The sequence below is a fragment of the Pelobates fuscus genome, chromosome 3, assembly GCF_036172605.1.
Source record: "Pelobates fuscus isolate aPelFus1 chromosome 3, aPelFus1.pri, whole genome shotgun sequence".
Taxonomy (NCBI): Eukaryota; Metazoa; Chordata; class Amphibia; order Anura; family Pelobatidae; genus Pelobates; species Pelobates fuscus.
Genome location: NC_086319.1, coordinates 397,228,515 through 397,300,603, shown reverse-complemented (window position 1 = coordinate 397,300,603; position 72,089 = coordinate 397,228,515). Strand labels below are relative to the sequence as shown.

At 41.4% G+C, this 72,089-nt stretch overlaps 1 protein-coding gene across 1 annotated transcript; it reads right to left on the bottom strand.

Annotated features, from left to right (window-relative positions):
• Positions 1-16,377: 16,377 nt before the first annotated feature.
• On the bottom strand, positions 16,378-53,929 carry LOC134601518 (uncharacterized). The gene is made up of 9 exons (XM_063446026.1): positions 53,625-53,929; positions 47,157-47,501; positions 45,583-45,945; positions 33,558-33,587; positions 32,891-32,992; positions 18,215-18,242; positions 17,264-17,325; positions 17,122-17,168; positions 16,378-16,814 (listed from the first exon to the last, which is right to left on the bottom strand). The coding sequence occupies exons 1-9, from the start codon at positions 53,788-53,790 to the stop codon at positions 16,683-16,685; spliced, it is 1,275 nt and encodes a 424-aa protein (XP_063302096.1). The 5' UTR covers positions 53,791-53,929; the 3' UTR covers positions 16,378-16,682.
• Positions 53,930-72,089: the final 18,160 nt, after the last annotated feature.

The window sequence follows — 72,089 nt, the reverse complement described above, 5'->3', positions numbered from 1 at the left end:
TGCTCTTAGCTACCTGATTGTTGTGAAATAATAATACCGGAGCAAGTCTGGATTTCCATCAATGAGAAGGTGCCTCCAATGTGCTGTCTGCTGAATAATTTTGGTGGAGTCCAATAGAGGCATTGCCACTTCGGGTGAGATAGGCTCAATTTCATTCTAGCAACATATGGTTTCAAGCTAGCTCATATTCATCTGGCAAATACTCAATATTATCCAGTGGCTACAGATATCCAAAGAGATACCGGCTTATTATTATTAATTATCTCACTATACAGTGGGAGCCATTACTTTTATCTTCTCAGTAATAGTCTGCACATTTAAAGGACCACTATAGTGCCAGGAAAACAAACTTGTTTTCCTGGCACTATAGTGCCCTGAGGGTGCCTGCACCCTCAGGGTCCCACTCCCGTGGCGCTAAGGGAGGAGGAAGGGGTTAATCCCTTACCTTTTTTCCAGTGCCGGGCTCCCTCTGTGCTGGGACTCTCCTCCCTCTTCTTCCGTCATCGGCTGAATGCGCATGCGCGGCAAGAGCCGCTTTCCTATGGACGCTGGCGTCTTCTCACTGTGAAAATCACAGTGAGAAGCGCGGAAGCACCTCTAGCGGCTGTCAATGAGACAGCCACTAGAGGCTGGATTAATCCTAAAGTAAACATAGCAGTTTATCTGAAACTGCTATGTTTACAGCAAAAAGGGTTAAACCTAGCTTGACCTGGCACCCAGACCACTTCATTAAGCTGAAGTGGTCTGGGTGCCTATAGTGGTCCTTTAACTGGGATTAACATCTTATTGGAACTTTTATTTTGTATCCCTTTTGTGCTTGTCCTTAGGATCCATATTATTGAGTTGGACTATTTTGTGTAATTATTAAATGCATTTAATTGCTTGAACTTTGTACTATTTTTATTTGTGAGTGTTTCAGATTTGTGTATTAATGTATCTATAATAAATGTATCTACCATATATACTCGAGTATAAGCCGAGTTTTTCAGCACATTTTTTGTGCTGAAAAACCCCAACTCGGCTTATACTCGAGTCAGTGTCTGTATTATAACAATTTACATTGCCATAATACAGACTGGGTGCTGGCAGCGAGCGCTTACCTCTCCTGCAGCTCCTGTCAGTTATCCCTTCTCCTCCGCGCCGGTCCTTTCAGCACCTCTGTCAGCTCCCAGTGTAAGTCTCGCGAGAGCCACGGGGTCACAGTGCGGCTCTCGCGAGACTTACAGTGTGAGCTGACAGAGGAGCTGCACGGACCGGCGCGCAGGAGAAGGGAGCTGACAGGCGCTGCAGGAGAGGTAAGTGCTCCCTGCCAGCCCCCCTCCACTGAACTGCCAATGCCACTGGACCACCAGGGAGTGAGAGCCCCCCTCCCTGCCATGTATCAAGCAGGGAGGGGGGACGAAAAAATAAAATAAAAATATTAATAACAATAATAATAATAATAAAAATAAATAATAAAATAATAATAATTAAAAAAAATTTATATAACAAAAAAAAATATTAAAATAAAATAATACAAAAATAATAAAAATTCATACACACACTGCACTCATACACACACACTGCATTCATACACACACTGCACTCATACATACACTGCACTCATACACACACTGCATTCTCATACACACACACTGCACTCATACACACACACTGCACTCATACACACACACTGTAAATAAATATTCAATTAATATAATTTTTTTAGGATCTAATTTTATTGAGGGATTTACCAGTAGCTGCTGCATTTCTTACCCTAGTCTTATACTCGAGTCAATAAGTTTTCCCAGTTTTTTGGGGTAAAATTAGGGACCTCGGCTTATATGCGGGTCGGCTTATACTCGAGTATATACTATATGGATTTATGACATTTGACTTTTTATTATTCTTGTTTTGATTCTTAACACAGTATGGCTATATGGATTCCCATAAGTAGTTTCATCAGTGCACTGTTTCTTTATTTGTATTACACATTCATTACAGTCAGTCTTAGCGATAAAGGCTCAGAGAGGAGCCAAAACGTTGTCTCTACTTTCTTGTTTTTAGTAAAAGACTGCCTTTTAGAATAAACCTCAAGTTTTCTTCCATTTGATGTCTCCAGTGATTTCTGGAGCACCCTGCAAGAAGTATTCCCCCTTTTTAGTGTGTGCATGATACTCTATACTATTTCTTGCAAACAAACACAGTTACAGACAGTCACACACACAGTCACAGTTACAGTCAAACAGTCACTCATACACACACAATTAAATTTTGTAATTATGGGCACTGAGTGAGGAGTGGATTCACAGCAGTCACTGGTGTCTACTTGTGGGTGAAGCATAAACTTCTTCCTGCTTCCCCTCAATGTGCAGCAGCCACTGGGCACAATGTTCTAGCCGTATTTAATCCTGCCACGCTGCCCATTTGCCCCACCCCAGCAGCATATTTAGCTCCTCACCCTTACTTGCAGATGGCTTATAAATCCTGACACTACACCGCTGGCCTGTACATATGCGAGCTGTCAGTCGTCCAGCACCCCTACTGCCATGGCACACCCCTAAGACCAGCCCCAGTCAAGCTAACCACAACTCATTGAGATGAGTCTTTTAAACAAGTGCAACGGAAAACTGTACAACAACCAAGTGCAAATACAGTGTAGGGCGCCACTTTCACAAACACAGTGGTGAATATAATTACCAACTGGATGATGAGCTTGTAGAACTCACATAAAAATAAAAAAGAAATATCATAGTGCAAACAAGCTTTAATAACAAGAGATAAAAAACAGAATAAAAATGGAACACTCACAAATAAAATGGCACAATTGAACCGAATCAATATGTGCAAATGCGTATTAGCCTGCAATAGACTGTTAATAGGCTGTTAATAGGCTGTTACCCTGGATACAGCAGTTTTTAGAAGGTAATTAAAAGTGTTCCATTTTTATTCTGTTTTTTTATCTCTTGTTATTAAAGCTTGTTTGCACTATGATATTTATTTTTTATTTTTATGTAAGTTCTACAAGCTCATCATCCAGTTGGTAATTATATTCACCACTGTGTTTGTGAAAGTGGCCCCCTACACTGTATTTGCACTTGGTTGTTGTATAGTTTTCCGTTGCACTTGTTTTTTAAGGGATATAGGGAGTGTGTCCCATTTGTAGTGGCTTGCCTGCACCCAGTGTTGTGGTTATCTGACTATTTCCATTTTGTATTGAGATGAGTCTTTTAGTCTGTATACTTATGTAACTATGTAATATATTTAAACTATATGTGTGCTATAATTAAGGTCCCCTGATTATCTCGATTAAATAAGCAATTGATCTTCACTTTGAATTCATGACAGTTCACAAAATACATACCGTATATACTCGAGTATAAGCCGAGTTTTTCAGCACATTTTTTGTGCTGAAAAACCCCAACTCGACTTATACTCGAGTCAGTGTCTGTATTATGGCAATTTAGATTGCCATAATACAGACAGGGGGCTGGCAGAGAGCTCTTACCTCTCCTGCAGCTCCTGTCAGCTCCCTTCTCCTCCGCGCCGGTCTGGTCAGCACCTCTGTCAGCTCCCAGTGTAAGTCTCACGAGAGCCGCAGGGTCATAGTGCGGCTCTCGCGAGACTTACACTGTGAGCTGACAGGGGAGCTGACCAGACCGGCGCGGAGGAGAAGGGAGATGACAGGAGCTGCAGGAGAGGTAAGTGCTTCCTGCCAGCCCCCTCCACTGAACTGCCAATACCACTGGACCACCAGGGAGTGAGAGCCCCCCTCCCTGCCATGTATCAAGCAGGGAGGGGGGACAAAAAAATAATAATAATAAAATAAAATATTAATAATAAAAACAAAATAATAAAAAAATTACTAATACAAAATTATAATACTTAAAAAATAATAATAAAAAATTATTAAAATAATTTTTTAAAAAATAATAACAAAAATGCCCACCCCCCACCAAGGCTCTGCAACACACACACACACACTGCACTCATACACACACACTGCACTCATACACACACACTGCATTCATACACACACACTGCACTCATACACACACACACACTGCACTCATACACACACTGCACTCATACACACACACTGAACTCCTATACACACTGCACTCCTATACACACACTGCACTCATATACACACTGCATTCATACACACAGTGCATTCATACACACACTGCATTCATACACACACTCAGGGCCGGTGCAAGGATTTTTGCCGCCGTAGGCAAAAGTAAAGTTTGCCGCCCCCCCATGTGACATCACAATGCCCCACCCATATGATCAGCCATGTTAACTAACGCCAGTGCTGCAGTGCCGCCGTGTTTACATTAAAAGGCCTGCAGGGACAGGCTATAGACACCAGAACCCCTACATTAAGCTGCAGTGGTTCTGGGGACTATAGTGTTTCTTTAATGTGAGGTAAATTAGAGATTAGTGCCACGAATAATATACTAGATTGCCTACTTACAACCAGATGAGGATGATGATGGGCTCTAGCTGCAGTCTGGCACCACTGGTCTGGTGTAGAACATGATCTCTGGAGGCTGTTTGTAACTGTGGTCACAAAAATCAATGTTCTGGGAGAACGGGAAACAGCTCCCTTTTTGGGGGGCCCTTTACACAGCTCAGGGTTCATCTTCATGTTCCACCAATGAGTTTGAACACAGGGGGTGGAGTGTGTAGGGGATGTCCTGATATGTGTGTAAGGAATGCATTGTGTGAATCTGTGTTTGTATGTGTAAGGGCTGCAAGGTGTGTTTCTGTGTATGTACGGGATGCAGTGTGTGCGTCTGTAAGGGGTGCATTGAGTGTGTGTAAGGAATGCATTGTGTGTTTCTGTGTGTGTAAGGGTTGCATGATTGTGTGTGTGTGTGTGTGTCAATCTCTTTCTCCCCCCGCCCTCCCTTGTCACTCTCTTTCTCCCCCCTCCCTCCCTTGTCACTCTCTTTCTCCCCCCCTCCCTTGTCACTCTCTTTTCCCCTCCCTCCTTTGTCACTCTCTTTTCCCCCTCCCTCCCTTGTCACTCTCTTTCCCCCATGTCACTCTATTTCCCCCAACCCTCTCTTGTCACTCCCTTCCCCCCCTTGTCACTCTCTCCCCCCTCCCTTGTCACTCTCTTTCTCCCCCTCCCTCCATTGTCACTCACTTTCTCCCCCCTCCCTCCCTTGTCACTCTCTTTCTCCCCTCCCTTGTCACTCTCTTTCTCCCCTCCCTCCCTCCCTTGTCACTCTCTTTCCCCCCTCCCTCCCTTGTCACTCTTTTTCTCCTCCTCCCTCCCCACTCTCTTTCTCCCCCTCTCTCCCCACTCTCTTTCTCCCCCCTCCCTCCCCACTCTCTTTCTCCCCCTCCCTCCCCACTCTCTTTCTCCCCCCTCCCCACTCTCTTTCTCCCCCTCCCTCCCCACTCTCTTTCTCCCCCTCCCTCCCCACTCTCTTTCTCCTCCACTCCCCCTCCCTCCCTCCCCACTCTTTTTCTCCCCCCTCCCTCCCCACTCTCTTTCTCCCCCCTCGCTCCCTCCCCACTCTCTTTCTCCCCCTCCCTCCCTCCCCACTCTCTTTCTCCCCTCCCTCCTCCCCACTCTCTTTCTCCCCCTCCCTCCTACCCACTTTCTTTCTCCCCCACCCCACTCTCTTTCTCCCCCCTCCCTCCTCCCCACTCTCTTTCTCCCCCTCCCCACTCTCTTTCTCCCCCCTCCCTCCCTACTCTCTTTCTCCCCCCTCCCCCCCCCTTTTGTTTCCTGTACCCGGCCAGACTAACTCAGTGTGCACTTCCTGTTAGTCCGGCCGGGTACAGGAGACAGATGCCGCCTGTACCCGCGGACCATACAGCGCTCGGCCACGCTGCAGTGAGGGAGTGACAGGAGGGAGCGCTGAGCGCTTCCCTCCTGTCAGCCCCTCTCCTCTGGCTTCGCCCGGGCTTCGCCTCATGGACGCACCAGCCCGGACAAAGCTGCAGCTGCCTGAGGCTCTCTACAGAGCGCTTGGGCGGCTGCAGCATGAGGGGGGCCGGCGCTCCTGGCGCCGCCCCTTCCCAAGGTGCGCCCTAGGCGGCTGCCTAGTCCGCCTAACAGGTAGCGCCGGCCCTGCACACACTGCACTCATACACACACTGCACTCATACACACACACTGCATTCATACACACACACTGCATTCATATACACACACTCAGGGCCGGACTGGGACAAAAATTCAGCCCGGGCAATTAAAGGCAGAGCAGACCACTATTAGGGGCGGGGCCAGAAAGGGGGCATGTCATGTTACCACCATTGACACGCACACCCCCTTCCCCCCCACCAAATTAGTTTGTTAATGTGACGCTCCTCCAGAGCATCCAGTGCTCCTGGCTGAAGTAAATGTCATGACTTTTTGTGGGGGGAACGTGGGGTTGAGTTTGTGCTGCATTTTCTGGCGATTTGTCTCTGGTGTCCTCAATAGTGGGATACCAGAGATCAAAACAGGAACCGGGCTGGTAAAGAGTGTTGTGCATGTGTGGGGATGTTCCTTGTGTTGTTGTATATGTTTGGACGTTGCATGTGTGTAGAGCAATTGTGTGTGTGAAGGGGTCTGTTTGTGGCGTGCTGCATGTGGCTAGGGGCTGTAGTGTGTGTGTTTCTGGGTTGTAAAGTATGTGTGTTTGTGTGTGTATTTATATAGGGCCTGTGTAGTGTGTGCATGTAAAGAACTGTACTGTGTGTTTGTGAGTGTATCTAGGGGCTCTAGTGTGTGTATGCATAAAGGAGCTGTAGAGCACATGTGTATAGGTGATGTATGCAGAGGTGGTGTAGTGTGTACAGGGGGTGCAGAATATGTATTTATAGGGGATATAAATTAGTGTGGGTGCATGCAGGGGGTGTAATGTGTGTGTTTATAGGGGTATAACGAATGTGAGTGCCAGGGGAATAGTGTGTATATAAGGGGTATAGAGTGTGTGTAGTGTGTTTGTGTGTAAGTGCAGGAGGTGCAGTGTGGATATAAGGGTATAGAGTGTGTATTGTGTGTTAATGCAGGGGCTGTAGTGTGTATGTAGGGGTATAGAGTGTATGCAGTGTGTTTGTGTGTTAGTGCAGGGGGTGTAGTGTGTTTGTGTGTTAGTGCAGGGGGTGCTGTGTGTTTGTGTGTTAGTGCAGTGTGTGTTTGTGTGTTAGTGCAGTGTGTGTTAGTGCAGGGGAGCAGTATGTATGTGTGCTAGTGCAGTGTGTTAGTGCAGGGGAGCAGTATGTTTGTGTGTTAGTGCAGTGTGTGTTTGTTTGTTAGTGCAGTGTGTGTTAGTGCAGTGTGTGTTAGTGCATGGGAGCAGTATGTTTGTGTGTTAGTGCAGTGTGTGTTTGTGTGTTAGTGCAGTGTGTGTTAGTGCAGTGTGTGTTAGTGCAGGGGAGCAGTATGTTTGTGTGTTAGTGCAGTGTGTGTTAGTGCAGGGGGGGCAGTATGATTGTGTGTTAGTGCAGTGTGTGTTTGTGTGTTAGTGCAGTGTGTGCTAGTGCAGGGGAGCAGTATGTTTGTGTGTTAGTGCAGTGTGTGTTGTGTGTTTGTGCAGTGTATGTTAGTGCAGTGTGTGTTAGTGCAGGGGAGCAGTATGTTTGTGTGTTAGTGTGGTGTGTGTTAGTGCAGTGTGTGTTAGTGCAGGGGAGCAGCATGTGTGTGTGTGTCAGTGCAGTGTGTGTTTGTGTGTTAGTGCAGTGTGTGTTAGTGCAGTGAGTGTTAGTGCAGTGTGTGTTAGTGCAGGGGCGCAGAATGTTTGTGTGTTAGTGGTGCAGTGTGTGTTAGTGCAGTGTGTGTTAGTGCAGTGTGTGTTAGTGCAGGGGAGCAGAATGTTTGTGTGTTAGTGGTGTTAGTGGTGCAGTGTGTGTTTGTGTGTTAGTGCAGTGTGTTAGTGCAGTGTGTGTTAGTGCACGGAGCAGAATGTTTGTGTGTTAGTGGTGCAGTGTGTGTAATGTGTTTGTGTGTGTATATGGCCTTAAAATATTATTAAAATGTAAAAAAAAAATAATAATAATAATTACTTTTAACTTTGCAGGGGGGGTCCAGTGAGGGGGGGCTACGCCACACACATCCCTGGAGGTCCAGCTGGCAGGTAATTCAGTCTGAACCCCGCAGGGTACAGACAAGGTCTCTCTCCCTCTTGCGAGCACCGTTTTTTCAGAGCGTTGCCGCGGGTTACGCTGGCAATGCTCTGATAATCTCGGAGCTCGCGAGAAGAGGAGAAAGGTAGCTGCTCGGCGTACGCGGAGGGTGACCGGCTCACTGTCCGATCTACCCTCTGGCCAATGATGGGATAGAACTCCATCTTGGGGCCGGTGCTGCTGTGCATGGGCCGGCAGGAAAGATCTCTTGATCTTTCCTACCGGCATTGGCCCATGGCCATCACGGCCCACCGGGCATTTGCCCGGTTTGCCCGATGGCCAGTCCGGGCCTGCACACACTGCATTCATACACACACACTGCATTCATTATATACACACACTGTAAATAAATATTCAATTAGTATAATTTTTTTAGGATCTAATTTTATTTAGAAATTTACCAGTAGCTGCTGCATTTCCCACCCTAGTCAATAAGTTTTCCCAGTTTTTTTGGGTAAAATTAGGGGCCTCGGCTTATATTCGGGTCGGCTTATACTCTATAATATACGGTAAATACAGCACAGAATGCATTGTTTGACAGGCCACAACCTTGGCACAGTGACCAATCAAATGCCATTTTGTACAAGGGGTAGATCCAGACAATGACAAAAAATCAAATGGAATCCTCAGCAGATAACATGCTCATTTATATATATATATATTTTTTACTTCCAATTTTCTAATATTTTTATTATTCCAATTTTAAAAAGCACACATAACTTTATACAGTATGTTTGATGCTACTTGTGGAAATTTGCAAAAGGGGAAAAATATATATAAAAAAAAAATGAATACAACAACTACACATTTCATCTACGTGTGATAGGCAATATACTCATAGATTTGTATTATTGATAAATAGAATAGACATTTATATAAATATAGGTCTGTGAATATACATGTAACAAATGTTTTATTTCTCATATTTACAATACATATAAGACTTTTTTACTTAATTAGAATTGTATATTTTGAGGTTTGCTTAGAATTGTATATTTTATTGAGATTAAAATATGCAATGCTTATTTAATCGAGATAATGGGAAATAAGTGAACCTCTGTATTTAATTTTTCAAGATTCTTTTGTTTCAGGTGTTGTACCGGAGGATTGGAGTAAGGCAGATGTTGTTCCTATATTTAAAAAGGATTCAAAATCCTTGCCTGGAAATTATAGACCTGTGAGCTTAACTTCTGTAACTGGGAAAATATTTGAATGGCTATTAAGGGATAATATTCAGGAATTAATTGGGAAGAACTTTGTTATTAGCAATAATCAGCATGGTTTTATGAAACATAGGTCATGTCAAACTAACCTAATTGCATTCTATGAAGAAGTAAGTAAAAGTATAGATCAGGGAGTTGCAGTGGTTGTGATCTAGTTGAATTTTGCCAAGGCATTTGATACGGTTCCTCACAAAAGGTTAGTCTTCAAACTAAAGGAAATTGGTCTAGATGAATATTCTTGTTATTGGGTAGAAGATTGGCATAAGGATAGAGTACAACGAGTTGTCATTAATGGTAAATTTTCAGGCTGGACAAAAGGGGTAGGTCTGTTTTGGGACCGCTTCTATTTTACATATTTATAAATGATCTTGAAATAGGCATTGGAAGTCATGTATCAGTGTTTGCAGATGACACAAAACTTTGTAAAGTAATAAAATGTGAGCAGGATATTGCTTTGCTGCAGAAGGATTTTGATAGATTGGGGGACTGGGCACTAAAATGGCAGATGAAATTTAACATAGTGAAATGCAAAGTTATGCACTTTGGGGTTAAGAATGCACAAGCAATTTACACCCTAAATGGTAGTGAACTAGGGATAACCACAAATGAGAAGGATTTGGGAATTGTTATAGACAACAAATTAGGCAGCGATATGCAATGTTAATCTGCAGTTGCTAAGGCCAGTAAGGTTTTGTCATGTATAAATAAGGGCATACATTCTCGGGATGAAAATATAACTTTGCCTCTTTATAAATCGCTGGTAAAACCACACCTTGAATATGCTGTGCAATTTTGGGCACCTGTTCTAAAGAAAGATATCTTGGCACAAGAAAAAGTGCAGAGACGAGCTACAAAATTGATAAAAAAGGAATGGAGCATTTTAGTTATGAAGAAATTTTAAAAAATGTGTAGAATATTGCATATTCTAGGTTTCTATTGATTATATATGGATGTGTGGATTGACATAAGTAACAGATGGTATCAATAAGGCACAAGGCTTTTTTTGTCCGAGAGCTCTGGAATGTGGATTTGGGGGTCTTGTCCTTATATGGCAGAGTTATGCTCTGACGTCAGTATGGGCACTTCTATATAGTAACAAAGGGACACGAGGTCTCTCGCTTTTCTCTCTGGCTCTCTTCTCTCTGGCTCTCTTGTCTCTCTCTCTCTCGGCTCTCTCTGGCTCTCTCTCGATGTAAAGATGTAAGGATGTAAAGAAGTCCAGCAATTACCATCTGCTGTTGAATGTCCATTATCCTGTAACATCATTTGTTGTTTTATTATGTATTCGTAACTAAGAATAAATCTGAAGAAACCATAAGTCAGATTGCGTATTAGTACTTTTCAATAATATAGACATATATTATTGTGGCGAGCATTTGGCCCAAGACTATATATACAAAAGAAGCATATATATATATATATATATATATATATATATATATATATATATTTATCAATCAACTGAAGACAAGAAGAAATTAAGAAGATTTAACTGTGACGATTCCAAACCAGTTATTACATTGGCTAGCCAGCCAGTTTTCTATTCAAGTTTTGTTCCCACTTCAAGGGGGAGAGAGAAGAATCAAGTTACAAAGCTGTTTTGGAACTGGGAAAACAAACTTGAAGAGAAAAAAAGAATCGACTGTCACACAAGAACTGTGATTTGTAAGAAAAAGAAAGTTTTCAAATCACAAAGACTGTACAAGACTATTTTCTACAACTGAGACAAAAAGCACAAGATACAAAGTGAATTCTAGAAGCAAGCACGTGGCAGAGTTTGGCAAGTTTCCAGATCCGAGCCCAGAACTGCGCAGCTGTGTGGATGAAGCAACGAATAGACAGAAATAACTGATCTGGTGAGTAACATGGAATTCATAAACGATATTGCAGAGAAAAGTAAATTGCAGTTTGCATTTAATAGCAGCTATTCAGATGCTGTATTGTGGCAATCTTTATACACACAATGTGAAATTGCCAATAGTGAAATTGACAAGAAATTGTTTGTTAATAAGAAAAAACAAAAGATCAGAAATGTTATGAAACTAGTCTGTACTTACAATGCATTGATTTGTAAACGAGACGCAGATCAAGAAAATTTAGAATCAGCAGAAAAATAAGTAGATTTGTATGAGTTTACAGAAGTAAAATTAGATTTAAACGAACAGTGTAACAATGTAACACAGAGTACATGCGGTAACTGTGAGAGATTGTCAGAAACAGTCTGTGAATTAGAGGATAGAGATGAACTAAGAAATTATCTTATTTGCCAGTTTAGAAATGAAGTAAAGCTAGTGTGTGTTAATACAAGAAAAATACAGGCACAAAATCTAATACCAGAACCAACTAATACTGAAAATGTATCTTCACAGAGTGATTTGCAGAAATATAAATTTCATGACAGAGCTGCAAAACGTAATTTGAAAATCCATGAACAATTAATGAAAATTGTGAAATGTATTCCAGTTTATGGCACGTCAGTGGATGCATTTACTAATGCTGAAATGTTTGAGTCAAATTTGGACAAATACAGCCTTAATGACGAACAAAGGACTATTTAAAATATGGCTGCCGACTCAAATGGCATGTAGACTGACCATGCCTGTAAAATGTGAGGACAATGATAAAATAATAAATGGAAATGGGCGAGACAGATTAACACAATTAATAAAATTAACAACAGGGAATGATTTTGCAGACATTGAAATGTTGGAAAAACTAAAACCACACAAGGATGAGGATATTTTTAGTTTTCTTGTAAAATTTTAAAATGCATATAGACTTGTTGCTAATTTTCCTGAGGATCAATTAATTAATGAATTTGTGAAAAAATGTCAAGATCTAAATCCAACTGCAATTGTGATAGCTAGAGAAAAAAACACTTTGAATGACGTTGCTTTATTCTTAGATAACTTAAGGAGCGGAATCAGAAATGAAGGGGTTAAAATGACTTGTGGAATGAGGCAGAGAAAGAAACTCAGATTTGACACCCCTCGTCCCCCTCCTCCTTCTTCTAGGACTCAGTGTGAAAGAGTGATACAGACAGCTGAGCCACTCCCAATTTGCTCAACTAAAAACTGCAGAGTTAACAATCAAAGGCAGAATATAACTCCTAAAGTTATTTGTTTTTGGTGCAATAAACAACATTATTTAAGATCTTGCAGATATTTTATCCGAGATATCAAATCAAAAGCAAATGAGAAATTAAATTTGTTGATTGAAAATGTTGACAGAGAAAATACATGTGGAGATAAATCAATAAAAGCCTTTCCTTGTAAACTGATAATCAGACAAATAAGAGCAATTTTAGCTAAATCGAAATTAGGAGACAGACAAGCAATGCAGTGTAACACAGAAAGTTATAAGAATCAGATAACTTCAAGAGATATGATCAGTTTAGGGAATGAGCATGGATATGTGTGCCAACAGATGTACACAGGCTGATTTCAGAATTAAGAACAGCACAAGAATAGAGATCTATGTTAGTTTGTTGTTTTAATGAATTGTTAGTCTGAACGGTTGTTTCATTGTTTTTATGTGTGTTATAAGAAAGTATTAGGTTATTTAATTAAAATAAAAAATTACATCAAGTTTGCAAATATGGCAGGATGAAATACACTAATGTAGCAGTTAGTTATATTGGGTTTATGCGATTATACAGTAACTCCAATTGTTTTACAGAAGGAAAAAACAATAGATTTATTCTTTGTTGCTTCTGAGGTTGATTTAAAATCTTTGATTTAATTCATGAGAATGAGATTTTAATATCATGACTGATAATGGATTACTATATTTTGCAAAGCCTGGACATACATATGTTTTGACTATATAGAAGACAAAAGTTTTGATAAAATAAAACCTAGATTTACAAATACATTTGATGTAGGAAACAATATATGTTTTTTGTAGTTTGTTTCATGTGACAAAATGGTGCCAGTGTTAAGACAAGATGGCTGCTATTGCTAAAGTATAGTTGGAAAACAATATTTTGTTGCAAAATCTGATATGTGGTTAGGTTATACCTCCAGATTATTAAACAGTTTAAAAGGGGGGTATGATTAATAAAAAAGTTTGGAAAATTACAATGTTCAAAAATACTTTGATATAAAGGAAATTTAAAGATTAAACATCATATGGCATAAATGTAATGACCACTAGATGGTAGATCTCATGAGAAGAAATGAGTATGTTTTGTGTAGTCAATATAATTCAATGTTAAACTGTATAATAATGAGATAAACATTGTAAGCCATTGTATTGATGCTGCACATGTTTTTTTGTTTTAATGTAGGTAAAGCGTGACAGATCCTTGTGGCAATAAATCAGGAAAGTATTCCTTCAGACAACTGGACATCGACTGTTGGAAAGAGACTTTTCATCTGATCTGCAAACTGTGATGGAAGATTCTACAGAGTTAATTTGATACAGAAGATTAACAGACTTACAAAGAAATAAAAGATTGACACTAACATACATATATATTCCTAAATATTAACGGAAAAGAAAACAGACAATGAAAAGTTATATAACAGTTATGAGTATTAATACCAAAAGAGTACTTATAAATGTGTAACACATAAAGTAAAATTATGAAAGGATAGTATTATGAAGATAACTATTACATTATTACCTATACATAGAATGAGAAGTATCAGAAGTAGATAAAATATGAAGTTGTTAAGATAAGGATCATGGTTACTTAATACTACAAAGATTGAGTGCAATAGTATTTCATAGATTAACTATAATGAGTAATTTGTTTATATTGAGGTGGAGTAAAACAAACTATGGTAACATAAGGAAGAAAACTAAGGAAGGATAATTTATATTGATTAATATTAAGTAATGGTATACATTTAGAATGCCTTGGATATAAGAGTTCAGAGATGCAAGAGGAATTGAATTGAAGTTTAGTTAAGAGTATAGTACACGATTACATAAGACCTAAGTCTATAAAGGTATGGACTAGGGAGAATAGGTTTCTGGATATGGTGATATCCAATGAATGAATACGTTATTTGATGATTATCCTGAGTTTGTAAGACACAGACTAGGAATAAGAGTTTCTGGGCAGTATGACCCCAAGTTTATTTTATTTTATTTTAATTTAGTCAGTTGAAGTGTACTAAGGAATATGGATTGGTCAGAACATTAGGACAATCCTGCTTTTAAGATGTATTACATTAATAAGTCATCACAATTAAGGTCTAATGAGGAGAGTGATGATAATTAATTTATATTATTCTTTCCAAGTTTTTTAAAGTAAACTATGTTTCTGTTGAATGAAACGTTTGTTACTACAAGGTGGAATTTAGTGAAAATTATACTTATGTAAACAAAAACAAATCTACCATAGAAAGATTTCTGGGTGGAGAATTTCTAGGACAATAAGTATTGTCAACACCATGAATATTATTTGAAGAATTATTATAGAACTTCATGGTTGATAACAACACATCCTTTGAATGAGTCTTATAAGTAGTGTTGGTATATTTTAGTTAGTGAGAGCCTACTGAATATACAAATTAAATACTATGATTGTAAAGTACTGATACAATCATCACTAGGTGGGATTAATGGTATAGGAATGTAATTCATGAATACAAATTACCTAAAGAGTTTAACTTCACTAGAAAACATATGATTCATGGAAATATAATTGGACAGGATATTATAGTAATACATGTATTAGTACTTAAGTAATATCAGGTATTGAGAATGAAAATACTATGCTATATGTGTCTGTAGGAATATGATAGTGATACACAGTGATTATCTAGAAAGTTATCATCTTGATTTTGTTGTCTACAAAGACATGACTGTAGCTGAGCAGGTTGATCTTTCTCATTGCTTTACATTGTTTATTGGATCAACATTTGTAAATATTTTATTTTATTCATTTACTATTGTTATATCTATGTATATATTATGTTCAAGTAGTTATGACGTAACATGGATATGGATATCAATACATAGCTGAAACAGAGGGAGTTTGAAGTAAAGTAAGCAGTATGAGGGATAGAAACCCGACCTTCTAAGAACTCTCATATAATAGAAAGTTGTGACTACATCTTGTTCTATGCTCAATGAATGTGATACGAGTGATGTATGAATGGACAGGTTAGTGACATTGTGTTATGGTTTTAAGACAAACCATAAACAGAGGGAATGTAGAATATTGCATATTCTATGTTTCTATTGATTATATATGGATGTGTGGATTGACATAAGTAACAGATGGTATCAATAAGTCACAAGGCTTTCTTTGTCCGAGAGCTCTGCAATGGGGATTTGGGGGTCTTGTCCTTATATGGCAGAGTTATGCTCTGACGTCAGTATGGGCACTTCTATATAGTAACAAAGGGACACGAGATCTCTCGCTCTTCTCTCTGGCTCTCTTCTCTCTGGCTCTCTTGTCTATCTCTCTCGACTCTCTCTGGCTCTCTCTCGATGTAAAGATGTAAGGATGTAAAGAAGTCCAGCAATTACCATCTGCTGTTGAATGTCCATTATCCTGTAACATCATTTGTTGTTTTATTATGTATTCGTAACTAAGAATAAACCTGAAGAAACGTAAGTCAGATTGCGTATTAGTACTTTTCAATAATATAGGCATATATTATTGTGGCGAGCATTTGGCCCAAGACTATATATACAAAAGACGTATATATATATATATATACATCAATCAACTGAAGACAAGAAGAAATTAAGAAGATTTAACTGTGACGATTCCAAACCAGTTTTTACAAAATGTAAATCTATTTAGTTTGGAAAAACGGCGCCTGAGAGGGGATATGATAACATTTTACAAATATATTCAGGGCCAGTACAAATCTTTATCTGGAAATCTATTTATAAACAGGGCTATACACAGGACACGAGGTCACACATTTAGGCTGGAAGAAAGGAGATTGCATCTAAGGCAAAGAAAAGTTTTTTTTTACAGTATGAGCAATAAGGATATAGAATTCTCTGCCTGAAGAGGTGGTTTTGTCAGAGTCCATACAGATGTTTAAACTGCAATTGGATAAATACTTGCAAAAACATAACATCCAGGGATATACTTTCTAATTAGTGGGGTAATAGCTGCTTGATCCATGGAGACATCTGACTGCTATTTTGGGGTCAAGAAGGAATTTTTTCCTAGTTTGTTGCAAAATTGGAAACGCTTCAGACTAGGCTTTTTTGCCTTCTTTTGGATCAACAGCAAAAACATTTGTGAGGAAGGCTGAACTTGATGGATGCAAGTCTCTTTTCAGCTATGTAACTATGTAACTATGTAACTATGTAACTATAACATTTGAGGTGAGTAATTTCCTTGTGCCATTTTTTTTAAATGAATCTGTTTCATTTGTTGGTTCTGACGGTGGCGTACACGACTTGAGGTTCCTGGTTAGGAAGATTCTCAGAATTGTTAGTTTCATTTCCCTTGTTGAAAGAGTTTTTGTTCAGTTGAGCGTATACAACTCCTCCTGCCTCCTGCAAGCAGAATTATAGAGAAAGGACATGTTTAAGGGGGAGGTGTGAACCACAAAGAGACAGAAGGAAGAAAAAGAGATAGATAAAAAGACCAAAAATGTTGAGAAGAAGAAAAAGAGAGAAGAAAGACTTTAGAAAGAGAGGAAATATAAGAATACATGACAGGGTAGATAAATAAGACAAATGTGGTGAGAGACAGAGAGTGAAAGTGAAGGTAATAAAAGTAAGAGAGTTTAACAACATTATAACAATATAATAAATGTCTTCCAGTTCTCTCCCCAACAGGGAATCCCCATGGATCTCTTACCGCTGGTTCTGTCCTTTTATCTGGGATTGTCTCATATGTCGCATTATCTTTAAGGAAGGAAAGAAGAGTCATCAATTTGTCTCACAAAATATTCATCATTAACAAAAAAAAAATCTAAAACGCGTTGTTCTCATGTGTATACCGTTTAAGGTGCTTGTCTGTTTATTTGGAGAACTGTCAACTGATTGGTGGTTCGTATTGTCCCTGTGGATAATAATTGTTGTAGGGTCAGACGTATCTGTATAACTGCAATAGATTTGTGTATTCTAGACAGGAGCAGAGTGAGAGATAGCTGTGTATATTATATAAAGACGAGCAGAGTGAGAGATAGCTGTGTATATTATATAAAGACGAGCAGAGTGAGAGATGGCTGTGTATATTATATAGAGACGAGCAGAGTGAGAGATAGCTGTGTATATTATATAAAGATGAGCAGAGTGAGAGATGGCTGTGTATATTATATAGAGATGAGCAGAGTGAGAGATAGCTGTGTATATTATTATATAGAGAGGATCAGAGTGAGAGATAGCTGTGTATATTATATAAAGATGAGCAGAGTGAGAGATAGCTGTGTATATTATATAGAGGAGCAGAGTGAGAGATAGCTGTGTATATTATAAAGAGAGGAGCAGAGTGAGAGATAGCTGGGTATATTATATAGAGAAGGGCAGAGTGAGAGATAGCTGTGTATATTATATAAAGAGGAGCAGAGTGAGAGATGGCTGTGTATATTATATAGAGAGGAGCAGAGTGAGAGATAGCTGTGTATATTATATAGAGAGGAGCAGAGCGAGAGATAGCTGTGTATATTATAGAGAGAGGAGCAGAGTGAGAGATAGCTGTGTATATTATATAGAGAGGAGCATAGTGAGAGATAGCTGTGTATATTATATAGAGAGAAACAGAGCGAGAGATAGCTGTGTATATTATATAGAGAGGAGCAGAGTGAGAGATAGCTGTGTATATTATATAGAGAGGAGCAGAGTGAGAGATAGCTGTGTATATTATATAGAGAGGAGCAGAGTGAGAGATAGCTGTGTATATTATATAGAGAGATATCTAAGAGCAAAATTCAAAAGGATTTGCCACTCACATTGATTTAGTTGTTTTACAAATAATACCTATAAATAAAAAAGAGAATCATATTAGCTACTACGTAATTCTCTGATTGTCACATTTTCTGTGCAGTGACGAGATGAGACCTTTAGACATACTTAACAGGGAATATGCCATTAGAAGTAACTGTGCCCACAAAGCTCTACCATATCTACCTTTTATGGTAAACCTGATTCAGTAATTATATGTATCTTAGTGAGGAACCAACAGTATAGACTCAATCATTAAAAATCCCCTATAATCATTGGTTAGTTCAGTGGCTTCATATAATATATTTTCATATAAAGCATGTCCACAAGGTTTTCAGCACAATCCCATCCTGTTCAGGCACAGCCTCCTTTCCCCATGCACTCTTCCAGGTGTAAAGTGCAGAGCTTATAACAGTGATTGACAGGGAGGTAAGATAGACCAAAAATACATTTATACATTGTACTGGCAGAATTGCTAGCAATATATACATTACATCAAAATGTACACATCACCTGTCATTCAAATGTCAGCATGAATGTCAAATCTAATAACCGAGTGTCAGGAGGAGCAGGAGAACCATCCTGCAGTTTATTTTCCTGTTCCTTATTGCTGTTTGGTGATGAAATATGAAGCATTGGCATTTAGTTAAATTTTTTCTGCCTTCCGGAAACTGACCTAGTTTGCCATCGTCGTCCACACTTTCATGTTGCTGCCGCCAAAGTCTTTTACTGATGGCTAACTACTGGTTGCATTAACTGAGATACTAAGGGTTAAAGGGACACTATAGTCACCTGAACCACTTTAGCTTAATGAAGCAGTTTTGGTGTATAGAACATGCCCCTGCAGCCTCACTGCTCAATCCTCTGCCATTTAGGAGTTAAAACCCTTTGTTTATGAACCCTAGTCACACCTCCCTGCATGTGACTTGCACAGCCTTCCATAAACACTTCCTGTAAAGAGAGCCCTGTTTAGGCTTTCTTTATTGCAAGTTCTGTTTATTTAAGATTTAATTAAGATTTTCTTATCCCCTGTATGTGATTAAAGTTCAATTTAGAGATTGAGATACAATTATTTAAGATAAATTACATCTGTTTGAAAGTGAAACCAGTTTTTTTTTTCATGCGGGCTCTGTCAATCATAGCCAGGGGAGGTGTGGCTAGGGCTGCATAAACAGAAACAAAGTGATTTAACTCCTAAATTACAGTGAATTGAGCAGTGAGATTGCAGGGGAATGATCTATACACTAAAACTGCTTTATTTAGCCAAAGTAATTTAGGCGACTATAGTGTTCCTATAGTAGTGCTGAAAGGTACAGGGGTTCTGACAGATAATAGAATATGATAGATGGCAAAAAACTTGCAAGAAAATAACAAGTAAAATAAAATCTATAAATAATTTAAACAAAATGTTTCAAAGAACCAAAGAGAATTCTGAGTTTGACGGGGTACATTGGGTTATACTGTACCAGCATATATGTAAATGTAGATAACCATATTCTCACGGATTGCACAAAACATATGTTTCCTCTTTATTTCACATGCTAGCTATTCGTACTGTGTTGCAAAAAAGATGCCCATGATATCACAATGACTGTGGGTTTTCATTTGCAAACTGTGGAAGTGGTTAATGCTCGTGGAAAAAAAGAGAACAGACAATATGTTGTGTCAAAGTAATATCGCCAGATCCCTATCCCTATTTTAAAAAAAAACCAACAAGAAAGATTTACAAGCAGTGCTCCTACAACAATCAAACACACATGATCAATATATAGATGGGGTAAAAGATTAATCACATGTAATTAACTGGACCCAAATGATCACAGTATATTTGGTACAAAGAAAATAAGAAAACATATATCATATATTTATACGTTTTATATCTAGAAAGATATGCTATAGTCTATTGTTATATGTTTACAGACCCCTTTAATGACACCTACATTCAATATACATAATCTCCTGTGCAAGCCCTCCCATTCTTACCTCACCCAGACTTTCTGTGGCTGTCCAATCACAGACTTCCCAATGCAGCTCAATGAGACGTCTTTACAAAACAGGAGAAGAGAACAACATCTGTCCACACGTGTATGCATACATACACAAATATATAAGCAACAGTAGAAAATAATAAACTTTATTAAGTGAAAAACACAAACTGAACTATGTACAAAGGGGGAAGGGGAAGGGGGGGAGACGGAGATATGCGATGCGAAAGCACCTGGGTAAGTAAAATATAGTTTCCTAAAACAAGGAGAACGCTCACTGCAGGGTACTACAGTGGTAGCCGGGACAGCTGAAAAAAAGTTTCAGACCACTAAAAAAGGCTCCTCGGTACAATATATTCTTGTCGAGAGAGAGAAAATTAATGGTGTGAATCTAAGTGGAGCAAGCACTTCAATGATAGTGCCTGGCTTGAGATATCATCTGGAATCTCCTCGGTACAGTTGCCGAGTGAGACAAATGTAATAGTATGTATCTGAGCGGGGCGAGCACCTTAATAAAGTGTGCCTGTAGTTACAGGAGATCGCTAGCTACAAGGTCCTACAGTGGTAACACAAGATCACTGAAAGAAGTATCAAAACACCATGGCTACAGATAACATCTAAGTACTACTCGGAACAATATACTTCTTGCCGAGAGAAAGAAACAAAATGGTGTGTATCTGAGCTGAGCGGATAACTCAGTGATTTTGCCTGTAGTTACAGAGGATACAGTGAATTCAAATGCCACAGTAGGTTAGGTAGGATTTATTCGTTAACCCTCTACTTCATGGGCAAAAGAAAACCGTAATATTCAATAGGAATACAGTGGGGCTGGATTCTTATGTACACCAGAGGCTGTTAAACAATTACTGCAATGGTAACGGGAATCCCTCTACAGGGGTACGTGTGTCCATTTGTAGAGTTACACGAAAAAATCCACATGCAGGATTAGCCGTCTTATGGACCCGTGACCCTCCAGTAGGCAGAATTGAATTTAAACTAAAGTCTCACCTATGGCTGTTCAGTGACAGGCAATATAGTAGGAAACCGTGATCCCTACTAATAGTGTAGGGCACCGTAGAATGTACCCTCCTAGTACACAAGTGGGGCTCTGCGATAGGAGCCTTAAATAATTTCGGTTTAATAGTCAGAGGTCCTAGTTGACCAGCTAGTCTTGCAGAGCCAGGTAGCAAAAGAAAGGAATGGTGCCTTCATGGGTACCAGGTATAGTAAAGACAAGTAGAAGGAGGATAGGAGTAGGGTGTATCCTAAGCCTATTAGTGGGATACCCCGTAGGTTGCCTGAACTAGAGGTTTAGATAATTCCCATTGGGTCCTCTGCAGTAGCCTGTAACGTGCCTTGGTCGGTGACGAGGTTCTGTGAGTAAGTAATAGCGTGTGAGGGGTCGGGTAATTAGTTTGCCCGATCGTGGTGTCTCAAGTAAGTGTTTAGACAACACAAGCCCAACTTTTTGGTGCAGTGGGGTGGGTGATAATCACACCCGAAGTGGATGTCAGTCGGTAAGGTTGGATAGAATCTCCCAATGTCTTGCCCAACGCGCGTTTCGCCTGTGTATACCAGGCTCGTCAGGGGAAAAGACTTCCCGGGTTGATAAATTTTAAATAGCCTGCAAAGAGCCCTGATTGGTTCCGGGGAATCTAAGGGGGACAAGTCAGGTTACGGTGGCCAGAAAGGCTCACACTGGTGTGTTAAGGCGTTGCCCGAACTTGGGATAAGTAATTAGCGCCTTGTTGTGATATACAGGATGAGATTCTCACTCCACAGGTAGAGAAGTGAAATAAGCGGGTGCTGAAGTGTCACCCAGCTAAGTTGCCCATGATAGGGGAGATGGTAATAGTTGAGAAATTATGTTGGTAGAAGTAGACAAGAAGACAAAAATAGAACGTAGCATGAAGATGACTAGAAATCATCCACGAAAATGCCAAGTGTCGTGAACTCAGGACAAGGAGTGATCCATGTCATTATGAGGGCAGAGAGAGGAAAAAGACATGCTGCTAGTATGGTGAATACAAAAACAAATATACATAGGAAAAATTGGCATAATCCCACTCATAAAAAATAATAACTAATAAAAAATAGGGTAGACTAAATATAGCCAAATATCGGTTCATAACATACAAGACAGTTAGTCCTATGGGACAAGTACGGCCAATGAGGTGGTCAATAAAGCCCATCCATACGAATGACAGTTGGGCTTGTAAAATTAAAGTATGCAGATCACCAGTCTGTGGGGCTCAACACATGGGGGTAACTCGTAGTGGAGCGTGGGCAATTGTTCAGGTTGGGATAGTATTTTAGTGAATAAATGGAGTATAATTGAACTCCTCATTCAGACCAACTGTCATTCGTATGGATGGGCTTTATTGACCACCTCATTGGCCGTACTTGTCCCATAGGACTAACTGTCTTGTATGTTATGAACCGATATTTGGCTATATTTAGTCTACCCTATTTTTTATTAATTATTATTTTTTATGAGTGGGATTATGCCAATTTTTCCTATGTATATTTGTTTTTGTATTCACCATACTAGCAGCATGTCTTTTTCCTCTCCCTGCCCTCATAATGACATGGACACTTGGCATTTTCGTGGAGGATTTCTAGTCATCTTCATGCTACGTTCTATTTTTGTCTTCTTGTCTACTTCTACCAACATAATTTCTCAACTATTACCATCTCCCCTATCATGGGCAACTTAGCTGGGTGACACTTCAGCACCCGCTTATTTCACTTCTCTACCTGTGGAGTGAGAATCTCATCCTGTATATCACAACAAGGCGCTAATTACTTATCCCAAGTTCGGGCAACGCCTTAACACACCAGTGTGAGCCTTTCTGGCCTCCGTAACCTGACTCCTCCCCCTTAGATTCCCCGGAACCAATCCGGGCTCTTTGCGGGCTATTTAAAATTTATCAACCCGGGAAGTCTTTTCCCCTGACGAGCATGGTATACACAGGCGAAACGCGCGTCGGGCAATACATTGGGAGATTCTATCCAACCTTACCGACTGACATCCACTTCGGGTGTGATTATCACCCGCCCCACTGCACCAAAAAGTTGGGCTTGTGTTGTCTAAACACTTACTTTAGACACCACGATCGGGCAAACTAATTACCCGACCCCTCACACGCTATTACTTACTCACAGAACCTCGTCACCGACCAAGGCACGTTACAGGCTACTGCAGAGGACCCAATGGGAATTATCTAAACCTCTAGTTCAGGCAACCTACGGGGTATCCCACTAATAGGCTTAGGATACACCCTACTCCTATCCTCCTTCTACTTGTCTTTACTATACCTGGTACCCATGAAGGCACCATTCCTTTCTTTTGCTACCTGGCTCTGCAAGACTAGCTGGTCAACTAGGACATCTCACTATTAAACCGAAATTATTTAAGGCTCCTATCGCAGAGCCCCACTTGTGTACTAGGAGGGTACATTCTACGGTGCCCTACACTATTAGTAGGGATCCCAGTTTCCTACTATATTGCCTGTCACTGAACAGCCATAGGTGAGACTTTAGTTTAAATTCAATTCTGCATACTGGAGGGTCACGGGTCCATAAGACGGCTAATCCTGCATGTGGATTTTTTCGTGTAACTCTACGAATGGACACACGTACCCAGGGCCGGATTAAGAGCACACTGGGCCTGGTGCTGACAATTATGATGGGCCTAATTACGGAATCTTATCGACCAAAAACACTAAAACAGTCATACCTCCCAAGCGTCATGTATCTGATAGAGATGGTGCTGGAGGGAAACTCGTAGGATGCAGCTATAAGAAAACACATACTCTATTCTAATCTCTCTCTTTTTGCTTTCATCTTTCAAGTAAATCCATAACCCCTAACAGCAGTGTCCAGTGAAGCAGTCAATGGGCGGGGTAAAAGGTGGGCCACTGGTGCGAATCACGTGACCAGACCTGCCAAAAGGGGAGAACATGCCCAAAAAGGGGGCACGTCTGACCAAAGAATTTGAAGGACAGCCTGGCATGAATGCATGTCAGGCTGCCCGCCAATCCTGCAGGCTGTCGAACTAAGGGCATACTATACAGGCAGCACCCTAAGCTTGACATAAATGCGTCTAATGTTGCGCTCACTCCATGCTTTCTAAGGACTGTCCCCTAGCACTCACATGTCCACTTTTCTCATTATTGTGTTATTAGCAGGCAGAAGTCCCTGGTATATAGTCTGAGACAGAGTAAAGGTGTATGTAGTGAGTGTAGAAGAAAGACATGCCACAGTGTTAGAGAGATTAACGTCTGCAGTACCTAAACCAATTTTATTGTCAGCCAGTATTGTCAGTTTTGTTCCCATACATCCCTCTTAAGCTTTCAAACTTAAAGGAACACTATAGTCACCATAACAAGTACAGCTTATTGTATTTGTTCTGGTAAATAGAATCATTCCATTCAGGCCTTTTGCAGTAAACACTGTATTTTCAGAGAAAATAACTCCACTGGCCACTCCTTAGATGGCTGCTAAAGGTGCTTCCTGGGGCAGTACTGCCTAGTGTGCAGCACTGCCATTCAGTGTCTCCACCCTCTGCATACAGACACTGCACTTTCCTCATACAGATGCATTGATTCAATTTATCTTTATGAGGAGATGCTGATTGGAATTGTGCTGGCTCTGCCCCTGATCTGCCTAGTTGACAGTCTCAGCCAATCCTATCGGGAAGTATTGTAATTTGCTCAGACCACCACTTCTGATGATGTCAGCAGACAGTCAGTTCAGAGGCAGAGCCAGCAGCTGCAGACTTAAATACAAGTTATATTTTACTATACTTAGGGAGGCAAGAAGGGACCAACGTGGTGGTTTTAACATAATAGGGTCAGAAATACATGATTGTGTTCCTGACCCTATAGTGCTCCTTTAAGCAAGAGTATGTGAAGAGTAGTTAGGGTTGCCACCTTTCTTGGAAAAAAATACCAGTCTTAATCATTTGTTTAATCACAAGGAGTGACATCAGAGAAAATTCTGTAAAATCACCAACAAACTACTCACAGTTTGATTCTGCTGTATAGATGGATTGCTCCCAGTGTCTCAGTCTCGCAAGTCACCCAGTGTCTCAGTGTCCCTATGTATAACAGTGTCAGTGTCCCCATGTCGCCCAGTCCCCTAGTGTCTCAGTGTCCCCATTTCTCCCAGTGTCCCAATGTCTCAGTGTGTCCCCATGTCACTAGGATACTGGGGACACTGAGAGACATGGGGACACTGAGAGACCCGGGGACACAGAGACATGGGGACACTGAAACATTTAGGGACACTAAGATACTAGGGACACAGAGACATGGGAACACAGACACTGGGAGACTAGGGGACATTGGGAGACTAGGGGACACTGGGAGACATGGGGACACTGGGACATATAGGGACACTGGGAGACATGGGGACACTAGGCACATTGAGACAGTAGGAACACAGACACTGGGAGACATGGGGACACTGAAACATTTAGGGACACTAAGACACTAGGGACAAAGTGACATAGGGACACTGGGAGACTATGGGACACTGGGAGACTAGGGGGACACTGGCTGGGAGACAGACACTTGGGGACACTGGGAGACATGGGGACAGTTGTGGACATAGACATGGGGACACTGAGACATAAAGGGACACTGGGACACATGGGGACACTAGGCACACTGAGAGACATGGGACACTGGATGGGAGACATGGGGACACTGGGAGAAATGGGGACATAGTGTCTCCGTGTCCCAATGTGTCAGTGTCTCCCAATGTCCCTATGCATCCCCATGTGTCCCCTAGTGTCTCAGAGTCCCCATGTTTCCAGTGTCCCCAAGTGTCTCAGTGTTTCCAGGTCTCCCAGTGTCTGTGTCCCCATGTGTCCTAGTGTCAGTGTCCCCTACTGTCTGTGTCCCCATTTGTCCCCTAGTGTCAGTGTCCCCTAGTGTCTGTGTCCCCATTTGTCCCCTAGTGTCTGTGTCCCTTAGTGTCTCAGTGTCCATATATGTCCCCTAGTGTCTGTGTCCCATAGTGTCTCAGTGTCCCCATGTGTTCCTGCTGCCTTTCCCCCCATCCCTCACTTACCTGAGCTGTAGAGCTGCTGTCTGGACTCTGCTGTGTTGCTGCTCCCTCACAGATCAGTAAGTAGTAGAGAGAGGCAGGGATATGCTGTAACTTCCTATTCCTGCCTCTCTCCACACACAGTGACCCCTACTGGCCGGTGCTGGTATTGCAGAGTAATCTCCATTTATTCTGAGAAAAATACCTGCATTTGTATTGCAGGTATTACTGCAATACTGGCAGGGCCAGGCAGCCTCAAATACCAGTCAGGTGGCAAACCAGTAAAATACCAGTCAGGTGGAGGTGGCAAACCTAAGAGTAGTGTGTGTAAAAAAAAAAAAAAAAAAAAAAGAATTTTTTTTTTTTTTAAATGGGCCTATTCCATGGGCCTGGGCCTGGAGCTGCAGCTCCATCAGCCCCTATGTTAATCCGGCCCTGCACGTACCCCTGTAGAGGGATTCCCGTTACCATTGCAGTAATTGTTTAACAGCCTCTGGTGTACATAAGAATCCAGCCCCACTGTATTCCTATTGAATATTACGGTTTTCTTTTGCCCATGAAGTAGAGGGTTAACGAATAAATCCTACCTAACCTACTGTGGCATTTGAATTCACTGTATCCTCTGTAACTACAGGCAAAATCACTGAGTTATCCGCTCAGCTCAGATACACACCATTTTGTTTCTTTCTCTCGGCAAGAAGTATATTGTTCCGAGTAGTACTTAGATGTTATCTGTAGCCATGGCGTTTTGATACTTCTTTCAGTGATCTTGTGTTACCACTGTAGGACCTTGTAGCTAGCGATCTCCTGTAACTACAGGCACACTTTATTAAGGTGCTCGCCCCGCTCAGATACATACTATTACATTTGTCTCACTCGGCAAGATATATACTGTACCGAGGAGATTCCAGATGATATCTCAAGCCAGGCACTATCATTGAAGTGCTCGCTCCGCTTAGATTCACACCATTAATTTTCTCTCTCTCGACAAGAATATATTGTACCGAGGAGCCTTTTTTAGTGGTCTGAAACCTTTTTTCAGCGGTCCCGGCTACCACTGTAGTACCCTGCAGCGAGCGTTCTCCTTGTTTTAGGAAACTATATTTTACTTACCCAGGTGCTTTCGCATCGCATATCTCCCTCTCCCCCCCTTCCCCTTCCCCCTTTGTACATAGTTCAGTTTGTGTTTTTCACTTAATAAAGTTTATTATTTTCTACTGTTGCTTATTATTGATAATTTTGTATGTATGCATACACGTGTGGACAGATTTTGTTCTCTTCTCCTTTCTTCATTATCTAGCTTTAACCCCTGTTCTGTCCCCCAGGACCCGTTTTTCTCTGGCCATTCTCTCTTATACTTGTCTTTACAAAACAGGTGCTCTGGAAATAACAAGACCTATTGTCTGCTTGAAAACCAGGGGATGGAACAAGGCTAATTTATCAAAGTGCTATTTCTATTTAAATTTACACTTTTTGTAGAATGATAAAAGAGGACACATTTTTTACACATAAAGCACTTCAGTAAGCTAAAGTGCTTTAGGGTTCGGAATGTCCCCTTTATGCAAATTAACAACAGTTTCTTGATCGTGATTAGGTTTGAACTATTTACAGTAAAAGAAAAACAGCAATGAAGTAACTTAAACATGTCTTCAAAGAGGAACCAGATTATTTACAACACTTTATGCATCTGTTATTCAATAGCTGGCACTGTTCCCAGAATGCAGATAATGAAAAAAAAAATCCCCTTCTGAACATAGTAATGCTTTTTTAATACTTTAAAATAAATCTCACAGTGCATAATTTCCTAAGCCTAACCATACCCTACCCCTAACCCCTGACCCCTAACCCTACCCCTACCCCTGCCCCTACCGCTACCCCTGATCCTAACCCTAAGGGGTAGGGTTACCTCTACCCCTAACCCTAAAATGTAGTTTTTTTACTTTTTTCACACACAAACAAATATGAACGCTAACTTTGGCCAGTGTTGGTGACTAAGTGGCTACTAAAAAAGACTGGAGATACCCCATATTGAATACCCTGGGCTGTCTACTTTAAAAACATATGTACATGTGGGGTGTGATTCAGAGATTTAGGACAGATAACAGTGTTACAATGTCACTATTGATAAAATTTTTAAAAAATATATATTTTCAAACAGCAATTTCCTATTTGGACTTATAGCCCTATAACAAAAAAAAGCAAAAAAAAAAAAATGGGTGTTTTTAAACTCAGGACAAAAATTTGAATCAATTTAACAGTTTTTTTCATTAGCTTTCGTAGGTAAGTAAAAGATTTTTCAAGCAAAAGTCAAAAAACATGTTTTGTTTTTTGTTTTTTACCATATTTTATTATTTTTTTGAAAGTAAATTATGTGATATGATACAAATAATGGTATTTAAAGAAAGCACTTTTTGTCCTGAAAACCCCCCCCAATATATAATTTGTATGGGAACAGTAAATGAGAGAGAGGAAAATTACAGCTAAACACAAACACCACAAACGTGTTAAAAGAGCCCTGGTCCTTAACGTACAACATGGCCAAAACAGTCCGGTCCCCAAGGGGTTAAATGTTGTGGTTTAATCATTGTAAATAAACAAAGATTAATTCAAATCAATTTAAGTTCCTGGGTTTTAGAAAGGCTGAAGTGGATGGCAGGGTGTCTCTTTTTAACTATGTAATTAGGCAACTATGTAACTATGTTCACCATGTCCGAAAACCCCAACTATTAATAAAGTGAGGCAGCTGCAATCGCCAAACTACTTACCTCATTAATTTATACTAAGTACCTGTACAGACTATTCTATATTAATCTATTAACAGTCTTGCCCACTAAGCATGCATTAGTAATCGTAGAGCTGCATCTGTGTGTAGGTCTATAACTCTTCCTTTGTAAAATAAATATATCAAATCATAACAATATTTAGGGGCGCTAGTCCCCACATGCTCACTTTATTTTTTATTTATTTATTTATTTATTATTAAATTTTTAACAGATTAAAAAAAAAACACAACACATATGTGGGTAAGATGCCATAAAAAAGCATCCAAACCCGGGAACAACATACAATAGCATACATCTTAGGAATATCAGAGAAAAAGCTGCTAAAACATAGAGTATCAAATTACAATATCGTCAATTCAGTAATAGCAGAGAATAGGCATACCCACATCAACCCAAGAAGACAGAGATGGGTTATAGCTTGCAAACAAAACACACAAAACTGGTCTCACATAGAATAATAAAGAGGAGAGTCAAATTACCCATAAACAAATTAACTTGATATCATCTAAAGGGTCAGAGAGCCCATGAGAGTCTGTCCTGTTCTTGCTTTCAGCCTAATTTGGCAAATTGTAACACATTTTTCCATAACTTCAGCCCTTTACCAGCCTCTAATCTTTTCAATAAGGTTAGAATAAAACACACATAGTCCCTCATTAGAAAAATCGTTCATCAGGGGTAGGCCCTTTTCCATCTCAAGTTGGTATAATAGCTGTGCTTTAACTTGACCTTTATTTGGGATCCCCATATTTTTCCAGAATCTGGCAATTAATATTTTAGTTGCCATTAGGCAGTGAACAATCACCAATTCTAGATTACCATGTATTTCTAAGCCAGAGAGATGGAGTAGGGCAAATTCCGCTTTATACTCAAAGCGTGTACCTCCAATTCTAAAAATAAGATCAAATGTGATATTCCAAAGGGGTTTAATTCTCGGACGGGCCCACTAGATATGGAGTAAAGTCCCTTCTTGATGGAAACACCGCCAACAATTTGGAGGGTTAGTATTGGATATTTTAGCCTACCAAGGACCATATACCATCTAAACAAAATTTTAGTGAAAGTCTTTAAAATATTCAGATTATGTATATATTTCTTCGTCAGCATGAATGATTGACACCAATTATTGTATGGAATAGATATAACTAGATCTTCTTCCCATTTAGTTAAAGCATTGGGTATGTCCGGGACCCCTGTGGGTTTTATCAGATCTATCGCGAGAGAGAAAACCTTCTTTACAGCTAGACCTGAAAAAATCTTCCTAAACAGATTACCCCTATCATTATCTAAGGAAATGATCTTTACGGAAACTCTTAAGACGCAAATAGTTAAATATATCTTTAGAGGGTAAGTCCAGCTCCTTCCTAAGAACTTCAAAACTTTTCAGTTGCTGTCCGATATAAAGTTCTTTTATTCTGTAATTGCAATTTTTATACCAATGCCCTAGACTTATCTCTAGCATAAACTGTTCTAAAGAGCATACAGTAATGGAGTTTTTTTATTGATCTTCAAGATATTTTTTATATTTGTCCATTCTTTGAGAGATTGAGATAGGGACAGAACAGACAAGACTGAGATCTCAGGCAAATCTTTATTCTGGCTTACTTCTCTCCACAAAAGAAGCTCCAAATTATCCAAACCAATTCTAGCTGACTCAATTTTATACCAGGCTTGTTTTCTTGAATCACTTAATTGTAAATGGCAAGCATGGACCAACATATTAGCCTGAAAGAGTTGAATAATCAGGGGGTATCCCATTCCCCCCTGCTGGGCCTTCCTTGATAAAGTGTAAGTGTTGATTCTCGAAACGTTTCCCTTTCCAGATATAAGATGTAATACTGCTTTGGACCATGTTCAGCCAAAAGCGAGAAATCGAAAGGGGGAGCATGCTAAATAAGTAAGCCCATTTGGGGATTATATAGGCTTTAATAGTATTTATCCTTCCCCACCAGGAGATCTCATGGGCTCTCCATTCTTTAAGTAAAGCATTGGTCTCTTTTAATAATTTAAAAAAAAATATTTCCATAGTCCGCATTGTATCTGTGGGTATAATCATCCCCAGATATGTGGTCTCTTTATTCGTCCATTTGAAATCAAAATCGCTTTTTAAAAGAGCTAGATTATCTTTTTGAATATTGATAGCCATAGCTACTGTTTTGTTCATATTTAAACTATAATTAGATACCCTGCTATAATTATCAAATTCTTGCCTTAAATATAGGAGGGAGCTAAGGGCATCAGTGATAGAAATTAAAATATCGTCAGCGTACAGACATATCTTCCATTCATCCTCCTGAACTCCCATTCCCTTAATCCTTGAATTATGTCTGATATTATTGGCCAGTAGTTCTATAGACAAGACATATAGTGAGGGGGAGAGGGGACAGCCCTGCCTTGTCCCATTAGAAATGCAGAACCACTCTGAGCATAAATCACGGGCCACAATATGGGCGGTGGGGTTCGAGTATATAGCACCCACTGCACCCATAAACCACCCTTCAAAACCAAACTGTAATAGTCTCTTCAAGAACTCCCATCTGACCCTGTCGAAAGTTTTTTCAGCGTCCACCGACAGGGTCAGGATTAGAGTTCCTTCTTGCCTAGCCCAATCCAGTATATCCAGCACCTTGTGAGTGTTATTAGAAGAATGACGCCCCATCATAAACCCTATCTGATCTTGATGGATCAAAGATAGTAAAACCTTTTTCAGCTGTTCCGCCAGTATTGCGGCATAGAGTTTGACGTCTATATTGACCAGAGAATTAGGAAGGTAATTGCTCACATCAAAGGGCATTTTTCCTTGTTTCAAAATTGGAGTGATATGTGCCCTTAATAGCCCAGAGGAGGCAGAGCCTTTGGACGCCATTTCGTTAAAGGTGTCAGTTAAGAGTGGAATTAACTGTTTTCTAAATACCTTAAAAAAATGGTTCGTATAGCCGTCCGGGCCCGAGGCTTTATTATTTACAAGTTTATTAATTGCTACATCCACTTCACTCTGAGAAATAATTCTATTTAACATTGCCTTCTGGTCGTGAGAAATTTCTGGTAACTTTTTTTCAAGTAATTCTCCATCTTAGCTAGATCAGGAGATGTATTCAGATTATATAGACTCGCATAAAAAGATCTAAATTTTCTAGCAATTTCGTCTGGCTTGTAAGTATAATTACTTCCATCTACCAATTTAGAAATCTTTTTATCAGCCACTCTTTTCTTTAACTTATTTGTTAATATAGAATTAACTCGATTATTCGTATAATAATATTTAATATTGAACTTACTGATGTTGCGCTCTATCCTATTCTTAATCTGGACATTAATCTTTTCTTGACATTGCTTAATAGATAAAGCTCTCTGTTCAGAGTAAGATTGTTTTTTGGCTTTAGAAAGATTATAACATTATATATATATAGGTCGGACAGAGTGTTATTCGGGTTCCTTTTCTGGTGGCTTGCTAATTTGATCCAATATCCTCTAATGACTGCTTTGCAGGAACACCAAAGGCATTCTTGGGATATCTCTTCAGATGTATTTTCTTTAATGAAGAAATCGATTAAATTCTCTATATGATCAATATTAGCTTTATTTTTTGCCACATGCTTACTTCAATTCTACCTGGAGATATTCAAGTGCCCTATTCAGGTTTGGAATAAGTCATGTCCCTAAATCACAGTTAAGGTATATGAAGAGTCCTACAACCTCCATCAACGGAATATGGAAAAAATATTTGGTTGCTAAAATCAAATTAAGACCATAAATGCTAATTTAAATAAGAAAAACTGTAAATGTTAAAATTTCATATACATTTTACTTTGTTCATTTTTATTATACATGTTAGAATCATACCAGAATTTGAATATTTTCTCACCTTTCTTCTTGAGAACGATCAAGATGCCACACAGGATGATTACCAAGAGCAGCGCGGAAAGCGCGGAAATTACGAATGTCATGTGACTGCTTCCAAGAGTTTCTGAAATAATAGGAGCACTGTGAGAGGAACTGTAACTGTGTATCTCAATGTCTGCAGCCTGCTTCACTAGAATTTCAAGTTGTGCTGGGAAAATGACCATATTTATTATAGCCTGGAAAGCCGAAAGGATCCAGAAGCCGGAACTCCTGGAGTTTAGAGACCTCAAGTAACCAACACAAGACACATTTACCTATGTTATGCTGGTTTGGGAAAGGCCTCTCTGAAATCACTGTCTGTTTCACTTAACATTTAATTAGAACATTACGGCGGTTTGAGGTTGCCTAGTGGCTCAGTAGACATTTGCCCCCACCACCACCCCTGCCCTTTGAATATATAGGATCCGGGGACACTTCCCCTATTGTTACAATGCCTACCAAATGTCCCAGGATTGTATACACTGCAACCGATATTATTTATTTTATGTTACAACCACTGTGGAAATGAGCTGTCCTGACATATGCCACCACAAGCTATGGCCATTGATAATCCACTTCCCTTTATTAATCTGCCCATGATTTACACATTCTAACCTAATACAGATACGTATATAACAAATTCTACTAACCATTGATTAGGGGTGGGCCTACTTTATTATCTGAAAGATAAAAACAATTACATTATTAAATAATTTAACAAAATTGTATAACATGTCTCCTTTAGTTTTCTAGTCATCTTCCTGATCTGCTGGAATATGTACATAAATGAGTCTATTCAGTAAACCATGAATTGTGGCGACCTGAGAAACATCATAAAACATTAAGGCAAAAATAGAAAAAAAAACATTTAAAAAAAATTAATTGAATACAGCTGAATCAGAGGTTGTTTTTGAACTCAATGTTGTTTTACATGATCAAATAATTGTTTTTTGTTTTTTATTTTAAGTTTGTTAGTTGTCAAGACACCAAAACAAGTGGTTTGGTAAACACGCCCTAACTTGACAAGTTTGTTTTTCTAGATTAGATAGAAGATTATTATTATTATTATTGTTATTTATACAGCGCCATCAAATTCTGCAGTACTTTACAATGGGTGGACGAACAGACATGTAGTTGTAACCAGACAAGTTGGACACACATGAACAGAGGGATTGAGGGCCCTGCTCAATGAGCTTACATGCTAGAGGGAGTGGGGTAAAGTGACACAAAAAGGTAAGGATAGTATTAGACTAATGACAGTTGTAGAGGAGGAATCAGTCGGGAGCTATTAACAGTTCAATTGATACACTTTTATGAAGAAGTGGGTTTTTAATGATTTTTTGAATGAGTGGAGACTGGGTGAGCCTCTAACAGAGGAGGGAAGCGAGTTCCACAGGAACGGTGCAGCCCTTGAGAAATCTTGAAGGCGAGCATCAGAGTACGGACAGAAGATAGACGTAAGTCTTCATCAGATCCACTCATTGGAATGACATGTTAGTATATCATCAAAAAGATAAGACACTAAAGTTAATTTAAAAAAAAAGTTAAAATAAAGAGTTCACATCTTTAAAACAAATACGGCATCCAGTGAAGGGGTGAAATGTGAACAAACAACAGTGACAAAACCCTCTAGGATACTCAAGATCAAACAAAGCTCAAGTTTGCCGACTCTAGCGAACCCCACTGATGTGGAATTAAGCAGAGTAGAAAAACTTCTAAAATACTGGGACAGTAAGTGAAAATTTGTACAGACCGACTTGGAAAGTAACTATTCTCCTGATCTACAGTTTACACCAAATAATAACTCATGGTTACATTTGGAGAACTGACAATGAATGTTCTCCTCTCTACCTCTTTAGCAAAGGTACTTTTCATTTTGAGCAATATATTTTGTTTATATTTCTATCTCCTGTATACATCTCTTTGATCCCCTAAGGTTAATTTACCTATTTAAGAATATCTTTAGTTATAATATTTAGTTATGAAGAAAGGCTAAAAAAATTCAATCTGTTTAGTTTGTAAAAACGGCGCCTGAGAGGGGCTATGATAACTTTATACAAATATATTCGGGGCCAGTACAAACCTTTATCTGGAAATCTATTCATAAACAGGGCTATACATAGGACACGAGGTCACACATTTAAGCTGGAAGAAAGGAGATTTAATCTAAGGCAAAGAAAAGGTTTTTTTACAGTAAGAGCAATAAGGATATGGAATTCATTGCCGGAAGAGGTGGTTTTGTCAGAGTCACTACAGATGTTTAAACTGCAATTGGATAAATACTTACAAAAACATAACATACAGGGATATAGTTTCTACTTAGTGGGGTAATAGCTGCTTGATCCAAGGAGACACCTGACTGCTATTTTGGGGTCAAGAAGGATTTTTTTCCTAGTTTGTGGCAAAATTGGAAGCGCTTCAGACTAGGTTTTTTGCCTTCTTTTGGATCAACAGCAAAAACAAATGTGAGGAAGGCTGAACTTGATGGGCACAAGTCTCTTTTCAGCTATGTAACTATGTAACTATTAAATGTTATATTTTAGGTGTTATGTTTATCAAGGATTTTATCTAACTAGGACAGATTATGTTCTCTTGTTCTCTATAATCTAATGTCTTTGCAAGGTTACCCCCTTTAATCTGTCCTAAAGATAGTTGCTATACTAGTAGCTTCCTATAGCTTTCTTTTCTTTTTTATATCTAAAACTGGATGAACCTTACAAGTCATTGAAAGAGGCAAATGGCGCATTAGGTCATCAGTAAGAAAAATGTGAACCCTGCATTACCAACAGCTAGCTAATATAAAATCATTGGAAAATGTATTCATTCTTTCATATAAAGTGTTCAACTAAAAATGCAATCACACTCCAATGGGAGCAATCCTGGGCTAATTAAACACCAAAGCTTGCATTGAGCTGTCTAAAACTGACATTGAGATGACTAACAATTTGGACCCATCAATGTCTATTCGCAAGTCACAGTATAAGAGGAAGAAAATATATTCTACTGAATAGAATTTAAAAATGCTGTAAATAACCAAAGCTATTTTTCCATATAAGACAAAAGCAGATAAAAGACAACGAGAACAGACCCATGCACTAGACCCCTGGGTAATAGTGTCCGTCTAGACTCATGGTCTTCTGTATCGCAAGGAGACTCCAGGGGCTTAACCCCAATATAGATAATAAACAAAAAACAAAAGAGTAGATGATACTGGTCTCAGTGCAGGTAGGGACATAAGACCAGATACATCCCCTGGATATAGATATAGCAGTGTGGGATATGAATACCAGTGTTCGATCAGAGACAGGGGTCACACGTTGGGATTGATTCTTTCATTTAAGCAAGTCTCTTAATAAAGTTTTATTTTAGTACCTATATATCAGATCCCTCAATACACTTGGAAGTGACCTCTACATGTTTCTACCTTGGATGCATAGTTGCATTAGTTACACTTGTATATACTTTATTTTTCACTTATTTGTTTTACTGTTTACTGTTTTGGGATATTCTAGCCACTAATTCATATTCATATCCCACGCTGCTATATGTAGATCCAGGGGGTGTATCTGGTCTCATGTACCTACCTGCACCGAGACCAGTATCATCTACTCTTTTGTTTTTGTTTATTTTTTCCATATAGTATATAGTACTAAGAAGTGATATCATGCTATACAAAACAAAACCTATTTTGCTGCAAGGAATGGAAGTTATTTGCCGGTATTTTCAAACCCTGGAGAATGGTGGAAGAGAGATACTCGCAGGGTTCCAGCCACCTCACTAACCATAAACACTGCCCACTCCCTCAGACCTGTTCCTGGAAAATATCAGGTCATGCAATCAGGATAGTATAGGGTGGAAACGTGTTTTTCAGCATCAGATTTTCCAGAGCAATTATTTTATATAAACATTTCGAAATTTCCTTCTTACCACACATTTTTGTTTTGTGAATTCCCTGCATGAATATTGGACTGAGAACCACACAATATTATGTGACCTCTAAGTTTGCTTCTGAAGCTTTCACACTTGATTTACTTGCATGATGATACCTACATTTGTATTTATTTTTATTGTATCTATAAATCTTGTAAAACATCAGGACTTCCTTTCTGAGGATGTACTGTGAAGCAAAGTGAGTGACGTTTCAAAACCCAGAATATTTGAAGCACTTGTGTAGATTGTGCAAAGATGGCTATAGTATGGAAGTCAGTGGTAGCAAAAACACAAAACCGCAACAGCAATCAATAAATAGCCTCTAATAAGCTAGAACAGAATCCAACAAATTAGACAATTAATAGCTGCCGGGGCAAACTCAAAATGTAGAACCTAGTGAAAGAAAATATGAATTCATGCTGACCTGTATTTTTTAGGAGTAAGCACCATACAGCAGGTAAGATGTTGGGGGTCTGTTCTTGGCTTGAGCACCTCCAGAAATACATGGGGTCTGATTTCAGCACATTTGCACTGATAGCCCAGTCGCACTGATAGCCAAGAGCCCCTTGTTGTGTGGCTGGCCAAGAAGGATTATATGTTAGACATTCATCACTGAAGTCCCAGCACTATGCAATCATGCAGTAGTTGAGTGCAGAATGATGAGCTGAGTCAGATTATCATTTGTTTACTTTGTCTAATTTTTTGTTGACTTCTTTGCAGCATTCCATCTGTGTTCATTTATGTCAGGGCAGACATAACTAATTCTCTGTTTAGTGTAGGTGGCCATAGCAGACACGATAATTCCACTATCCATCCCCTCAAAATGTAGGAAATAATGATGTTGAGCTCCTCTTTCCCATGTGGGTTGGAAGGCCATGCTTTCCTATGAGGAGGATCTAATGGCTTGCTGATGTCGAAGCAGGCAGAACCAGTACCGAGAGACATTGGGGCTGGAATCAGGTGAGTGAATAGTTTTTTAACCGTTTATGTGCAACCAGGGGGGGATATGGGCTGCGAGGGAGGGAGGTACCAGTGGGCACTTTAGTGTTAGGAATACAGATTTGAATTCCTAACACTAGATAATCCTTTTAAGTCTTTATGTGGGAGGAGTCACAATAGTGGCTAAAGCCCAGCGGCTGAATGCTTACTAGCAAGACACTTTCCAAATGATGTGAAATGCATCACACATTAACTTACCATTTTTTTCAGTCAATTTGTTTATTCCCTGTTTCACTTTGGCTGTCTTGTTTTTTACTTTGCTACAAGTTTCAGTGCTCGGTAATAGCTCTGAATCATGGCCAGACCAAAGGTTTGTGCAAGGTTATCTTCAGTTTTTGCATATTTGTCCATTTTTTTAATTCATTAATGTGATTTCTACCTGCAACTTATTATATTACAAATTGCAAGGTATGTGGTTAGATCCCAAACTCTCATTTGGCTTACATATTGACAAACTGTCTGCCAAAGTTTGTATTAAAATACATGAAGTCTGATTGGATCTTCTTATTAGATGTATAATGTGTTAAACAATACATGGTAATGCTGTTCAGACTATGTGGATGCAGATTATACATCTGTGCCACTTATTGCATTACCGTAAAGTCAACTGTAAAAAAGTCAAGTGTAAAAAAGTTTGTAACTACAGTCAGGGCCGCCACAGCTCAAGGTCTGGGCCCCCTGGTGCCTGCCTCCAAGCCCCGCCTCCAAATCCCACTAACCTATCAAGTGCCATTATAGCCAGAGTCTCCCATATGTGGCTCTGCAAAGTGTGAGTGACCAATTATTTCTCTCATTATAAATATTTGTTTTAACAATATTATGCTATGAGAGTGTCTATTTCTGTTTTATTCCCAGATGTGCAGTTACCGTTGATGCACATTACCTCCAATTAAGAAAGGAATAGATTTAGGTTGTATTCACGGTATTTAGGTTGGTATTAATTACGTTTACTATCCTTGTATCTGTTTGTATTGTTGTAGTATGCTGAAAGAAGTAAACTAGCTAACTCTTGGCATCTTTTCCCGTTCTTTTCTGGTTCATATGCTTTTCCACTTACTTTCCATCGGAACTAAAAAAAATTAGCTGGGTCCCATCAAGCTTTCCATGAAATATAAAATCTCCCACCAAACATCTGCATCCAACTTCAATTGAAAAGCTGCACTTACTCACTCATGCTTTTTTTTTTTTTAATATCTACAATTGATTGCATTGTAAATAAAACCTATTTAGTGCTATGTGTATTTTATTTTGATTACTTAAATCAATGGTTAAAATGTAAAATAAAAAAGTAACAAAACCTCAAAGTATGTCATTTTATAGCATTCTACCACAAGGCACCAGAGCAAATAGTTTATTCTAGTTAAAATCCTCCCATTCAGCAAGGAATGAATTTTATCACATGACAGGAGGCTTCGTATTTTGCATAATCTTTCTTTACTAACTCCATAGCAGCAAAGAAAAGAGTGACATAACTTTTAACCAATCATAATATAGAATAGGGTATAAGAGGTGTGACCTATGACATCATTTCCTCTTTCTTCGCTGCTCCATCACAAGCTAAGTACTATATTTTGTGTCTCTATACTTGACATATTTTATTCATGCATTTGTACTATTACTGTACCTTTTAATATTTACACTGTTACTTCTCATACCCTATCTGTATACCATGGGACCCTGACTGGCTCCCTAGGTGTCTTTCACGGCTTCACCGCCGTCTATATTTCCCTATATGTCTCTATTTCTGCCAACGGCTTTTCTGTGCGCTCGCGCACATCGTTTTCGGTAGTTTTCTACCGAACGCGTTGTTCGGTAGTTTTTTGCGCATTCGCCTGTTTTATGCGAATGCCGCGGTTCTTCTATGCGATCGCCCCCATTTTATGCTGCTAAACGGACCTGTTTAGGCAGGATTCCTATTACCTGGGTGAGCCCCAGTAAACAGCCCTCTCTTCTTTACGACCTACCGGTCTCTAAACTCAGGTTATTTAGTCCTGATACTATACCACCCGGTCCCCAGGCCTCTCCACCTATTGTGCCCAAGTGCCCTCACGCAATTTATTGGGTGAGCCCCGAATTCTCATTCATTATAATGGAGGAATCACAAACCTCAGACCTCCAGGCCATGATAACAGCAGCCGTGGCTGCAGCTATGGAACAAGCCGCTTCCAAGTCGCTCCAGACAGACTCTGAAGTCCCCAAGCCCATCTCTAAATGGGTTCATTATAAAGCGGATTCCGAGGACTCCGACTCCTCCAGGGAGCGTTCACAACGGCGAAAGCGCCATTGGAAGGGCAATGTAACCCAAGCAAGGCAAAAGGGAAAGCCCCTGCTGATCGCAGGAAAGCCACGGTTCGTGCAACCCACGAGCTCACACAACTTTCCTCAGGTGAGGAAGATGTAGAACCCACTCAGGCACTAGCTGTGCTGGATGAATGGCAGGCGGAAGCCTCCGACCAAGGGGACTCAGACAGGGATTCCACGGCCAACTCTGACCCTTACTGTATAAGGGAACAAGGTCTGGGTGAGCCCCAGGACTCCATGGCAACACCCATGGATAACCCACAGGAGGGCATGGAGATTTTCCTCGATAATTCAGGACTCCAAATGTTTGACCCACAAAACATCCGGCACGCCCGTTCGGAAGAATGGTCACCACCTGAGCATCTGGCAAGGTTTATGCACTTCTGGCTCAGAAAATCGTTGGACAAGGAAGTTAGAAACCGGATGAGATCCGAATGCCCTCGGCCTAGTCTCCCAGACAAAATAACGCACACCCCCGAATTTGACCCGCTCATGACTACGTTCATGTCCCGAGGGGGTCGGGATCCGCGCAAGGGCATAGAGCGCGGTTTCAAAGGAGCGCAAGACAAATTGCTAGATGCCATTGGGCCACTAGCCAGAATAATGGATATGGCGGATGAAGCCTACGAGAGGGCTGATACTTTTACCCCAGATACGGTGCGTGAATGGGCACGAGATACCCGGGAATGGGCACAAAGGTGTTTCTGTTTCCTAGGGAACACCAACGTAGCTCTCTCTTCGGAGAGGCGCCAAGCAGCACTTTACCGTATCGACGAAAAACTGGTCGAACTGGGGGACAAGGAATTAGGACCCTTAGCACAGGGTAAATTATTTGGAGAGGCCTTCCTTAAGGAATTAAATAAAAGGGTCAACATATTCACGTCCCTTAACAAGGCACAATCTGCGATGCGGAAAGTCTTCCGCGGCTCTCATACCCGTGGGGTTTTTGGAAGGGCTGGACGGCAGAGGGGCCGTGCCGCCAGCCGTTTTTGCCCATCTGGCCCCCGTACAACAAGGACTCAGCAAATGTACTACCCGGATTCAGCTACCCGACATAGATTCCACCAATTCAGGGGATTTGATCGTGGCAGAGGCAGCCGAGGACGCTCACGGGCAAGATTCTCCAACGGTAAGTCGGAATCTTACTCTGTCTCTAACCTCCTGTCATATCGCAGGTCGTGTTTCTCTTTTTTTCCAGAACTGGAAAGAACTATCTTCAGACACGTGGATACTCCAGATGGTGCAGGGCTATCGAATAGAGTTCGAATCGACCCCGCTCCAGCGGGCCCCTCCACGTCCGATTCAGACTACACGGGCAGATGCCCGCCTCAAAGACGCGGAACTCCGAGAACTCCGCTCCAAGGGTGCCATCCAACCGGCTCCGGATGCCACCGGTTTCTACAGCAATATCTTCCTGTCAGGAAGAAAAACGGCGAATTTTGCCCTGTTATCAATCTCAGGGAGCTCAATTCTCACGTGGTATACCGTCATTTCAAAATGGAAGGTATACATCTTCTCCGGGACTTGCTTCGACGCGACGACTGGTTCACTCGTCTGGACCTCAACCGAAGCAGCCGTCCCTACCTCCGTTTTTTCTGGCACGGGATTCCCTGGCAGTTCACCTGTCTCCCATTTGGCCTCAATTCGGCCCCGTGGTGCTTTACCAAGATTATGAAGCCAGAAGTGGCGAAGCTCAGATCCCAAGGCATAAGATGCATCATCTATCTCGACGACATCCTGATCTTCGACGAGGATGCAGAGACTCTTCGGAGACACACAGAAAACACACTACACCTTTTGGACTCTCTGGGCTTTGTCGTCAACCGTCCCAAGTCCGCATTGACCCCGGCTCAATCAGTCCAATTCCTCGGATTCGTAATAGATTCCACATCATGCACTCTCCATCTCCCGACTACCAAAATTACAGCAATCCGCAGGGAGATCCGAAAAGTTCTTCGTCGGACTACCATACCTCTACGATTACTGGCACGGATTGTGGGCCTTCTCTCCGCATCCATCCAGGCCATTTTTCCCGGACCCCTGCACTACAGGGCCATGCAGCGCCTCAAGGCAAGTTTCCTTCGCAGGCAACCAACATACGACCAACCGGTTCCAATGTTGGCCGAGGTTCGGGAAGAACTACACTGGTGGCTGAACTGCATGCAGGCTTGGAATGGCAGGGCCATATTCGGGAACCAGCCAGACTTCGTGCTGGAATCGGATGCCAGTCGTTCAGGCTGGGGAGCAACAGACGGAACCACCTCCACAGGAGGAGTCTGGACTCCAGAAGAGCTCTCGATGCACATAAATTGCCTGGAACTCTTGGCCGGGTCCTTCGCCATTCGCAGCCTGGCAAAGAATCGATCCAACTGCTGCATCCTACTCCGCATGGACAACGTCTCAGCGGTCAGATACATCAACCGCCTTGGAGGCACTCAATCTCGAGCACTGGCGGATCTCACGAAAGAGATCTTCGATTACTGCCTTCCACGGAACATCACCTTGCTGGCAGAGCACTTACCAGGAGACTCCAATACGACGGCGGATTGGTACTCACGCCACTGGCGGGACGCCAGCGATTGGCAGCTAGACCCTCATATTTTCACGCTACTGGATGCACAGAGGGGCCCTCTCTCCATAGACCTATTTGCGTCCCGCAACAATCGACAAACAGAGGTTTTCTTCAGCTGGCTCCCAGACACAGAGAGCCTTGCAACAGACGCGTTTCTCCAACAGTGGCCAAGGGACGGTGCCTACGCATTCCCTCCTTTCGCAATGATAACAAGGGTCCTTCACCGGATCCGTCTACAGGGAGTGAGAATAATTCTCATCACGCCGCTCTGGCAGAGCCAGCCATGGTACCCGGACCTTCTGGAACTTTCAATCGAAGATCCCCTCCTCCTTCCAGATGCCCCAACCATCCTCAGGAACCCATTGGGCCTACCTCACCCACTAGTCCTGCAGGAACGCTTACCCCTTGTGGCCTGGACTCTTTCCGGGGCTCCTGGAGAACCGAGGAATTATCGCAGGAAACTAAGGACCTGCTATGGGATTCATGGGCACCAGGAACAAGGAGGTGCTACTTATCAGCATGGCATTCCTGGACAAGTTGGTGTGTGGGACGGGACCTCAATCCCTTTACTGCACCTACTCACTCCATCATGAATTTCCTGACCTCACTCTTCACTGCCGGAAAATCATACCGTTCCATCAATGTGGTACGGTCGGCTATCTCAGCGGCTCATACTCTGACTCAGGGGACTCCTGTTGGTAAGGACCCGCTCATCTGCAGACTGCTCCGTGGCATGCGCCTACGGCGCCCCCCGGAACCCAAATACTCTAGACTTTGGGATGTTGGTGTGGTCCTCCAATTCTTACGAAATTGGCCTCCCAACGAAGAACTGTCACTCTGCCAGCTTACCGCAAAATTCACCCTCCTGCTCTGTCTGGTTTCTTTCCGACGGGTATCGGACGTACGCGCATTTGACGCCAACGCGTTTACCTTCTGTCCGGCGGGTGTCACCTTTCGGATCTTATGTCGCACTAAGTCCAACTCTCACTCGGTTTTCTACCCTTTCTTCCCTTCTGACCCTCAACTCTGCGTGGTCTCAACCCTCCGTCAATACATGGAAGCCACCGAGACGTTGCGGCAGCCTTCCACTCATCAGCTTCTCATCTCTTACGTCCGCCCTTATGGTCCGGTTTCGGTCACTACACTGGCCAGATGGGTTAGATGGCTATTATCCCTTGCCGGTATTGACCAAGCTTTCGGAGCACACTCCGTGCGTGGGGTAGCGGCCTCTTCCGCTTATGCGGCAGGCGCGTCCCTTTCGGACATCACGCGAGCAGCGGACTGGACCAGAGAATCTACCTTTAGGACATTCTACTTTCGTCCTCTGGATAACCCAGCTTTTTCTTTTCTTTCACAGCGTTGAAATTGCAAAATACGAAGTCTCCTGTCATGTGATAAAATTGAAGATTATGCTAGCTTTAGTGTACAGATAATCTTAATTTTAATAATGACAGGAGGCGAGTATTTTCCCTCCCTGTTCTCTTTCGTTCTTCCCTCCCTTTCATCTTCACCTCTACTTATGACACTTGACTCTCTCATATGGGGGTATAATGCCTGACTCGGTAACACTTGTTTCAATGTCTTATTTTCATTCACTTATGGTTCTATATATATACTGTTTGGGGTGGGATACTTATTTAACACCATTAGGGGAGGACGTTTAGTTTAGTTTATTCACATTTTATTAGTCAATATTGAGTTGAATTAAGGGACAGACACTCATTGTTTTTAGACAATCATTTCTGGACTCTAACGCACCTTATACTCTCGTTTCAGCTTAAACAGAGGTTACACGGAATCATCAAAGTCTCCATACAAGATGTCTTCATCACCGCATCAGGAGATTTATCATCAGGTCTAGGGAGACCATCGTTTAAAAATGGGATGCCTTCACCTGCATTCTACCTGTTCCGGTTCAATTTATTCTGATTGAGTTTCCAGTTTCTTATTTTATGGACTTTTCTAATGTTCTGTTATTTCTACATTATTACCTTGTGATGTCGCAACTTTAAAGAGGAAATGATGTCATAGGTCACACCTCTTATACCCTATTCTATATTATGATTGGTTAAAAGTTATGTCACTATTTTCTTTGCTGCTATGGAGTTAGTAAAGAAAGATTATGCAAAATACTTGCCTCCTGTGATTATTAAAATTAAGATTATCTGTACACTAAAGCTAGCATAATCTTCAATTATAGCACTTATCATTAAAACAGGCACCTGATACGAAGCAACAAATACAACAATAGGAGGATAGTTTATCAGTTTTAAAATCTCAATATATAGCTGTCGGTCTGACAGACTGACGTTATCAACACATTCAAGGAGAATTGTCACTTCCTATATTATAAGGAGAAACTTGTCTAGATACTCGACAATGCAAGTCAGGAACTGCTCCCACAGTGTAATGTCATGAGGCGGACTCTACAATACTGCAAATGAAGGCTGTCCTTCATAACTTGGTCATCAACGTAGGAAAAGAGGAAAGGCATGGGCCAACAATATGGGATACTTAGAATGATATCTAAATAGGGGCTGGCGATCACCTGCTGATCATAAAATACAACTTCTGACCTAATTAAGAAGGCTCTTTTACAGTGCTATGAAAGACAGAGAAGGAAACTAAACATCCCAGCTGCCAATATCAATGTAATCTTAGAATGTTCTAACCACTATCACATTAATAGACATAATGAGGAGTCACAATAGTGGCTGAAGCCCAGGGGCTGAATGCTTACTAGCAAGACACTTGCCAAATGATGTAAAATGCATCACGCACTAACTTACAATTTATTTTTTTTTGTTCTGGACAGTACAAGGCTCTGCATCTCATAGTCAGAGCTAAATGGCCGTGTTACTTTCTCACCTTACCTGCTACATTCAGTCTGGTTCCCACTCCATGGAGAACAGTTGATTTGACTTTGTTGTTTCCAATACAGAATCGTAGCATCACCAAGCAGTAATAGGTTCCACTGTCTGTGCTTTGTATGTCCTTTATATGAAGATCTGCCTTGCCTATCAGGCTGGTCCTGTTCCTGTATGTGGAACGGATCATCTGCTGTGAAGGGTGATAGGAATAATTTCCTGCTGGGCTGCCAACTGTCCAGTAGATTCCGGTCCACAAGATTCTCTCTACAGATGAACTGAATGAACAATTTATAGTGACTGAGTCTCCCAACTCAACAAAGGAATCCTGAGATTGTAGAACTTTATATGATCGATGAGGGTTGAAGTCTGTAGAAAGAAGATTTCAGAACACAGTACAGTTAATAGAGTTATTATGAGTAATATGTTATTGGAGAGGATTGGAGAACAAACCGCAGATATGATCACTGACATTCCTACTTTGCTAGAATAAGCTGCATAAATGAAAACACAAAAAATATCCTATGTAACATATGAAAGCTGTTACATACAATGCGATTTTATTGCTTGTGAGTTAATCTAATACATACATAACTAGCCACTAGTTAATGGCTGCAATAACATGTGTGAAGCTAAGGAAGGGACATAAATAGAAAAAAAATGAACTAGTTAACAGTCTCATTGGTTCTTCCAGGACCTGCACCAGCTAACGTTGTAACCCTATCACAGCTGAAGAGAGCATTGTTAACTGCTTCATCAACTGTGCTGCAATAAATAAATCCAATTATAGTGATAATTTAACCCCCCCCCCCATATGATTCCTTTATCCCCCATAGAAGGCTAAGAAAGTGGGGAGCATTTTGAAAATCACCGCATTCTATCTTTCTCTACCTTCAACCATACCTGGTACAGGTGGAGCTGGGAGCTGCATTCTTCTATTTGCCACCATTAATTCATCTTAGAAGAGAGCAGTATGAAATGGAAGTAGTTGGGTATAGAGATATATAGTGTAACTCCCACTAATCTATGACAGACATGGGGGGACATGTATACCCAGGACACTGCACTGCATTAATTGTGCCCCCCATTGTGCAGTTTGGGGTTTAAAAAAAGTTTCCCAGTTAGAATAATGGGACCGTCATTTGTGAGAGACTGGAGAGACATAAAGAAAATGATTACTCAAGTTATTGCTGCTAAAGGTGGTTCTACAAGCTATCGAAAAGCTATTTAAAAAGGTGTTTTTTCACATATGGATTCTCCATTTTGGCTTTTTTTATGTTCAATAAATCATAATATGGTGTATTATGTCATGTGTTGTTGTTCATCTGACGTTGTATTTATCTAATTTTTAGACCTGCTATGGAACAAATGATCGTTATGTCCTAATGTGTAAAACCATAGAATTCAAAATGAGCCCTATTCATGTGTCTTCAAACAGTATGCAGTGTTTATAGTTGTCTGGGAAAACATGGCAAAGTGTGTTAATGGCAAAAATATATTGTTGGTGTTTTTGGAAAGGTCCGTACTTGTTACTGTTTGGGTGCACTGGAATACCACCAGAAAATTATCTCTGTCATTACCTCCAACTGCCAGCTCTGTGCCATGGGTGCTTGTAAGGATAGACGATCTTGCAGACACTTCACAGCAGTACTGACCCTCGTCTGTAAATCTCACATGTTTTATTATTAATGAGACGTCATCAGGGAAATTAACCAATGAGAACCTTTCAGGCTGGTTTTGTGCATTGTTTGATCTCCATGTAAATATCACATCATTCTCACTGCACAGATCCCTTGATCCCCTTTTCCAGGTAACTTGTGATAAACTATTTCTTTTCCCAGGAGGGTAATTAATATGACAGGGAATGGTGATGGTTTCCCCTGAGAGAGCAGGAACAGCATCCAACTGCTCCAGCCACATTGTATCTGCAGAAACATAAAGAGTCAGCTTAAGGAATGAAACATTTATTCATCTAGCTGTTTATTGTAAAGAACTGAATGGTTTCTTTATTGGGCAAAATAGCCAGAGTTGAAGAATATTTGCAATTTGACTATTTTGTGGTTAATTATTAATAACCTTCAAAATTCATGGAATAAAATTCAGCTGCATTTTTGAGTCCAAGTGAAAACAGACCTTATTATTCCAGCATTTAACAGGTTAGTGTAGGAAGATTCTGGTTTCTATATAATGCGTTTGTTGAATTAAATCAATGGATTACATATTTATTGCCCCCACATTACTCCCACTTCAAAGATTTTACCCACAGATTATAGTAAACTCATTGCAGACTGTTTTTCCAAATAAATTAAACCAATAGCAATAATAAGGGACACATTAAGCATCCATCATCAGCATATCAGATCACGCCAGGCTATAGATTACAAACTCACACAGCATTATTCACTAAACTGAGATTTCAAAGTGCATTCAAAACAAATTTCAAATCTTAGACTAAAATAGGCAAACTTGGAGAATGTTTCCAATTCAGCTACTTTTACTTTACATTGGAAATTCACTTTGAATTCTCTAACCTTTTCATGTGAACTGGTGGAATAATAATTTCTAAATTCCATATGTTCACTAGGCATTCTACTTTATATTTCATCTTCTAAGGGAACATTGGTAGCTCCCTTTTACTATTCCACTAGTACATCACCCCCAATGTCTCCATTCAATACCCCTGCTAATACAACGTTGATATTACTCCTTACATTGACCCACAGGTGAAGTACAGTATATCACAGTGTTACGGTTGCCTCCAGGCTGGCTGGAAGTTGGACCGTAAAAAAGATTCTCCTAGCGCTCACCAAAGGACCATCAGCACCGTAGACACCATAACTACTGCATTTGAATCTTTGAACGGGACTTAGTCTCTGCAGCTGAAAGTTCAGTGTAGGAGAAGGTAAGGGTCATCGGTGTTCGGTGAAATGAGTAGCCGATTTAAGTTCCATGGATTTGGCTACACATACTGCTGACCTCTTTCGAATGAACAAAGATGGCCGCCGCCATGTGTTCGTTTGCACGAACTGCGGCCACCCAGTGGTCGGCAATTAACCTGCAGTAACCTCACAGCCTGGGAGGTAAATTGCCTGCACATTTCCACTTCTGGGTGGTTCGCCTGTGTGGTACTTGGTTCACTAAGCCCCATTTAGTAAGCCAGGAACACAGTGTATTAAAGGTTTGGGGACACCGTCTTAAAGGGGCATTGTTCAACAAAGTCACAATATGTCCCCAGACGCTTCTTAAAGGACCATACACACCTAATAAAAGTCCATAAGTTTTCAGGGGCACAATCTCCCAGGGGCCATAGTCATGAGGAAGGAGGCTGGCAAATAGGCTTCTCCACAACCCAGGGAAGCAGGGCAATTTGCCATTTAAAGGACCAGTTACAAATGGCGGTTTGTAACACACAGTTCAAAATTTCACATCATGACCTACCAGCCAGGTTTTAAAGCTACTCAACACAACTACAGGTGATACTCGAAAAATTAGAATATCGTGCAAAAGTGAATTTATTTCAGTGATGCAACGTAAAAGGGGAAACTAATATATGAGATAGACGCATTACATGAAAAGCAAGATAGTTCAAGCCGTGATTTGTCATAAGTGCGAGGATTATGGCTTAGAGCTCATGAAAACCCCAAATCCACAATCTCAGTAAATTAGAATATTGCATGCAATCAATAAAACAAGGAGTGTACATAGAACAATATCGGACCTCTGAAAAGTATAAGCATGCATATGGACTCAGTACTTGGTTTGGGCCCCTTTTGCAGCAATTACTGCCTCAATGCGGCGTGGCATGGAAGCTATCAGCCTGTGGCAATGCTTAGGTATTATGGAAGACCAGGATGTTTTAATAGCGGCCTTCAGCTCTTCTGCATTGTTCCGTCTCATGTCTCTCATCTTTCTCTTGGCAATGCCCCATAGATTCTCTATGGGGTTCAGGTCAGGCGAGTTTGCTGGTCAATCAAGCACAGTAATCCCACGGTCATTGAACCAGGTTTTGGTGTTTTTGGCAGTGTGGGCAGGTGCCAAATCCTGCTGGAAAATGAAGTCAGCATCCCCATAAAGCTTGTCTGCGGAAGGAAGCATGAAGTGCTCCAAAATCTCCTGGTAGATGACTGCGTTTACCCTGGACTTAATGAAGTACAATGGACCAACACCTGCAGATGACATGGCTCCCCAAATCAACACAGACTGTGGAAACTTCACACTGGACTTCAAGCATCTTTCAGGTTGTGCCTCTCCATTCTTCCTCCATTCTTCCTCCAGACTCTGGGTCCTTGGTTTCCAAATTAGATGCAAAAGTTGCTCTCATCAGAAAAGAGGACTTTGGACCACTGAGCAACATACCAGGTCTGTTTTTCTTTAGCCCAGGTAAGACACTTCTGAAGTTGTTTGTTGTTCAGGAGCGGCTTGACAAGAAGAATACGACATCTGAAGCCCATGTCCAGGATCCATCTGTGTGTGATGGCTCTTGATGCACTGACTCCAGCCTCAGTCCACTCCTTGTGAAAGTCTCCAACACATTTGAATAGCCTTTTCCTGACAATCCTCTCCAGGCTGTGGTCATTCCTGCTGCTTGTGCACCTTTTTCTTCCACACTTTTCCCTTTCACATAACTTTCTATTAATGTGATTTGATACAGCACTTTGGGAACATCCAACTTCCTTCGCAATTACCTTTTGAGGCTTTCCCTCCTTTTGGAGGATGTCAGTGATGGTTTTCTGCACAACTGTCAGGTCAGCAGCCTTCCCCATGATTGTGATTCCTACTGAACCAAAACTGAGAGACCAATTAAAGACTCAGAAAACCTTTGCATGTGTTATGGCTTACTTAGCTGATTAGAGTGGGACACTGTGCCTATAATATTGCACCTTTTTACAATATTCTAATTTACTGAGATTGTGGATTTGGAGTTTTCATGCGCTGTAAGCCATAATCATCGCTCTTATGACAAATCATGGCTTGAACTATCCCCTTTTACGTTGCATTACTGAAATAAATGAACTTTTGCACGATATTCTAATTTTTTGAGTATCACCTGTAAATATACACACTCTTTTGTTTGTAATGAGTGAAATACATTGGTACATTAAAAATAGTGGCTTACCTATAACTCTATGAGTGCGACCTTTGATTATAAACAGAGGCATCTTTAGCACTTGCACTTTTGTATCATGCTATCCTGAAGGGTCTTTTTGCCCATTTGGGCTTATACTGAGATTGTTGCACATGTACTGTGCTATTGCTTAACTACTTATGTTGATTTTAACTTGTCAATAAATTGCAATATATATTTTCATTGATTGTTTTTTATTCTCTCTATTTATTTGTGAGAAAGTCGGCAACTGGAGTGACTGTGGCGCCCTGTTATCTGGTATTGATTTTATCTTTGTAGTTGTTTTTTACAGATGCATCTGAGTCTGATGAGAATGATCCCTCTTTCTCCATTACTAGCAACTTGAAAATTGCTATAATTAAAGAATTTAAACTAATATACCAAAGCAGTATAAGAATTTAATTTTGGAAAAAAAAGTGAAATATACCTTTAAGAAAGGTAACAACTTACCTGAAGTACAGGAAATAATGTTTCAATAAAAACTGAGAAGTCAGGCAATGCAGACGATCTCTGAGGATTGAAGAACCTAAACAGGTATTTTTTATTTGGTTTTGGGGCTTTAAAAATGCTGCACGACGTCACTAATGACATCACTACGCACAGACCCGTCAGAACTCATGTGCATGCGCGAATATGCACTTTCACGCATGCGTGGGAAACGGCAATATGTAAACTTTCACTCGCGCATACGCAGTTCGTTCCACCGGACGCCGATCAAAATGCCTACTTTTGCCCCAAAAATGTGGCAAAAAAGCCATGAAACTCACCAAGAATACCCCTAGACCACCAGGGAACATAGAAAAGGTAAATTAAACCTTACCTTATTCTTCCAATCCTTTCCAATCCACCCTTTAACCAAATTTTTTTTAGAAAATAGTATAGAGGTAGAAGGCGGTGTATATATATATATAGATATATACAGTAAGATGCCAGATATTTAAAGAAAGAGGATTCAGTCCATGATGAAAATTATTCTTGGTATTTCCCGCTTCCTCTTGTTCACTGCAGGGAATCCATCTTATTGGATTTTTTTCCCTTGCTACCTCTAGGGTCACTGCAAGTTGACCCTTGGTCACCAAATGGGTTTATTCTGAGGCACATCTTTGCACAGGGCCGTGTACTGAAGACTTCCCAAGGAAGAGAGGCTGAACTCCCTTGGGGACAGAAGGTAAAGACACTCAAGTAAGCCAGTAAGTAAGAAAATATTTTAGTCCTGAAATGACTAGTTGTCCTATAGGAACAGGACAAGAACAAAAAGCCTGAGGAAGGAGGAGGTAGGAGGGGAAACATATACCTGTATTTATATTTAGTCTCTGTCTAATTAGGGATAGGGAGGAGCTACCCATTGTTGTGCTGCCATGGATGCCCATGAGTGGTTCACTGCCTTTGCTCCTCTTCCTGAGTTGTATTTCAAAGATGTTATACAGAAAACACAAACACCAACAAATCCATGTTTAAAATGAAATGAGGCAATTAGGTAATTTGCATATGCCTACCCAGATTCCCTTGCAGTTGTAACATCACTGCAAATTTGAGATTTCTGTGGAAAAAGCAAGTCTTATGGTTTGACTGGTGTGCAGATCTGTGTTTAACATTGTATTTGCTATATATATATAGGGAATATTCTATTTAGGGGGCTGAATAATTCTGAGACTGGAAAGGTAATTATAAGTTGCATTTTCAGTTGAATTTGGGGAAACTGCTTAAAGCATTTTGTTTGATTTGTTCATTGCAAAAAGCTGAAAGTCTGTAAATTTGACAATAAATCAGATTTTTTTGTGAATTATTCAACCCCCATTGAAAATCGGGTTTATTGTAAAATTTACAGACTTTCAGCTGTATTTATATATATATATATATATATATATATATATATATATATATATATATATGGCTTAACTGGTGTGCACATTTTTGTTTAACATTGCATTAACTATATAAATATATGCAACTATTCAATGGCTTCATCAGTTGCACCAGGTGTGCTTGAACTGGAACACTTGAAATACCTAAACTGACTAGGGATTTGTTGAGTGTCAAATTTGACTGCATGTTTGATAAATGGCAAAAGACTGCATAGGTTTCTACAATTACAGATGACAATTACAGATAAAGGATGTTAATCAAAAGCTGCATTTCAAGCTGAAATAGACTTTATCTCTTATTGTTTTTTATCTATACTTTACTGGGAAAACTTAGAAATGTGCCATGATGGTTTTGCCACTGTTGTTCAATGTGTTTTGTTCTGTCATTCAGTAGTTCCACTTGACAGCAGAACATCAGACCATCTTTTTCTGTAACTCCTTGAATTCTGATTGTCACAGTCTGATTTGCCACTGGGTTTCCTACCATGAAGATACTCCCTTTGTACTATATATAGTCACACACAGTTGTAATCAAATTAAGCAGGTTTACCACTTGAAGCATTTTTCAATTGTTGTTGTTTGATTTGTTCATTGCAACAGCTGAAAGTCTATAAATTTGACAATAAATGTGATTTATTGTCAAATTTCCTAATTTAGTATAATATTTACTAATTGTATAATGTGTGTGAACATATATATATATATATATATATATATATATTTATTTATTTATATATGGTCATACACAGTTGTAATCAAAATTATTCAACTCCCATTGAAAATCAGGTTTATTGCCAAATTTACAGACTTTCAGCTGTTTGCAATGAACAAATCAAACAACAACAATTGAAATAAATGCTTCAAGCGGTTTCCCCAAATTCAACTGCAAATGAAACCTATAATTGTTTTTCCAGTCTCAGAATTATTCAGTGCCCTGGATAGAATTCTTCACAACAGGACAAATATGCAAAACGCGTTGTCTCAAGCACATCTGATGCAGCTAATCAATGGCTTCATCAGTTGTCTTCATCTCTTATTGTTTTTTATCTATACTTTACTGGGAAAATGTAGGAATGTGCCATGGCGGTTTTGCCATTGTTGTTCAATGTGTTTTGTTTTGTTATTCAGTAGTATCACCCGGCAGCAGAACATCGGACCATCTTTTTCTGTAACTCCTTGAATTCTGATTGTCGCAGTCTGATTTGTCACTGGGTTTCCCACCATGGAGATCCTTCCTATATAGTCAACATGCGTAAACCCTTCAGTGTGATTATAAATGAATGGATTATTCCCACAAGGGCTTTCTTGTCCCTGTCTCCAATAAACTCTGATTTCGGTTGTACTGTTCTGGTTCTTGGGGTAGCTAAAGCTGCACGGGATGGTAACATTGTCTCCTTCTTTCACCGGGATAGATTCTAACTGGTTAATGCAGTAACGTTTATCTGAGTTGCTTTGGATTCCACCTGCAGAGACAGAGATCGCATTGTTACAGGTCTTTCTTTTTAAGAGCAATGAATCAGACATAAAATCTCAGTTCATGCAAAGTATATATTTTATATCCTTGTGTGTCATTTATCATACTGACTTCCAAGACCTTGTCAGATGCAGTTACAGGAAAAATTACAGAGTACTTCAGAATGGGGCATTAGTAGGATAGTAGTATTTCACTGCAGTAAAATAAAGAAAAATAAGAAAATGCAATGAGAGTGGAATGGAGCTTGTACATGGACTATATGTCTTATGTCTAATGGGGTATTCAGTCCGAATGGCTCCATAACGAACAGAGCAAAATCATCCGGCTACTTATGGAGCTATTTGGATTATAAAATCTGTACATTTGTTAACCTACTTAACAAAATCTGTAGTCTGCAATTCGGGCACTGTCCACACTCTGGAATCCAACACAAAAAGAGAGGTTAGATTGTACTAAAGGGGTATTGGGTTACTGCTTATATAAAATAAAAATTACATTTAATTAAGAATAACATTAACTAAAGAGTAATGCATATAGACAATGTTATGATAAATATAGTAGTTAAAAAAAAACCAGAATCAATAATCTGTAACAAAAATGTGTTTAAATATACTAGACGTTAAAAAATAGAAAGGGAGACTATCGTCTAAATATCGCTCAAAAATAGCCCCAAAAATCTAGAAAAAAACGCTCCTCTGGGTCGTTAGGGATCCCCCAGTGAATCGAAGTGGTCTGACAGCCAAGTGTCAAGAGAGTTGGTTATTATGGATTTTTATAGGTACTCCCCCTGAATTTGGGTGGAGGCTGAGGATCGGACTAATTGCAACCCATTGCAAACTTTAAAGTCCCCCACTAATGCCTAGAGGTGGAGCCCGGGGAGAGATTATGATGGGGCTTTTCTGGAGACCATTGCTGCCCAGTCCCAAATTTTACATGTTTAGTAGATGTGCCCCATCCCCCCCTGATGTGTGGGAAGTCAAAGTGAATTTCAAATTAAAGGCACCCAGACCACTTCTGCCCATTGGAGTGGACTGGGTGCCAACTCCCACTACCCTTAACCCTGCAGCTATAAATATTGCAGTTTTCATAAACTGCAATAAATACATTGCAGGGTTAACTCCTCCTCTAGTGACTGTCTACTAGACAGCCACTGGAGGGCACTTCCTGGTTTCTAGCACTGAGTGAGGACCTCCAGCATCGCTCAATTCCCCATAGGAAAGCATTTTCAATGCTTTCCAATGGAGAGGTCTCATGCACGCGTGCGGCATTGCCACACATGCGCATTAGGTCTCCGCCGCCGGCAGCTGCGCATGCGTGATCGGTCTCCCCCATCGGATGATGTCAGTGGGGGAGGAGCGTGGGTGGACCCGAAACCTCCGCCGAGGGACATCGGCAGGGGTCTCAGGTAAGTCACTGAGGGGGGTTTCACCCCTTCAGCAACATGGGATGGGTGGTGGGAGGGAGAGAGTACTTGCAGTGCCAGGAAAACAGTTTGTCTTCCTGGCACTGTAGTGTCCCTTTAAAGGCCAAAGTATCTAAACTGGTAGTAAGACAATCTGGAGAATTTTTCCGCCTATTTAAATATGCCTATTTAAATATGAAATTCCCTTTGCATTCACTTTGAATTCCTATCATCCACTTCACAGGGCTATTCATTAAAGTGAGATTTCAAAAGTGAAAATATGAATTGAATTCAAAAGGAATTTCAAAGTTAAGGACAACGTAGCCAAACTGCAAGCCTAACTGACTTATATATATTTTTTTATTTTTAGTACTTGGGTCTTAAATTTGAAATTCACTTAGAATTCTCACTTTAGTGAATAAACCTGTTAGTACATAACCTGTATATATTATGCACTCCAATTTTAGAAAAGTGGTTTGATTTATCTAGACAGGACACATTTTAAAAGGGATGGAACAGCTGAGCTAGTTAATAGTTGACCAAACAAGCAGGGTTAAAGGGGTCTGGAGTGTCCCTTTAACCCTGAAGTAATTTAGCTTGCTGAAAAGCTTTATATGTGAATAGTGTGTCCTCGTGTTTCATTTTGCAAAAAAATAGCAGATTTCAACAGAAATGGACACTTTTGTAAGTTAACCTGGTAACATCCCCTTGTCTTTCAAGTAGACAGCTTGTAATGTTATTTCCTGGTTTGGTTAGCTCAGTGGAGCGTAACTCAAGAGGCAGCAATTGCTCAGATCACCTGCCTTGCAAAGACTTCTCATTAAGCTGTATTGGAATGTCTGTGATTGGCCAGCCACAGATAGTCTGGGAGGCTTTGCAAAGGCTGCCAATGAGAGAACTGCAGGTTTTGCAAGCATTTTTTAGATATACCGCAGTAAAAAAAACATAATCAAATGCATGCATGTTTTAATTTGAGGTATTATACTAAACGGTGAGTTTTATTTATTTTCTATTTAGGCAGTGAGGTGTCTCTTTAAGGTAAAAAGCACTTTAATGCAGTTCCCTGTGGACTAATTGACATTCCTTGCAATGACTTCAGACATAGCTTGCTCATGGGTAGACCACATTCGACCCTCATTATGATGTGGACTACATCTCTCCTGCTGATTTTTATTACTTTGTTATATGTGCTTAATAGGTAAATGTATATCTATATGTAAGCAAGCAGTTATAAGGTTCGATATAATTGCGACTTGAAAAGATAGCATTTTGATTTTAAAAAGACACTCCAAATCCCTAAAGCACTTTAGCTTGCTTTAATATATGTGTGAAGAGTGTGTCCTCTTTTTTTATTTTACAAAAAGTGTAGATTTCAATAGAAAACTTTTATAAATTTATATAAACTTTTTATAACCTTCTAACACCTATTGCATGTTAGTCAGATTACTGGCCCTGTTACTTCCTGGTTGCTTATCTCAGTGGAGCTAAACTCGAGGCAGCAATTGCTGACCAAAACTAATTCTCATTAACCTGAGTGATGACCTTATTCATTGGGCCTATTTCCACTAAACTGTGATTTTATATATATATTATCTGTACACACAGGATCTTTGCTTTATACTCCACTTTTCCTTGTTCTTCCTCCCAAAAGTACATTATTTCACCAAACTGTTCATGTCACTTTCATTGAGTGGCCTCAGCCCATTGCCACCTCCATTTCACTATCACTCCCTCCCCTCACTATAATTACTTTACAGCATGCCTCACCAGGTGCTTTGCACACTTCCTTATATAATAGCTTTCTCATTCATCTCATATCTTAGCATTTACAAAATAATTGATCTCAGCTCATGGCTATTGTAACAATCGCTTTTATCCACAGTCGTTTGCCACAAACTACTGAATGAGTGTGGAAGCTGGCAACCTGCCCACTGACTATGGTCCAGATAGGAGACCCCGTTCGGAATTTACCCTGCCCAGCTGCCATTAGCAGCTTTCCCTCGGTGCCTGGCACTTTCCCTTTATTTGAATGGAACCGAACGCTAGCTCCATGGCGGCCGTTCGCATTAAGCAGCTCACGAATGGTCCTCAGTGGTACTTAACTGCGACCGCTATGAAACTAATTTCGGCATGAGGACTTTGTGGTTCCTGGTCACCTCAGCGGTACTTGGCAGCGAATGATATGGAACTGTTTTCTGCATGAGGTGACCTTGTGTGCCCAGGCAACTTGGTCCGGGGTTTTGAACCACTTTGCGACCCGCCAGGAGAGTGGTTTTTGGAGGGAAGGTGCCTGAGATTAAGGGGAATAAATGTTTCCTGAAAGCCAGGTGGAGCACCCTGTATTTCAGCCGCAGGAGCTCCTGAATGCTGACCAGCAAAAGCACCAAACGCTCTGGAACTATTTTGGGCTAGAACCACATGTGCGGCCGGTCAGAACTTTGACACAATGGCATTTCCCCAATACTGATTGGATCTGAGTGCTATTGGGCGCTCAGATCAATGATGTATGACATGTTCAGTTATTATATGTTCTCATGAAGTTTTGGGGTGCTTTTATGTTTTTTATATTTTGCCTTTGGCTCTCTGTTCCTGCTTATTCCCTTTTTCTGTGACCGACCGCAGGGCCAAAATGCATGGAACCAATTTCGGCTGTTCCCTCCAGCGCGGTCGGTCTTTTTATTACTTTCACAAATTTCCCGAACCCCTGGTCTGATCTGGGTGATTTTTGGATATGTCACTCACCCAGATCAGGGCTACCAGGGGATGTAATATTTAAAGAGGTACCCCTATGTTTAGGGGTAAATCTAGATATTCCAGGGGATTTGTGTCCTGTATAATGGGATTATGAGTCAGGCTAAGGGGAGGAGATGTGTGTGCGGCTACTCAGGTATGATTGGATACTGTACTAATGATTGTAAATCCCTCCCTTGCATGGGAGAATGCTTTTATAAGGAAGTTGTGTGATTCAAAGTTCAGTTCTGCTCCTGATGCTGTGTGTCGTCCAGTCATTGGGATCTGTATGGGAATATTCATGGATTACCTTGCTTGCTGGGATTATTATTCTATGGTATTTTATTGCTTGTTCCCGAGCCTTACTGGGATCTTTAGTGGAGTTAACCTGTGAAAGACCAGCTCTCCGCTACAGTCTGCATTGTAATGTCTGTTTTCCCAGGAGGGAAGAGGGGGCTATGTCCCTTCATGGACTGGTGGGAACAGCAAAAATTTCCCTCACCAGTCCAGCACACTTAAATGTGGGTGGGAGGCAACCACACTGTCTCCACAGGATACTGATCATGAGTAGCTGTCTCCTGAACTCCAGCCAAAAAGACCACTGCCATAGGTTACCAAAACCTCTATCACGGTACTCACAAGGCAAGTACACATGGTTTGCACCTGGCAAAAGCTCAGACTGGATACACAGTACACTAAACATCCAGGGATCTGAATCTCCCCCTTACTGCAAGGTAACCACATGAAGGTGAATAACTTTTGTTTCATCACTTTTTAATAAGTTGCAATATTAAATATTAAATTAATAAAGCCCATCCCAGTATAACTGTAAACACACATACTGCACTCCCTACAGTCGTACAGCACAACCCTATACACACTACCCTATTTTCTGTATCTACACACTATAACCCTATATCCACCTACTATACACATAGTTCACCCCCCTGTACCCATACCCTATACACCCACTATATGCCTTATACATAGACATGCTGCAGCCCTATGCACATACACACACTTATGCACATAAAAACACACAGATCAACCCCTTTAGACTTGTACACAAACACTGCAGCCTCTAGATACACGTAGACATGTAGACACACACTGAAGCCCTTATATGCACATGCTACATTCATACTCTACAGCCCCTTGACACACACAGTCTTTACAGCCTATATATATGCACACACACACTGTATTCCTTAGTCACACATATTACATAACAAACAGCGCCCTCTATGCATACACAATCCCAAAAGCAGTTTCTAAACACATACAGCACCATACATACATCATAGCATGCATACACAATCCCACAATCAGTTTCTAAACACATACAGCACCATACATACATCATAGCATGCATACACAATCCCACAAGCAGTTTCTAAACACATACAGCACCATACATACATCATAGCATGCATACACAATCCCACAAGCAGTTTCTAAACACATACAGCACCATACATACATCATAGCATGCATACACAATCCCACAAGCAGTTTCTAAACACATACAGCACCATACATACATCATAGCATGCATACACAATCCCACAATCAGTTTCTAAACACATACAGCACCATACATACATCATAGCATGCATACACAATCCCACAAGCAGTTTCTAAACACATACAGCGCCATACATACATCATAGCATGCATACACAATCCCACAAGCAGTTTCTAAACACATACAGCACCATACATACATCATAGCATGCATACACAATCCCACAAGCAGTTTCTAAACACATACAGCACCATACATACATCATAGCATGCATACACAATCCCACAGGCAGTTTCTAAACACATACAGCACCATACATACATCATAGCATGCATAAACAATCCCGCAAGCAGTTTCTAAACACATACAGCACCATACATACATCATAGCATGCATACACAATCCCACAAGCAGTTTCTAAACACATACAGCACCATACATACATCATAGCATGCATACACAATCCCACAAGCAGTTTCTAAACACATACAGCACCATACATACATCATAGCATGCATACACAATCCCACAAGCAGTTTCTAAACACATACAGCACCATACATACATCATAGCATGCATACACAATCCCACAAGCAGTTTCTAAACACATACAGCACCATACATACATCATAGCATGCATACACAATCCCACAAGCAGTTTCTAAACACATACAGCACCATACATACATCATAGCATGCATACACAATCCCACAAGCAGTTTCTAAACACATACAGCACCATACAAACATCATAGCATGCATACACAATCCCACAAGCAGTTTCTAAACACATACAGCACCATACATACATCACAGCATGCATACACAATCCCACAAGCAGTTTCTAAACACATACAGCACCATACATACATCACAGCATGCATACACAATCCCACAAGCAGTTTCTAAACACATACAGCACCATACATACATCATAGCATGCATACACAATCCCACAAGCAGTTTCTAAACACATACAGCACCATACATACATCATAGCATGCATACACAATCCCACAAGCAGTTTCTAAACACATACAGCACCATACATACATCATAGCATGCATACACAATCCCACAAGCAGTTTCTAAACACATACAGCACCATACATACATCATAGCATGCATACACAATCCCACAAGCAGTTTCTAAACACATACAGCACCATACATACATCATAGCATGCATACACAATCCCACAAGCAGTTTCTAAACACATACAGCACCATACATACATCATAGCATGCATACACAATCCCACAAGCAGTTTCTAAACACATACAGCACCATACATACATCATAGCATGCATACAAAATCCCACAAGCAGTTTCTAAACACATACAGCACCATACATACATCATAGCATGCATACACAATTCTACAAGCAGTTTCTAAACACATACAGCACCATACATACATCATAGCATGCATACACAATCCCACAAGCAGTTTCTAAACACATACAGCACCATACATACATCATAGCATGCATACACAATCCCACACGCAGTTTCTAAACACATACAGCACCATACATACATCATGGCTCTGTCTGATCCAGACTTTCAATTACCCGAACTGCTACAAGGTGTTTGTATGCTTCTACTGTGTGGTGGAATTCATAGATAAGGAATAACAATTATGCAGTGCTGGTAATTTTAATTATTTATACAAGTGGATAATATTTTCTATTAAATTTAGTTGTTAGCTCAGTGTTCATGTCTTCTATACCAAGGCTATTTTAGGACTTGTTCATCTGAAGTGAATATCAAAGCGTAATCTTCCAAGTGTTAGAGCTACCAGTATACTCGTGTCTGTTATTTCCTTTAAATATTGTAATAAACTAATGCTGATTCCTGCTTAGTTGACAATTTAGTTTAGATGTCCCTCACTGAAACACTTCCTGTCCGTCCAGGTAGAGGAAACTAAACATCTTCTACCTGCAGATCGGCACACTACAAGATTGGCAGGCACAGTAAGGAAGGGAAGAGGGACAGACGCATGGAGGGAGGGGGGACTGTGACACATTGAGGGAGGGTGAGGGACAGTACTAAAATGTCCTTAATAGGCCAAAGTAGTTGTCCTGAAACATTGATTACATGCAAATGTACGTCTACTTAAAATAAAGGCGTTCTTTTGTTTATTTTGAAGCCATATATGCGTTCCTTCGTTGGAGTAAGAGTATTCAATTTAAAGTTATTTTTTCACCCTCTATATCAGCACACTATGCTGGCGCGACACATTATTGGGCTGGTATAGAATTTTTTTTCAGGGCTGCTTTTAATTCCCAGTCTGGCCCTGGTGGGGGGGGGGCGGGGGGGGACTGTGACAAGAAGGGAGCAGGAGACTGGTACACATTGAGGGGAGGGAGGCATAGACTGACCAAGAACTGACCGGCAGCAGGGAAGCATCTTCATTCCTGCCGGTCACCCGGCGATTGCCCCCCGGGCAGTTCTTGCTGACAATATTGGATGGCTGGTGTGCAACTACTACTACCATTAGCTGATTGGAGCTAACGGAAGTAGGAAATGAAGCTCCCCAGCTGTGTGACAGCTTAAGAGACAGACATTTCCATTTTAAAATATAAAAGTGCTAATTACACAATGAAATTAACACTTTTATAAATAGGGATTTTAAATGAGTACTCAACAGCCATATAGCAATTCAACAAACTGAAGTGCTCTGTGTGTGGAGTTCTCCTTTCACTTCTAAATGGCAGAGAATTAAGTAATACGTCTGCAGGGGCATGATCTATATCCAACACTGCTTCATTAAGGTAAAGTTGTTTTGGTGGCTATAGTGTCCCTTTAATTCACAAATAACAATATAAATGTTGTACACCAACAATGGTTAACCTTTTTGAGAACTATTTTTACTACAATCCTTATCCAGATCCTAGTCCACAAATACAGAGATAGGGGGAGGAAAGAGACTGGGGGGAGAGGGAGAGATAAAGGCTTACATACTCAATAAATTGAGAAAGTCACTGAGTGGACAGAATCAGTTAGAGAGCAGCAACAGAGAGCTTGCTAAGAGGTAGAGGCAGAGAGAGACAGTCCGTAATTAAGTAAATAAACACTTACTTTGGAGCGAGCACAATATGAGAAGCAGGTAGGATACAATCATGGTTTGTGGTAAAAGAGAGAGATGGAGGTTACTGATCATTTTCTGCCTGTGGATCGATCATAAATAAACAGTTTCCTGGGCTGGAGAGCTTTATCTTTCTAAATGATCAGCTTCTGCTTTTTCCTTAACTAGAAATGACGAAGTGGAGGAGTGTGACTTTGTGAGCAGATGTTAGAGCAATACCCAAATGGTGGTAACTATTAGTTTAGAAAGCCATGTCTCCGGATATCCACATTCAGCTCTTCTAACTCCATCTGAATATATGGCCTTTGAAAATAAGGAGTCATGTTCTGTGATTTGTATAAAAATAATACGGATAATATGGAATTTTGGCCAATGAGTTCCTTCAATGAATGCACATAGTAAAATACATTTGAATGAACAGGAAATAGCCAGGATTAACTCATATGATGACGATAGTTTTGAAAAAGTTTTATTAAAAAACGAAATGGGAATTTATTAAACAAGTAGAAAAAAGTTTAATCATTATCATGGAACAGCAGACTGCGAGACAATGTTCACAAATACATGACATTATTGCACAGTCGTTATTCGGCATGTGCCAACTATACCTTAATAACACACAGACACCAAGTTTTCTGTTGGAGTATAACGTCCACAGCTTTATTAATTAATATGAATATATATATAATTAACAATTTAGGGTCATTGTCAACAGTACTCCTTTCGTTACGCTCTTTCCTGTATCATACCCCCGACAATGACCCTACCAAAATAAACATTAACATAACCAATAATATTTACATGTAACTCAACGGCCTACCAAGAGGCCCCACCTCCATTTGTCCAACTGCAGGGGTGTACCCAGACACCCCTACACCCCTTGGTTCGTAGCCACCGATGGGCTCGAACCTACCTCCAAACTTTTAACTTCCGGCCTACTTTCGCCTAGACCTTGGCCTACCAATTTCTTAACCCACCAAACTTCCAGTTTAACCAAGACCTTTTCCCGCCGCTGTGACCAAACGGGAACAACTTCCAAAACATAGGGTGGGTGGGAGGGACAATTTACAGGTAAGAAAGGCTCAAATTAGAATGGACTTACCCTAAAATGGCCGCTATTTAACATCCCTTCTAAACCACGCCCCCTAGCACAAACCTTAGGACAACCCCTTGACCTAAACTTCACCTGCCTACTCCTGGCTCTGTCAAGGCCCACTTCTCCCTGCGTTGCTCCGTGGTTTCAGAGCAGGCTCATCTGTCAGCTCAGGTCTTACACACACATTACAGGATACTATGAGAGCAGCAGCTGGATCCTCACTGGTTTATCATTGTTTCCTGATTTCTAATGACATTGTCTATGAATCTAACAATAACTAGTTTTAAAGAAGATAACTCTTGCACAGCTTTTACAATCTTAATTAAAATTGGAGATTAATTTCAGACCGTACTGCAATTCGGCTGAATTTGGTTCAATCAGGTGATTGGGCGAATTCCCAAATTCCAAGATAAAATCTACGTAAGTTTTTGCTAACTGAACCATGCAATTCCAACCTATTGGAGACTAATTTCAGACTGAACGTGATGCCAAAAATATTGGGGACTAGTGGCAACATTCTGAATTCTGTATGTGTCATAAAAAAAATAAAATGATTGGTGGCTAAGGTCCAGTTTCTAAATGGTGATGTTATTCACAGATCAAGTGAGAAAGGAGCAATAGAAAAAAAATATTATTCACAAAAATATTTTATAATATCTTTTCATGTGACAACACTGAAGAAATGACACTCTGCTACAATGTAAATGAGTAAGTGTACAGCCTGTATAACAGTGTAAGTGTACTGTCCCCTCAAAATCACTCAACACACAGCCATTAATGTCTAAACCGTTGGCAACAAAAGTGAGTACACCCCAAAGTGGAAACTGTGACGATAGCAATCTCGCCGCATTGCATTGGAGAAGCCTGGTTGCCCGCCTGCTGCCTTTGGACTATGGACCAGACTTTTAAAAGACCTATTTTCCCTGCAGAAAGGCTTATTCGTGCCTTTCTGCCGGGGTGTTCGGTAGATTTTATCTACCGAACCAACTACCGAAGGTGCGACCACCTGGGAGCTGTAGTGTGCCGCCAATTGACCATCCTGAAGCTGCGGTTAACCGCAGCTTAATTGACGAATGCAGGGTGGTCTTTGTTCGTTTACCGAACACGTGGCGGCGGCCATTTTTAAAAGTCCCGTACGGCCAGCGGTGTTCGGCACTTAAACGATGGAACTAAAAACGGACACTTATTTGCACGAACACCGCTGAGCCGTCCGCCGCCTGGTTCCTGTTCGTACAGTTTAACACATGTCCATTCGGTATTCTATTTTATGTGAATGTGTTAACCCAGATAGCTATGCCATGGAGCCCATTCGTGTAGTTAAAGACTTTGGCTCCATGGCAATTGAACTGTGTGTATAGGATCTGAGCGCTATTCGGTAGTTTTGTGCACTCAGATCCCAGCTATCTGGGGATATGTGACATGTCTGTGTTTAATGTATAAAACGTAACTTTGTGTATTTTATGGTGTTTTACTGTCTTTGTGTTCCCACGTGTATAATGGCAATTTGCCTCTGTCCTGGGAGATAATTGAATTACTTCTCAATTATCTCCAGGGCAGAGGAGAGGAAGCCAGGATGCATTGTGGGAAAGTATGGTAACTGTATGTCCTAAAATTATGTATGTCTGTCTTTTGTTACAGTCTCCCATCTGGTCCCCTAGGGGAGTGTCCACCAGGTGGGAGACCTGCATAAATACTGGGCAGGTAGCCCTGAGTAAACCAGACCACTGCTTGACCTTCAACACAGAGCTCTGTCTCGTTCTTGGGGGGATTCACTGTATGCTGTTAGAGACTGATTGCCAGGAGTGTAAGCCATTTGGGAGCTTTTCCTGTTCGTCTGCTAGCAGCTATTCATGAGGTTCCGGTTCGGGAGTTTGGAGTGCTACCTTATTCCCTTTTATGCAGTTCAGGAGTTTGGTGCATTCCCTTGTATCCAGTTTGGGAGGTTGGTGTTTTACTGAAGCTGCCTTTGTGTCTGAAAGGGGAATATCGCCTAAACAGATTTTAACCCCTTGTCTGCTGAAACGGTCCATAACAATTGGTGGCAAGCGGCAGGATCGTTCCAGAAGGACAGCTACAGGAGACACCATTTCTTGGGATTTTACAAATTGAGGACAACGCATGTTTGAGTACAGCGACCCTGACAGCACCAGGATGGAACCAGCAGTGGAGTACGATGAGGGTGTCATGGATGACCGAGATGCAGTTCACAAAGGCATGTGGTACCAGGCACTGGGTATTGCAGAGTACCAGCGGGGCGAGAGATTCCCCAAGGAAGACCAGCGGTTGCAGAAGCGAGTAGCCCTGCGGATGCCCTTCCTGGGAGAGCAGCCCCTTGAGGAATGGGTGAGGAAATTGGAACACCTAGTATGGTAGGAGATGTGGCTAGAAGATGCCTACTAGGCGCTCTGGTGGTATGGGACACAGTACCTGAACTGGACCACCGAGCATGACAAGCCAGAGGGAGAGGAGTTTGATGGTCCTGGCTTGTTATGGGAGTCTTTTTCAGAGCTCGAATTTGGGAGCCCTACACAAGCCCGGTTCAGTGATCTCTTAGAGTGGAGGGAGAGCAGGTATGACTGGGACGACACTCTCGAAATTGAGCAAGACCTGGTCCACCTGGTGACCCGGGAGATAGAGCTAGAACAGGGCTACCAGCAGCTGTTTCAATGCAGTGAGAAGGCTCAGCAGGAGAGCAGCATGACAGACCCAGAGCCAGACCCATTCAGCTGGGACGAGAGAGTGAAGTTTTACTGGGAAGAACCCCAGGTGGCCGGTGGAGATGGGACCGAGGTCTCTCCACCGGTCCTGCAGGGAATTGGGAGCCCAGTCTCCATTCCCCAGCGGCAGTGTAATATGCAGGGAGAGGAGAGCAGCGTCCTCCCTCCCCAGCGGCAGGCTGAGTTACAGGGGGCAGAGGTAGTTGTTCCTGCCCTCCAGCAGCAGAGTGATATGCCGGGAAGGCAGTGTGAAGTGCAGGGAGAGGAGAGCAGTGTCCTCCCTCCCCAGCGGCAAGCTGAGTTACAGGGGGCAGAGGCAGTTGTTCCTGCCCTCAAGCAGCAGAGTGATCTGCCAGGAAGGCAGTGTGAAGTACGGGGAGAGGAGAGCAGTGTCCTCCCTCCCCAGCGGCAGCGTTATTTTTTTGGGAATTGGGAGCCCAGGCTTCATTCCCCAGCGGCAGAGTGTCCAGCAGGGAATAGAGAGCCCAGTCTCCTTTCCCCAGCAGCAGGACTCTGTATTGGGAGTAGAGACAGTTGGTCTCCCTCCACAGAGGCTGGAAGTATATATGGGAGAGGAGCTTGTTACCCCCTTTCCCCAGCGGCAGATTACTAATGTGCAGGGAATAGAGAGCCCAGTCTCCTTTCCCCAGCGGCAGGACTCTGTATTGGGAGCAGAGACAGTCGGTCTCCCTCCCCCATGGCTGGAAGTATATATGGGAGAGGAGCTTGTTACCCCCTCTCCCCAGCGGCAGATGGGACCGTGGTCTCTGCACTTACCACACAGGGGGTAGGGACGGTCGGTCCTGCCCCCCAACAACCGGGCTGTTTAGCCAAAGGGGAGATAGCCGGTCTCCCCCTCCGGCAGCAGAGCTGTTCAGCTAAAGGGGAGACAGTCAGTCTCCAGCAGCAGAGCGGTGTATTTAAAGGGGAGACAGTCGGTCTCCAGCAACCAGGCTTCAACCAGACTACTCCCGAGGTAGTGCAGGCATCAGGGCCGCTGGTCTCTGCCCACTCAGCAACCCACCAAGGCAGCCTACCAGTCCCCCACACAGCCGTGGTGAGGCACCTGGACATGGACACATTTCTCCTCTACCCAGGTGTAGTAACCAGTTATTGTGGGTGGGCTGTACTGCTGTTTCTGTTTTGTGGGTGGGCTGCTGGACTAACAAGGGCACTGACCGGCAGGAGGTCAGATACCCTGTTAGTCTGTTTGGAAAAGGGGAGAGATGTGACGAGAGCAATCTCGCCACATTGCATTGGAGAAGCCTGGTTGCCAGCTTGCTGCCTTTGGACTATGGACCAGACTTTTAAAAGACTTATTTTCCCTGCAGAAAGGCTTATTTGTGCCTTTCTGCCAGGGTGTTCGGTAGATTTTATCTACCGAAGGCGCGACCACCTGGGAGCTTGAGTGTGCCGCCAATTGACCACCCTGAAGCTGCGGTTAAAAGTCCCGCACGGCCAGCGGTGTTCGGCAATTAAACTATGGAACTAAAAATGGACACTTATTTGCACGAACACCGCTGAGCCGTCCGCCGCCTGGTTCCTGTTCGTACAGTTTAACAAGCACATGTCCATTCGGTATTCAATTTTATGTGAATGTGTTAACCCAGATAGCTATGCCATGGAGCCCATTCGTGTAGTTAAAGACTTTGGCTCCATGGCAATTGAACTGTGTGTATAGGATCTGAGCGCTATTCGGTAGTTTTGTGCACTCAGATCCCAGCTATCTGGGGATATGTGACATGTCTGTGTTTAATGTATAAAACGTAACTTTCTGTATTTTATGGTGTTTTACTGTCTTTGTGTTCCCACGTGTATAATGGCAATTTGCCTCTGTCCTGGGAGATAATTGAATTACTTCTCAATTATCTCCAGGGCAGAGGAGAGGAAGCCAGGGTGCATTGTGGGAAAGTATGGTGACTGTAGGTCCTAAAATGATGTATGTCTGTCTTTTGTTACAGTCTCCCATCTGGTCCCCTAGGGGAGTGTCCACCAGGTGGGAGACCTGCATAAATACTGGGCGGGTAGCCCTGAGTAAACCAGACCACTGCTTGACCCTCAACACGGAGCTCTGTCTCGTTCTTGGGGGGATTCACTGTATGCTGTTAGAGACTGATTGCCAGGAGTGTAAGCCGCTTGGGAGATTTTCCTGTTCGTCTGCTAGCAGCTATTTGTGAGGTTCCAGTTCGGGAGTTTGGAGTGCTACCTTATTCCCTTTTATGCAGTTCGAGAGTTTGGTGCATTTCCTTGTATCCAGTTCGGGAGGTTGGTGTTTTACTGAAGCTGCCTTTGTGTCTGAAAGGGGAATATCGCCTAAATGGATTTTAACCCCTTGACTGCTGAAACAGTCCGTTACAGAAACGTCCAAATTGGGCCCAATTAGCCATTTTCCCTCCCTGGTGTCATATGACTCGTTATTGTTACAAGGTCTCAGGTGTGAATGGGGATCAGGTGAGTTAAATTTGATGTTATCACTCTCACACTCTCTCATACTGGTCACTGGAAGTTCAACATGGCACCTCATGGCAAAGAACTCTCTGAGGATCTGAAAAAAAGAATTGCTGCTCTACATAAAGATGGCCTAGGCTATAAGAAGATTGCCAAGACCCTGAAACTGAGCTGCAGCACGGTGGGCAAGACCATAGAGCGGTTTCACAGGACAGGTCCACTCAGAAGAGGCCTCGTCATGGTCGACCAAAGAAGTTGAGTGCACGCAAGTAGCAGAGTGTCATTTCTTCAGTGCTGTAACATGAAAATATATAATAAAATATTTACAAAAATGTGAGAGGTGTATTCATTTTTTGTGAGATACTGTGTATATCTTGTAGTACACCCATGTTTGCACCTCCATAGTTTGTCCCCCTGATTCAGTTCCAGAACTGACATACAAATGAACTACACCAACATATGTTTGAATTTTGGGCAGGGCCGGACTGGCCCACCGGGATACCGGGAAATTTCCCGGTGGGCCGTCGGCACCTGGGGCCGGGCAGACACCTGGGTCTGCTGGCGGCCGCTGGGGCAGATCTTCTGGCGGCCGCTGGGGCAGATCTGCTGGCGGCCGCTGGGGCAGGTCTGCTGGCGGCCGCTGGGGCAGGTCTGCTGGGGGAGGTATGCTGGTGGCCGCTGGGGGACTTGTACTGGCGGCCGCTGGGGGAGCTGTGTTGGCTCTGCTCTCTCAGCGTGCAGCTGAATGAGACCGGTGCCGGAATATGACGTCATATTCCGGCACCGGTCTCATTCAGCAGCGCGCGAGGGTGGGAGAGCAGAGCCAGCGCAGCTCCCCCAGCGGCCGCCAGTACAAGTCCCCCAGCGGCCGCCAGCAGACCTCCCCCAGCAGACCTGCCCCAGCGGCCACCAGCAAATCTGCCCCAGCGGCCGCCAGCACATGTGCCCCTGCCCCAGCAGCCTCCTGCACTGCACGACCCCCTGGCAGGTAGGAATAATGTGTGTGTGTGTGTGTCTGTCTGTGTCATGGTTTCTGTCTCTGTCTGTATGGTGTGTGTGTGTGCCTGTCTGTGTTATGGTGTCTGTCTGTATGCTGTGTGTGTGTCTGTCTGTATGGTGTGTGTGTGTCATGGTGTGTGTCTGTATGGTGTGTGTGTATGTCTGTGTTATGGTGTCTGTCTGTATGCTGTGTGTGTCTGTCTGTGTCATGGTGTCTGTGTCATGGTGTGTGTCTGTATGGTGTGTGTGTATGTCTGTGTTATGGCGTCTGTCTGTATGGTGTGTGTGTGTCTGTATGTGTCATGGTGTGATGGTATATGTGTGTGTGTCTGTCTGTGTCATGGTGTCTGTCTCTGTCTGTATGGTGTGTGTGTGCCTGTCTGTGTTATGGTGTCTGTCTGTATGCTGTGTGTGTCTGTCTGTGTCATGGTGTCTGTCTGTATGGTGTGTGTGTGTGTGTGTGTCTGTGTCATGGTGTGTGTCTGTATGGTGTATGTGTGTCTGTGTCATGGTGTGTGTGTGTCTGTCTGTGTCATGGTGTGTGTGTCTGTCTGTGTCATGGTGTGTGTGTGTGTCTGTCTGTGTCATGGTGTGTGTCATGGTATATGTGTGTGTGTCTGTCTGTGTCATGGTGTCTGTCTGTCATGGTGTGTATGTCTGTGTCATGGTGTGTCTGTCCGTCATGGTGTGTGTATGTCTGTGTCATGGTGTGTCTGTCCGTCATGGTGTGTGTGTGTCATGGTATATGTGTGTCTGTCTGTGTCATGGTGTCTGTCTGTATGGTGTGTGTGTGTTTGTGTGTGTATCTGTCTGTATGGTGTGTGTGTGTGTGTGTGTGTCTCTGCCATGGGGTGTGTGTCTGACTGTGTCATGGTGTGTGTGTGTCATGGTATATGTGTGTTTCTGTGTCTGTAATGGTGTATATGCGTATTTAAAAATAGTGTTTTTGCTCACCTTTTTTTTTCCCCACGCAGCAAGCTGGTCTCCCCTCGACTGGCCCTGCCTCAATGACTGAGATCATCAAGCTTGATGATCTCAGCCAATCCAATGCTTTGCCATTGGATTGGCTGCAAAACGTTACACCAATCAGCCTCTCCTCATAGAGATGCATTGAATCAATGTATCTCTATGGGGAACGTTCAGCACCTACAGAGTGTGGAGGCCCTGAATGTACGTGCACTGACACAGGAAGCACCTCTAGTGACCGTCTGAGTGACTGTCACTAGTGGTGTCACTTTGAAGCAATGTAAACATTGCCTTTTCTCTGAAAAGTCAGTGTTTACGTTGAAAAGCCTGTAGGGACATGCATATATATATTACTCAATCATCTGTCATGGCAAGACATAGCCTTACATGTTACACGCGACAATATATGGCGCAGTGACTTATGGGGCTGGCATAAATTTTTTATCCAGGGCTGCTTTGTATCCCCAGTCCGGCCCTGATTTTGGGTGTCCAAATTTCTTCTACTCTTTACAGTGCAAACTGTAGAATAGTCATAGTCAAAAACACAAAGCGATTAATTCACTGGAGTCTGAGATGGTGTTGTTGCAAAGTTACATTACAAATTATGTTAACTAACTGGCATGACATTGCTGCACTGGCATTCAGTAAAGGGTTCCAGTCAGAGCGTAAGCTTAAGGAAGAAAACCACAAAAATGCCTGGTCCATTTGGTATTTACTAAACTGCATTATGGCTTTACAAGCTAAAAAAAATAAAAATAACATTTAAAAAAGAGGGATAAGGTTAAACATAGAAACATAGTCTGCCCAATTTTCTAAATACTTTCATTAGTCCCTGGCCTTATCTTTAGTTAGGATAGCCTTATGCCTATCCCATGCATGCTTAAACTCCCTCACTGTGTTAACCTCTACCACTACCCTCTCAGTAAAGTAATACTTCATGATTTTATTTTTAAACCTTTGCCCCTCTAATTTTCACTAGGCCAGCACCACCAGTACAATTAACCCTTTCAGTAATTGTAACAAACCACTGGGGTCGTGTTCAGTCCTGGAACTCAGGTGCAGTTACAGCTCTCC

Excerpts from the sequence above, each read along its gene's own strand:
- LOC134601518 (XM_063446026.1), bottom strand. The coding sequence starts at position 53,790 with ATGGTGGGAAACCCAGTGACAAATCAGACTGCGACAATCAGAATTCAA. Across the intron at positions 32,993-33,557 it reads AGGCCCACCCCTAATCAATG|AAACTCTTGGAAGCAGTCAC; the intron begins GTTAGTAGAATT and ends CTATTATTTCAG. Across the intron at positions 17,326-18,214 it reads TGTAAAACAACTAAATCAAT|GGACAATACGAACCACCAAT; the intron begins GTGAGTGGCAAA and ends TATTATCCACAG.